The sequence below is a fragment of the Eleutherodactylus coqui genome, chromosome 8, assembly GCF_035609145.1.
Source record: "Eleutherodactylus coqui strain aEleCoq1 chromosome 8, aEleCoq1.hap1, whole genome shotgun sequence".
NCBI classification, from domain to species: domain Eukaryota; kingdom Metazoa; phylum Chordata; class Amphibia; order Anura; family Eleutherodactylidae; genus Eleutherodactylus; species Eleutherodactylus coqui.
The window spans coordinates 49,966,502-50,038,590 of NC_089844.1; positions in this window are offsets into that span (position 1 = coordinate 49,966,502).

Below are 72,089 nucleotides of genomic sequence, written 5' to 3' on the forward strand. Positions count from 1 at the left end.
GGGCAAGCGTCAGCAGGCCGTGCTGAAACTACTCAGCTTAGGAGAGAAGAGGCACACGGCCCACGAACTGCTGCAGGGTCTGACAGAGCAGACCGAGCGCTGGCTTGCGCCGCTGAGCCTCCAACCGGGCATGGTCGTGTGTGACAACGGCCGTAACCTGGTGGCGGCTCTGCAGCTCGGCAGCCTCACGCACGTGCCATGCCTGGCCCACGTCTTTAATTTGGTGGTTCAGCGCTTTCTGAAAAGCTACCCACGCTTGTCAGACCTGTTTGTAAAGGTGCGCCGGCTCAGCGCACATTTCTGCAAGTCCCACACGGACGCTGCCACCCTGCACACCCTGCAACATCGGTTTAATCTGCCAGTGCACCGACTGCTGTGCGACGTGCCCACACGGTGGAACTCTACGCTCCACATGTTGGCCAGGCTCTATGAGCAGCGTAGAGCAATAGTGGAATACCAACTCCAACATGGGCGGCGTAGTGGGAGTCAGCCTCCTCAATTCTTTACAGAAGAATGGACCTGGTTGGCAGACATCTTCCAGGTCCTTGGAAACTTTGAGGAGTCTACCCAGATGGTGAGCGGCAATGCTGCAATCATTAGCGTCACCATTCCTCTGCTATGCCTCTTGAGAAGTTCCCTGCAAAGCATAAAGGCAGACGCTTTGCGTTCGGAAACGGAGGCGGGGGAAGACAGTATGTCGCTGGATAGTCAGAGCACCCTCCTGTCTTTATCTCAGCGCGTTGAGGAGGAGGAGGTGGAGGAGCATGAGGAGTAGGGGGAAGAGATAGCTTGGCCCACTGCTGAGGGTACCCATGCTGCTTGCCTGTCATCCTTTCAGCGTGTATGGCCTGAGGAGGAGGAGGAGGATCCTGAAAGTGATCTTCCTAGTGAGGACAGCCATGTGTTGCGTACAGGTACCCTGGCACACATGGCTGACTTCATGTTAGGATGCCTTTCTTGTGACTCTCGCGTTACACGCATTCTGGCCACTACGGATTACTGGGTGTACACACTGCTCGACCCACGGTATAAGGAGAACCTTTCCACTCTCATACCCAAAGAGGAAAGGGGTTCGAGAGTGATGCTATACCACAGGACCGTGGCGGACAAACTGATGGTAAAATTCCCATCCGACAGCGCTTGTGGCAGAAGGCGCAGTTCCGAGGGCCAGGTAGCAGGGAGGCGCGGAGATCAGGCAGCATGTACAGCGCAGGCAGGGGAACACTCTCCAAGGCCTTTGACAGCTTTATGGCTCCCCAGCAAGACTGTGTCACCGCTCCCTAGTCAAGACTGAGTCGGCGGGAGCACTGTAAAAGGATGGTGAGGGAGTACGTAGCCGATCGCATTACCGTCGTCCATGACGCCTCTGCCCCCTACAACTACTGGGTGTCGAAGCTGGACACGTGGCCTGAACTCGCGCTATATGCCCTGGAGGTGCTTTCTTGTCTTGCGGCTAGCGTCTTGTCAGAGAGGGTGTTTAGTGCGGCTGGGGGAATCATCACGGATAAGCGTACCCGCCTGTCAACCGACAGTGCTGACAGGCTTACACTCATAAAGATGAACAAAGCCTGGATTTCCCCAGACTTCTCTTCTCCACCAGCGGACAGCAGCGGTACCTAAACAATACGTAGGCTCCACCCGCGGATGGAAGAATCGTTCTCTATCACCATAAAAAACGGGGACCTTTTAGCTTCATCAATCTGTGTATTATATTCATCCTCCTCCTCTGCTCCTCCTCCTGAAACCTCACATAATCACACTAAACGGGCAATTTTTCTTAGGCCCAAAAGGCTCAGTCATATAATTTTTGTAAACAATTTTTATACGTTTCAATGCTCATTAAAGCGTTGAAACTTGCACCTGAACCAATTTTTATTTTAACTGGGCTGCCTCCAGGCCTAGCTACAAATTAAGCCACATAAACCAAAGCGATTAATGGGTTTCACCTGCCCTCTTGGTTGGGCATGGGCAATTTTTCTGAGGTACAATAGTACTGTTGGTACACCAATTTTTTGGGGCCCTCGCCTACAGTGTAATCCAATTAATTTTTAGCCCACCTGCATTAAACCTGACATTACCTCAGCTGTGCTGGGCACTGCAATGGGATACATTTATGTACCGCCGGTGGGTTCCAGGGAGCCACCCATGCTGTCAGTCCACAGGGAGTTGTAACTGCATGTGTCCACTTATAAAGAACCCCAGTCTGACTGGGGCATGCAGTGTGGGCCGAAGCTCACCTGCATTAAACATGACATTACCTCAGCTGTGCTGGGCACTGCAATGGGATATATTTATGTACTGCCGGTGGCTTCCTGTCACCCACCCATGCTGTCGGTCCACACAGAGTTGTAACTGCATGTGCCCACTTCTAAAGAACCCCAGTCTGACTGGGGCATGCAGTGTGGGCCGAAGCCTACCTGCATTAAACATGACATTACCTCAGCTGTGCTGGGCACTGCAATGGGATATATTTATGTACCGCCGGTGGCTTCCTGGCGCCCACCCATGCTGTCGGTCCACACGGAGTTGTAACTGCATGTGTCCACTTCTAAAGAACCTCAGTCTGACTGGGGCATGCAGTGTGGGCCGAAGTCCACCTGCATTAAACATGACATTACCTCAGCTGTGCTGGGCACTGCAATGGGATATATTTATGTAACGCCGGTGGCTTCCTGGCACCCACCCATGCTGTCGGTCCACACGGAGTTGTAACTGCATGTGTCCACTTCTAAAGAACCCCAGTCTGACTGGGGCATGCAGTGTGGGCCGAAGCCCACCTGCATTAAACATGACATTACCTCAGCTGTGCTGGGCACTGCAATGGGATATATTTATGTACCGCCGGTGGCTTCCTGGCACCCACCCATGCTGTCGGTCCACACGGAGTTGTAACTGCATGTGTCCACTTCTAAAGAACCCCAGTCTGACTGGGGCATGCAGTGTGGGCCGAAGCCCACCTGCATTAAACATGACATTACCTCAGCTCTGCTGGGCACTGCAATGGGATATATTTATGTACCGCCGGTGGCTTCCTGGGACCCACCCATGCTGTCGGTCCACACGGAGTTGTAACTGCATGTGTCCACTTCTAAAGAACCCCAGTCTGACTGGGTCATGCAGTGTGGGCCGAAGCCCACCTGCATTTAATCTGACGTTAGCTCTGCTGTCCAGGGCACTGCAATGGGATACATTTATGTACAGCCGGTGGGTTCCAGGGAGCCACCCATGCTGTGGGTGCACACGGAATTCCCATTGCGGAGTTGTACCTGCCTGTGACTATTTATAAAAAGCCCCGGTCTGACTGGGGCATGCAGACACCTTGACAGAATGAATAGTGTGTGGCACATGGGTTCCCCATTGCTATACCCATGTGTGCAGCTCCTGATGGAGGTGGCACAGGATTGGATTTCTCATTGCTTCTGTACAGCCTTATGGGCTATCGCCCCGCCCCTTTTAAAGAGGGTCGCTGCCTGGCCGTGCCAACCCTCTGCAGTGTGTGCCTGCGGTTCCTCCTCATGGCAGACGTGCTTATAAATAGACATGAGGGTGGTGTGGCATGAGGGCAGCTGAAGGCTACGCAGGGACACTTTGGTGTGTGCTGTGGACACTGGGTCGTGTGGGGACGGCGGGGGTTGGGCAGCATGTAACCCAGGAGAAGTGGCAGCGGTGTGTCATGCAGGAAGTGATTGTGCTTTGTTGAAGGTAGTGTGGTGCTTAGCTAAGGTATGCATTGCTAATGAGGGCTTTTCAGAAATTTTCGTCCTGAGTAACGAGCACCCGAGCATTTTGGTGCTCGCTCATCTCTAGTGATAACATATTTGTACTAAAGAAGACTATAGTGGGATGTCGATTGATTATCAGCTCTAGAGATGTTTTTTCCTGCCATACAATAGTCAATCAGTCCTCCTCCCTTACTTGCCTGTGTTCTAATCACTGTTTTATGGGTTGTGCTTGATTTCACTTAAGCTATTCTGATTGTTATCTTTATTTGCAATTTTGTATTACTAGAGGTTTTTAACATTTTAACCTTTGTAAAACAAATCCAGATAACTCAAAAAGAAAACAATGGGGTTCCCAAGAGTTTATATTATTGAAAACCTGAAACCTTTGCACATAGAAAAAATGCCTAAGCTAAGTTTTGTTGTTCGGGGAGCAAACAAATAAACCTTTATGTTTCTGGCAAACATTTAAAAACCCAATTCTTGGTCAGGACATTGGATTTTTTTATATGACCTAATTGAAGTTTAATGCTCTTAGCTTTGAATGTTGTAAGCAATGTAAGTGCAGAATAAGAAATGATCTTACAGAACACAAACGGTCTGTATCCTTGGAGAAAACATCTGAAGGAAAATTCCTCCCGGGCTAGCACGTATCTAAACAGAATGTAAAAAAGTAAATAAATACCAATTAGTGCTCCATATAATTGTTTGAATAACCCGATGCCCAGACTTTACAACTCACAGAGTATACAGAGGGGTCGGTCTGATGGGGAATTAACGTTTTTAGATTGTAGAGTCTATATCCTGCCATGAAAATAAAAAATGGTTACATTATGGAGCAATACATGTAATGAGTGAGCATTTCCAACTAAAGGTTCCTATACATTCCATCTAAAGATCCCTTTACACAGAACTGCTGTCGGGCATATGAGCACTCGACAGCCATCCCACAGGCCACCATGCGACTATTGCTCCTGTGCCTTACACAGGAGCAATAGTCGTTCCAGTGAATTTAGCCGGAGTGGGCAGGTATCATATGGCCCGCCGCTACTCCTCTTTACACGGCCCGACAGTAGCTTAGTTTTTAGTTCTGCTAAAAACCAGACAACTCTGACAAGGGAGGGATCTCTCACTCCATGCCCTATCGATAGCCGTATGTGCATGGGACACTTATCATCCAAATTTGATTGCTTTACATAGGAGTGTGCTTAGTCCCTCCCCTGTAGATTGTGTCACAGTGCTCCAACGAGGCAATGTGGCGGATGCTCAAACGTTAGTGTATTGTTATGAATGTGTGTATGTATATATATAACGCTGTATGTTACTGGTTAAAAAAGGTTTCGTATTTCTGTTTTGAGCACTGAGTGTCTTTTCTTTATACTTTGGCTTAACTAATAGAGATGAGCAAGTATACTCGCTATAGGCAATTGCTCGAGCGAGCATTGCCTTTAGCAAGTACCTGCCTGCTCGACACTGAAGGTTCGGGTGCCGGCGGCAGGCAGGGAGCTGCAGGGGAGAGCGGGGAGGAACGGAGGGGAGATCTCTGTCTCCCCCCGGCTCCCTCCTGCTGACAGCCGCTACTCACTGCTCCTCCGCGCCGACACCTGAACCTTCAGTCTCGAGCGGGCAGGTACTCGCTAAAGGCAATGCTTGCTCGAGCAATTGCCTTTAGCGAGTATACTTGCTCATCTCTATTAACTAATAGTGATGAGCGAACGTACTCGTCCGAGCTTGATACTCGTTCGAGTATTAGCGTGTTCGAGATGCTCGTTACTCGTAACGAGCACCACGCGATGTTCGAGATACTTTCACTTTCATCTCTGAGACGTTAGCGCGCTTTTCTGGCCAATTGAAATACAGGGAAAGCATTGCAACTTCCCCCTGCGACGTTCAAGCCCTATACCACCCCCCTGCAGTGAGTGGCTGGGGAGATCAGGTGTCACCCGAGTATAAAAATCGGCCCCTCCCGCGGCTCGCCTCAGATGCGTTGTAAGATAGCTGAGGGACAGTGGTATCGTGTTGGAGCTGCTGTAGGGAGAGTGTTAGGAGTTAGTGTAGGCTTCAAGAACCCCAACGGTCCTTCTTAGGGCCACATCTAACCGTGTGCAGTAGTGTGGAGGCTGCTTTTAGCAGTGTTGCACATTTATTTTTTTTTGGTATATCGGCCGTGCAGAGCATTGCGCCCTGCAGTAATAGTCCAGGGACAGAAGTGTGGAGGCAGGGAGAGTGTTAGGAGTTAGTGTAGGCTTCAAGGACCCCCACGGTCCTTCTTAGGGCCACATCTAACCGTGTGCAGTACTGTGGAGGCTGCTTTTAGCAGTGTTTTTTTTGGTATATCGGCCGTGCAGAGCATTGCGCCCTGCAGTAATACTCCAGGGATAGAATTGTGTAGGCAGGGCCAGAAGACATATATTATAGATTGAATATACGCAGTGGTCCTTTTGAAAAAAATATTTGAAAAAAATATATTTGGCCTGCCTGTCACTCTGCTCAGTGTTCTGTGTCCGTGTCTGCTGGGGGTAGTAGTTCTCCAAATAAATACGCAGCCAGCTAAGTGTTACAGCAGGCTTGCGCCAAATTATTTCCTGGCTCTGAAATCACCGGTCTGTTGCAGTTAATAACAGTGCAACACTGCAGTTCCGTGACACACACATCAGGGACAGAATTGTGTAGGCAGGGCCAGAAGACATATTATAGATTGAATATACGCAGTGGTCCTTTTGAAAAAAATATATTTAAAAAAAATCTATTTGGCCTGCCTGTCACTCTGCTCAGTGTTCTGGGTCCGTGTCTGCTGGGGGTAGTATTTCTCCAAATAAATACGCAGCCAGCTAAGTGTTACAGCAGGCTTGCGCCAAATTATTTCCTGGCGTTCCGTAAGCGAACTCAGCCTACAACCACAGGGCAATAAGCGGCACATTTAATTACAATGTTGTGTTTCTGCATTCCTGGTAATACAGCATGCTGAGGGGTAGGGGTAGGCCTAGAGGATGTGGGCGCGGCCGAGGACGCGGAGGCCCTAGTCCGGGTGTGGGCACAGGCCGAGCTCCTGATCCAGGTGTATCGCAGCCGACTGCTGCGGGATTAGGAGAGAGGCACGTTTCTGGCATCCCCACATTCATAGCACATTTAATGGGTCCACGCGGTAGACCTTTATTACAAAATGAGCAGTGTGAGCAGGAGCTGTCGTGGATGGCAGAAAGTGCATCCAGCAACCTATCGTCCACCCAGAGTTCTGCGCCGTCCACTGCTGCAACTCAGAATCCTCTGGCTGCTGCTCCTCCTTCCTCCCAGCCTCCTCACTCCATGAAAATGAGACATTCTGAGGAGCGGGCAGACTCCCAGGAACTGTTCTCGGGCCCCTGCACAGATTGGGCAGCAGTGGTTCCTCTCCCACCAGAGGAGTTTATTGTGACTGATGCCCAACCATTGCAAAGTTCCCGGGGTCCGGGGGATGAGGCTGGGGACTTCCCTCAACTGTCTCAAGACCTTTCAGTGGGTGAGGAGGCCGATGACGATGAGACACAGTTGTCTATCAGTGAGGTAGTAGTAAGGGCATTAAGTCCGAGGGAGGAGCGCACCGAGGATTCTGAGGAAGAGCAGCAGGACAATGAGGTGACTGACCCCACCTGGTTTGCTAAGCCTACTGAGGACAGGTCTTCAGAGGGGTAGGCAAGGGCAGCAGCAGGGCAGGTTGCAAGAGGCAGTGCGGTGGCCAGGGGTAGAGGCAGGGCCAGACCGAATAATCCACCAACTGTTTCCCAAAGCGCCCCCTCGCGCCATGCCACCCTGCAGAGGCCGAGGTGCTCAAAGGTCTGGCAGTTTTTCACTGAGAGTGCAGACGACCGACGAACAGTGGTGTGCAACCTTTGTCGCGCCAAGATCAGCCGGGGAACCACCACCACCAGCCTCACCACCACCAGCATGCGCAGACATATGATGGCCAAGCACCCCACAAGGTGGGACGAAGGCCATTCACCGCCTCCGGTTTGCACCGCTGCCTCTCCCCCTGTGCCCCAACCTGCCACTGAGATCCAACCCCGCTCTGAGGACACAGGCACTACCGTCTCCTGGCCTGCACCCACACCCTCACCTCCGCTGTCCTCGGCCCCATCCAGCAATGTCTGTCAGCGCAGCATCCAGCCGTTGCTAGCGCAAGTGTTTGAGCGCAAGCACGCCGCCACGCACCCGCACGCTCAAGCGTTAAACGTGCACATAGCCAAATGTATCAGCCTGGAGATGCTGCCGTATAGGGTTGTGGAAACGGAGTCCTTCAAAAGGATGATGGCGGCGGCGGCCCCGCGCTACTCAGTTCCCAGTCGCCACTACTTTTCCCGATGTGCCGTCCCAGCCCTGCACGACCACGTCTCCCGCAACATTGTACGCGCCCTCACCAACGCGGTTACTGCCAAGGTCCACTTACCAACGGACACGTGGACAAGCACAGGCGGGCAGGGCCACTATATCTCCCTGACGGCACATTGGGTGAATTTAGTGGAGGCTGGGACAGAGTAAGAGCCTGGGACCGCTCACGTCCTACCCACCCCCAGAATTGCGGGCCCCAGCTCGGTGGTGGTATCTACGGCGGTGTATGCTTCCTCCACTAAACCACCCTCCTCCTCCTCCTCCTCCTCCAACGCAACCTCTGTCTCGCAATCAAGATGTGTCAGCAGCAGCAGCATGTCGGCAGCAGTCGGTGTCGCGCGTCGTGGCAGCACAGCGGTGGGCAAGCGTCAGCAGGCCGTGCTGAAACTACTCAGCTTAGGAGATAGGAGGCACACGGCCCACGAATTGCTGCAGGGTCTGACAGAGCGGACCGACCGCTGGCTTGCACCGCTGAGCCTCCAACCGGGCATGGTCGTGTGTGACAACGGCCGTAACCTGATGGCGGCTCTGCAGCTCGGCAGCCTCACGCACGTGCCATGCCTGGCCCACGTCTTTAATTTGGTGGTTCAGCGCTTTCTGAAAAGCTACCCACGCTTGTCAGACCTGCTCGGAAAGCTGCGCCGGCTCTGCGCACATTTCCGCAAGTCCCACACGGACGCTGCCACCCTGCGCACCCTGCAACATCGGTTTAATCTGCCAGTGCACCGACTGCTGTGCGACGTGCCCACATGGTGGAACTCTACGCTCCACATGTTGGCCAGGCTCTATGAGCAGCGTAGAGCTATAGTGGAATACCAACTCCAACATGGGCGGCGCAGTGGGAGTCAGCCTCCTCAATTATTTTCAGAAGAGTGGGCCTGGTTGGCAGACATCTGCCAGGTCCTTGGAAACTTTGAGGAGTCTACCCAGGTGGTGAGCGGCGATGCTGCAATCATTAGCGTCACCATTCCTCTTTTATGCCTCTTGAGAAGTTCCCTGCAAAGCATAAAGGCAGACGCTTTGCACTCGGAAACAGAGCCGGGGGAAGACAGTATGTCGCTGGATAGTCAGAGCACCCTCCTGTCTATATCTCAGCGCGGTGAGGAGGAGGAGGAGGAGGGGGAAGACACAGCTTGGCCCACTGGTGAGGGTACACATGCTGCTGGACTGTCATCCTTTCAGCGTGTATGGCCTGAGGAGGAGGAGGAGGAGGAGGATCCTGAAAGTGATCTTCCTAGTGAGGACAGCCATGTGTTGCGTACAGGTACCCTGGCACACATGGCTGACTTCATGTTAGGATGCCTTTCTCGTGACTCTCGCGTTATACGCATTCTGGCCACTACGGATTACTGGGTGTACACACTGCTCGACCCATGGTATAAGGAGAACCTTTCCACTCTCATACCCGAAGAGGAAAGGGGTTCGAGAGTGTTGCTATACCACAGGACCCTGGCGGACAAACTGATGGTAAATTTCCCATACGACAGCGCTAGTGGCCGAAGGCGCAGTTCCGAGGGCCAGGTAGCAGGGGAGGCGCGGAGATCAGGCAGCATGTACAGCACAGGCAGGCCAACACTCTTTAAGGCCCTTGACAGCTTTATGGCTCCCCAGCAAGACTGTGTCACCGCTCCCTAGTCACAGCTGAGTCGGCGGGAGCACTGTAAAAGGATGGTGAGGGAATACATAGCTGATCGCACGACCATCCTCCGTGACGCCTCTGCCCCTTACAACTACTGGGTGTCGAAGCTGGACACGTGGCCTGAACTCGCGCTGTATGCCCTGGAGGTGCTTTCTTGTCCTGCGGCTAGCGTCTTGTCAGAGAGGGTGTTTAGTGCGGCTGGGGGAATCATCACAGATAAGCGTACCCGCCTGTCAACCGACAGTGACGACAGGCTAACACTCATCAAGATGAACAAAGCCTGGATTTCCCCAGACTTCTCTTCTCCACCAGCGGACAGCAGCGATACCTAAGCAATAGGTAGGCTGCACCCGCGGATGGAAGCATCGTTCTGTATCCCCATCATAAACGGGGACCTTTTCGCTTCATCAATCTGTGTATAATATTCCTCCTCCTCCTGCTCCTCCTCCTGAAACCTCACATAATCACGCCGAACGGGCAATTTTTCTTAGGCCCACAAGGCTCAATCATATAATTTTTCTAATCAATTTTTATACGTTTCAATGCTCATTAAAGCGTTGAAACTTTCACCTCCACCAATTTTTATTTTAACTGGGCTGCCTCCTGGCCTAGTTACCAATTAAGCCACATTAACCAAAGCGATTAATGGGTTTCACCTGCCCTCTTGGTTGGTCATGGCCAATTTTTCTGATGTACATTAGTACTGTTGATACAGCAATTTTTGTGGGCCCTCACCTACAGTGTAATCAAATTTTTAGCCCACCTGCATTACAGCTGACGTTACATCCGCTGTGCTGGGCAATGCAATGGGATATTTTTATGTACCGCCGGTGGGTTCCAGGGAGCCACCCATGCTGTGGGTCCACAGGGAGTTGTAAATGCATCTGTCCACTTCTAAAGAACCCTGGTCTGACTGGGGCATGCAGTGTGGGCCGAAGCCCACCTGCATTAAACATGACATTACTACCTCAGCTGTGTTGGGCAATGCAATGGGATATATTTATGTACCGCCGGTGGCTTCCTGGCACCCACCCATGCTGTCGGTCCACAGGGAGTTGTAAATGCATCTGTTTCCACTTCTAAAGAACCCCAGTCTGACTGGGGCATGCAGTGTGGGCCGAAGCCCACCTGCATTAAGCACGACATTACATCAGCTGTGATGGGCACTGCAATGGGATATTTTTAAGTACCGCCGGTGGGTTCCAGGGAGCCACCCATGCTGTGAGTCCACAGGGAGTTGTAAATGCATCTGTTTCCACTTCTAAAGAACCCCAATCTGACTGGGGCATGCAGTGTGGGCCGAAGCCCACCTGCATTAAACATGACATTACTACCTCAGCTGTGATGGGCAATGCAATGGGATATTTTTATGTACCGCCGGTGGGTTCCAGGGAGCCACCCATGCTGTGGGTGCACACGGAATTCCCATTGCGGAGTTGTACCTGCCTGTGACTATATATAAAAAACCGCGGTCTGACTGGGGCATGCAGACACCTTGACAGAATGAATAGTGTGTGGCACATAGGTTCCCCATTGCTATGCCCACGTGTGCAGCTCCAGATGGAGGTGGCACAGGATTGGATTTCTCATTGCTTCTGTACAGCATTGTGGGCTATCGCCCCGCCCCTTTTAAAGAGGGTCGCTGCCTAGCCGTGCCAACCCTCTGCAGTGTGTGCCTGCTTTTCCTGTGGCAGACGCACTTATAAATAGACATGAGGGTGGTGTGGCATGAGGGCAGCTGAAGGCTGGGCAGGGACAGTTTGGTGTGCGCTGTGGACACTGGGTCGTGGGGGGGGGAGATTTGGCAGCATGTAACCCAGGAGAAGTGGCAGCGGAGTGTCATGCAGGCAGTGATTGTGCTTTGTTGGAGGTAGTGTGGTGCTTAGCTAAGGTATGCATTGCTAATGAGGGCTTTTCAGATGTTAAAGTTGTTGGGGGGGGGGCCCACTCTTGCTGCTATTGTGGCTTAATAGTGGGACCTGTGAACTTCATATGCAGCCCAACATGTAGCCCCTCGCCTGCCCTATCCGTTTCTGTGTCGTTCCCATCACTTTCTTGAATTGCCCCGATTTTCACAAATGAAAACCTTAGCGAGCATCGGCGATATACAAAAATGCTCGAGTCGCCCATTGACTTCAATGGGGTTCGTTACTCGAAACGAACCCTCGAGCATCGCGAAAAATTTGTCTCGAGTAACGAGCACCCGAGCATTTTGGTGCTCGCTCATCTCTATTAACTAACCATTCCAATTAATAAATTAGAAAATAAAGCCACATTTTTGCAGCTGCTTGCCAATAATTTGGGTATCAAGTGTGGGAACCAGAGTCAAGCTTCAAGGCACTGACTACATGTAAAGACTAAATTTACACTAAGTAATGGTCATCAGTGAACCTGAATTACTATTTTACTGTTGCTTATTAGTACCACCATACTGGAACAATATATAGGCCTCTATGTGGGACATTCTTATAATTTCTTATTCCAACTAAAGCAAACTTCTATCTAACATTTTCAAATGGACAAGCATTTTGAATAATTTACACTCTTCTTTAGACCAGAAAAATGATTTGTGGGTCCAACTCTTCAGGCTGGTCCCTTGATCTACTATTTATTAGTGTTTGTGTTCTATAACTCATTTTCCAGTGTGCTCCTTTCCAGTGTTTTATCCTGCTGGTGCTCTTGATCCCATTTATTTAAATCCCCCCCCCCCCCCCCCCGGCCACCTTTTAATCATTGATGACTGTTATGAATGTTATAATCCACCTTTAAACAGTCCATTGTCAACGTTATAACTTGCCCAATGTCACTTCTGACTTCTCATCCAAACTACTGTATGTATATCAAGAACTACTTGAACTTTTACAAACTACTTTTCTTTTCTAATAATTCTCATGAAATTGCACTTGAAAATGAGTCACTGACACCCTTAAAGGGAACATGACATCAGAAAATGACCTATTGTTTACATCAGGTTTTTATGTTAAACATATATTTTTTAAGTTTGATCACTTAAAACAAATTCCATGTCACTATCTATAGGCCTGTTTAAAAATGTACTGATATCTTGTAACATATTAATAAATCTTTTCCCTCCGGCAACTAAGCCTAATTATAGACTGAGACTTCTGATGACACATTCCCTTTAATTATTTTGTGGTATACATGCTATAAGTGACAAACATAGGTACGGATGCAAGCCTCTGAAATTACCTGAGTTTCTGCATTGGTTGCTATTAAAATGTAATCTGGTTGTTCTTTAAATAATATAAGTTGCAGTTATCAGGGCACGTTGATCATCCTTGCTTTGACCACAAAAAAAATTGACGCAGAACAATTAAATTTCACAGTTATTTTAAAGGGTCCCCTTGGATATCTATGCACTTCTGACTGCAACTTTGTGTTACAACTTCTTCAATCTCTCCAGGAAGAATTACTTTGGTTGTGTGGCAAAGTAGGCATCAACTGCTGCAATTGCATTAGAAACGGAGGAAATTTGGTACCCCTGAGGTGTTTCTTCAAATTAGAAAACGAATTATAGTCCGAGGATGCCAAATCATACAAATAAGCAGGATGATCCAGCACCTTAAACCTCAAATCAGCCAGTATGCTTTGGTTGATGGCCATTGTGTAGGATGAGGTATTCTTGTTTCGAGTACACGACACCTTGGGTCAACTTTCTGCATGTTCTGCGCTTCAATTCATTCAGAAGTGTTTTGTAATACACAGGTGTGATTGTAGACCCCTTTGGAAGGTAGTTCCCAAACAGTATACCATCTTTATCCAAGAAGACAGAGACCATGCCTTTGGATGACAACTTCTGCACTCTGAACTTCTTTAGATGATTGTGAATTATTGACCCAACTCTTTCTGTTGAAATATTCAGAGTCTCGGCTATTGTTTTAGCAGAAATTCATCAGTCTTTCATAATCATGTCATGGATGGGGTCTATGGTATCTGTAATGGTCACCACTGGAGGTCTCCTTAAACAGTCTTCATCGTCTGTATTGAAATAGCCGGTTTTAAATTTGGCAACCCAATTTTTCACTGCGGAGGACGAAGGGCACTTGTCACCTAATGTGTACACCATATCACTGTAAATGTCTTTGGCCAACCTCCCTTTCAGAAACAGGAATTTCAACACTCCTCTGCTTTCCTTTGCAGTGAAATCTGCTGTATACTTCATGCTGTCTTCAAACCTGCATAATATAAGAATTGCACATGAGATCATGCTAAAAGCCAGGAGAAAAAGTTAGTGAATATCTGCATTAATAACATCTCCAAGAGTCAATTGGCAATAGGTGTTTAATTTAAAAGCGTTGGCTGGTTACCAGACAACAACCCTATAATATGGCCATCTGTAGTAAAATAATAAACTGCTAATAATAAAAATAATAGTAATCTTTATTTATATAGCGCCCACATATTCTGCAGTGCTTACAAGACAGGGGCAACAGAAAACAAAACCACAGTTACATGTAGTAATCAATTGAAGGAAACAGTAGGGGTAAGGGGCCTGCTCCAAGGAGCTTACATACTACAAATAATGGGGTGGCACAGAAGGTAAAGAGGCTGTAGATGTGCACTGTATGGTGAACTGGAGAGTGTGGGATACTATACACATAGACAATGGTCATACTTAGGCCGTGTGGTGGTTGAATCGGTATTGACTGCAGTGGGCATTTGTTTGCGGCTGGTAGGGATTTGAATCAGTAGGACATGGAGCATGTTATCAGGCAGAGTACAGAGGGGTTTGGTTTAGGAGTATGGTATGCCTCCTTGAGGAGGTGTGATTTTTAGAGCATGCCTGAAGTTGTGTGTCGGGGATTGCCCGAACAGTTTAGGGTAGTGCATTCCAGAGGACAGGTGCTGTTCTGAAGAAGTCTTTGAGCCGGGAATGAGAGGTTCGGGTTAAAGGGGCGCTTAATCTGATTTCGTTAGTAGAGCAGAGGGCACAGGCTGGGTGGTGGATTGCGATAAGGGAAATAATGTAGGGTGGCGCTGCGCTGTGGAGAGCTTTATGGATGAAGGTATTGAGTTTAAATTCAATTCTGAACCTGATAGGCAGCCAGTGCAGTGACTGGCACAGGGTGTAAACATCCTGGATACCTGGATATTCCACAATGCTTTTGGGAAAAATTTCTACAGACAGATGTAAAACTTTGAGTACAAACGCACAAATCAAGGTTTAGAGGAAATAGAACACTGCCCACCAACACCAAATCCTCATCCCAAGTGTGAAGCATGTTGGAGGAGGTATCAGTGCACATGCTGAACTACCACTCCATTCATCTGGGAATATGGAGCCCTGTTCTAGTGATCAGTGGGTGTGTCAGGTTGGGGTCCAACCTATCAGACACTTACCCCCTGTCCTATGGCTAGGGGATAAGTTAAAAACTTTACACAACCTATTTAAGGGTCTTTTACGCAGAACAATCATCAACAGTGTAAACATTTGCAACAATCTAAACCATAATTTGCTCATTTGTTGTTGATAGTATCTTTTATGCTGGCCAAAAAATCATTGTTGTTAGCGTTTCCCCTCATGGAAACAGGCACCTGCAATGCAATGTGTAGGAGAGGAGAAAAGATAAGTGATCGCGCGTAAAATTGTAGTAACCCCAAAAATGCACAATTATTATAACCTACAGATGTAAGTCTTGCAAGTATAAATGACTTGGTATATTAGCAATCACTGCTCATTACAGACAGTGTATCTGCCCATGTAAACAGGTTTACCTTTTGGTCAAAAGGCTGAATGCACAGATATGTATCTTAAGTAGAGATGAGCGAGCCTACTCAGCCATGCCCCTTTTTCGCCCGAGTACTGCGATTTTCGAGTACTTCCGTACTTGGGCGAAGAGATTCGGGGGCGCCGTGGGTGAGTGGGGGGTTGCAGCGGGGAGTGGGGGGGAGAGGGAGAGAGAGAGGACTCCCCCCTGTTCCCTGCTGCTACCCCCCGCGCCGCCACGCCGCCCCCCGAATCTTTTCACCCGAGTACTGATGCACTCGAAAATCGCGGTGCTCGATCGAGTAATTACTCGAAACGAGTAGGTTCGCTCATCTCTAATCTTAAGTTAAACTTTCTTAATATTAAGGCAAACAAGCTGTATTATTCCACGCCATGGAGAATAGTATACACAGAACATTGGCTTCTATCTATGTTATGTTGTAATATGATTTTTCCTTTCCTAATTGCAATGAGGTATTTCTCTTGTGTTGCTTTTCACATCAGTTTTAAAAACAGATGTATTGAGACCAGAGTTACAATTACAGTGCTTCAGGTCCTTATCCTTAAAAAGCCTGACCCCAAGGTTTTCCCATTTCTGCTTGCCAAATTATCTCATGAAAATATCTAATACAACAGAGGTACAATGAACACGTGTCCTCTCTATGTTTGCAACACAAATAGAACAGGTCCACAGTGAAATTAAGCTATTTGATAAGAAACGTACGTTCTCCAAATATAGTAAATCATATGACAGTGCAAAACTCTTACCTAATATATATTTTATATATATATATATATATATATATATATGTGTGTGTGTGTGTGTGTGTGTGTGTGTGTAACAGAAGTGTCACAGTATAACAGCAAGTCACTTAAACTTCAGGGATATCGATTGTCCGGTTAGAAAGCATAAGAAATTGTGAATTAATTTTGCCTGTATTGGTGCAAATGAAAGTGACAACAGGAGTATTGGAGAGGCAACAGCACATAACTCTCAAAAAAAATAATAGATCTACAGGTGGTGGCCACAGACAATTACTCTCTCCTTAGCCTTCATGATTGATTCTTTTCAGGTTTTGCTAGTATTCTTGAGGCATAAGGTGGTACCTGCAGCCCAATCAGGTTGCACAGGCAGTCCTGCTCCTCCAGAATCTCACATCTATACATACTATCACAAGAAGGTTTGCTGCATCTTCCAGCTCAGTCTCAAAAACATGGAGAAGATAACAAGACATGGACTGTTACAAGAGGCAAGTTGGACAGAGCTGCGGAAGGGCATCAGCCCTTCACCCTTGCATTAGGACTGGCATCTGCTCCTTTGTGAGAGGTGGAACAGGAGGGGCACCGCAAAAGCCCTATATAATGACCTCCGGTGGGCTACTGGTCTGCATTTTCTGATCAAACTGCCAGAATCAGACTTCATGAGGATGGCATGAGGGCCCAATGTTCTGTAGTGGGACTTGTGCTCTCAGCCAATATGCAAGATTGGCATTCATCAGAGAACACCAGAATTGGCAGGTCTGCCAATGTTGCCCTGTTCTTGTCACAGATGAGAGCGGGAGATCTTCACTTTGAATCTTTTGTTCATTGAGTTCAGATGTGTGATTCCATCCCAATATATATATATATATATATATATATATATATATATATATATATATATATATATATATATATATATATATATATAAATATATACTTATAAAATGCAACCTGCACAGTTGACGATACATACAAAACAAACAGTGACAGTCTTTTTGGTATGATCTGTGGCATTTTAATATTTCAGAAAACGCTGTATAAATATTTAGAAATTTTAATTAAAAAAATAATGGAATCCCAATAAGCAATATTTTTTATCTATATATATAAAAATGAATGTCTGTGTGTCTGCTTGTCCTTTATGCATTACTACACCATTCATCCAATCGCCATGAAACTTTGGGAAGTTGCTGAGTACACTCCTGCAAAGGTTTCTGGCATAGTACATCTATCCTACGATAGGTGGCGCGCGTGCGAGCGTCGTCAACAGTTATGCCCCCCAGACGTAGGTCTTTTGATTTCCATCTCAAGCATGAAAGCAAAAGGCATTACAAGCAACAGGATACGTGTTCAACTACAAAATGATGCATCCGCCGAACGTTTCACAAGACAATTGCTGGATATTGGGAATGCTAAGGTGAAATGAAAGCTGTGCTATGATTGGTTGTTATATATTATACTGCTGAGGCAACATGAAAGCTGTGCTGTGATTGGTTACTATTCCTTATACTGCTGAGGTAACATGAAAGCTCTGATGTGATTGGTTGCTATTTCTTATACTGCTGAGGTAACATGAAAGCTGCGCTATGATTGGTTGTTATATATTAAACTGCTGAGGTAACATGAAAGCTGTGCTGTGATTGCTTGCTATTTCCTATAGTGCTGAGGTAACATGAAAGCTGCACTGTGATTAATTGTTATTTCTTATACTGCTGAGGTTACATGAAAGCTGCGCTGTGATTGGTTGCTATATATTATACTGCTTAGGTAACATGAAAGCTGTGCTGTGATTGGTTGCTACTTCTTATACTACTGAGGTTACATGAAAGCTGTGCTGTGATTGGTTGATATTTCTTATACTGCTGAGGTAACATGAAAGCTGTACTGTGTTTCTTTGCTATATATTATACCGCTGAGGTAAAATGAATGCTGCGCTGTGATTGGTTGCTATTTCTTATATTGCTGAGGCAAAATAAAAGCTGTGCTGTGATTGGTTGCTGTTTCTTATACTGCTGAGGTAAAATGATAGCTTCGCTGTGATTAGTTGTTATATATTATACGGCTGAGGTAACATGAAAGCTGCGCTGTGATTGGTTGTTATACATTATACTGCTGAGGTAAAATTAAAGCTGAGCTGTGATTGGTTGTTATATATTACACCGCTGAGGTAACATGAAAGCTGTGCTGTGATTGGCTATTATATATTATACTGCTGCGTTAACATAAAAGCTGCGCTGTTATTGGGTGTTATATATAAAAACGAACGTATATCTGTCTGTCTGTTTTCGCAGCAACGCGCGACGGGTGAGCTAGTTTTAAATAAATACGATAAGTAGAATGTAAAACATGTTATTAATGTTAAGTTATTGCATTTAGCTTAAACGAAAATCAAAAGCTTTAGTTAACCCCCCACCACACCCACTCCCCCCCCCCCAAAAAAAATATTCCTGGTATGAGTTTCTTGTTAACGTCCTCAAACAAGGTGACATTCACCTTTTCATCTCTTCAAAAATGGAAAACTGGGGCAGCATCACCAGACATTCCACAAACACTAGAAGTGGTGGTCAAACAAACAAACAAATCTGAATATATCAAACTGGTATAAAGTGCATATATTACCCATTCCTGCTTTATCCATAGCAATAAGTTTTTATGGTATAACACCCATTTATTTCACTGTCTAGGAGGCAATCAAACAGTGCTTAGGGTTACTAGATTGAACTAAGTAATAGTGAGAGCATAGAGGAACTACAGTTAAATATCTGTTTATTACATTTCACATGCTAATAGAGGCTTGAGGCTTGTTGAAGAGCAATGTAGGACCAAAACCTAACTCTGAGCAATTTCAAGAACTATTTCCACATGGTTACCTTGGGGCATTTGTGGGTATCTGGACAGGGTAATGAATGGTTTCTTAGAAGCTGGCTCATAAAATAAAACTTTATATTTAGAAAAGCAGTGTTAGAGGATTACATCTGAGGTCTTTACAGACTTTGACATCTGCTTTTACAGTGCTCATCTTTCAATCCAACAGTGTCACTATTTTGGATCATACTTTTCTTTAATGTAGCCCTCCATATAGCAGATGATGTTCTCATCTATAACCTTCCTACAATAGCTTAAATTTAAGCCCATGTGGACTTTGAACATAAATATACATTCTTGCTCTTTAATCAAATACAATATTTCTATTCCGCTGTATTAATTGCAATTAAATTGGGAGTGGAAGGGGATGTTGGTATGTTGGGGTGGAAAGATACCTTATGGAAGTTACCATTATAGCTCTACTTATAATATTTTAAAAGCTAATGAGTGTGTGCTCCGATGTGCGGCTACTTTTATTTTCAAATATTCACATATACAGCTACCTGCCCATTTGATGCATTCTGACCAGGACAGCTGGACCCTCAATGTGTGGTTTAGAGTTAGTGGCTCTATTGTAGGCCAGGCTGTTATTGCTATTACCTCTATGTGCAATGGTGGCATATATGATAACTCCTAAATTCATGTCATATTTTATGCATTTGGCTTGTGGATTTGATTATCTTTGTTTGATCTTATTGACTAGGGAAGCATGTTGAGCGCATGTTTGCGAGGCCCCATTGAAATCGCTTGTTAAAAGCGCTTCTGTAAGAGTGGCCTTACTCTCCTCTCCAGTTCTGGACTCAGAAGCAAGTCAGTATTTGCTCATTAAATAGTCTAACCAGGCTATATTACCTGTCTTTCTAAGAATCCTGTGCCACTTATTATCTTCTAGGTGCTACTCTGGTGTTATCTTTATGTTTGCATTTTAGATATCTGACCCAGCTAAGTTTAAAGGGGTTGTCCCGCGAAAGCAAGTGGGGGTATACACTTCTGTATGGCCATATTCATGCACTTTGTAATATACATCGTGCATTAATTATGAGCCATACAGAAGTTATTCACTTACCTGCTCCGTTGCTGGCGTCCCCATCTCCATGGTGCCGTCTAATTTCAGCGTCTAATCTCCCGATTAGACGCGCTTGCGCAGTCCGGTCTTCTCCCTTCTGAATAGGGCCGCTCGTGCTGGAGAGCTGCTCCTCGTAGCTCCGCCCCGTCACATGTGCCAATTCCAGCCAATCAGGAGGCTGGAATCGGTAATGGAACGCACAGAGCCCACGGTGCACCATGGGAGAAGACCTGCGGTCCACCGTGGGTGAAGATCCCGGCAGCCATCTTAGCAAGGTAAGTAAGAAGTCGCCGCAGCGCGGGGATTCGGGTAAGTACTTTCCGTTTTTTTTTTTTTACCCCTGCATCGGGTTTGTCTCGCGCCGAACGGGGGGCTTATTGAAAAAAAAAAAACCCGTTTCGCCGCGGGACAACCCCTTTAACTCTCTGTTTGAATTCTCAGCATCTGACTCTGGCCTGTTGTATTTTGATTTGTAGTTTTTCTCCAGTGTTCTGACTCAGCTTGTATTTGACCTTGATTTTGTGTCTTGATATACAGTAGCTTGTACTATATTCTTTATACCTGGTATTAACCCCTAACTCTACCCAGTCCATTGGCAATCACCCTGAAGTGACGAAGAGGCTCCTTGCAGCCATGTCTAACACATCGTGAGACCAGGAGCCTCAAAGATCCTACTAGGTAGAATGACTTGTGCCAAGTCTGACCACTGTGGCCTTTTTAGGCAGAAGAGTTGAACACACTCCATGATAGATCTCCACTGTATTCCAGCCTATGCAAGAATCTTTCCTCGCAATTCATCTAATAATCTGACTTTATATAAACTTTAAAATATTCCTTTGGGTTTCTCCTCGAATTATCAACTGTATACAGATGGAATGGACCAATTAGTCCCCAGAAAGTTTTTGCACTCCTACATCAATGCACACCAAGATAATTAGCTCGACCTCCTGCCATTGTCAGAATTTGCCCATAATAACGACATCTCTTTAGCTTCAGGCAAGTCTCCATTTGAGTTGGGTCTTGGATTCCAACCTGCTCTTACTTTTTCTATGTCCTCTTTGTCTGCTGTACTTGCAGTACCCACAGTCACTGCCCTACACAAGGATATGAGCTCCATCTGGATATAATTAAAACTGAGGCTGCAACATGGTACAGCTTAGCCTAAAAAGCTACAGACAGTCGTTGTTGGCCTAATGCTATAATTTCTCCCAGAGATCGACTTTGGCTGTCAACCAAGAATATCAGGCTCCTCTTCCGAGTTTGAGGTTAATAAGATCCTTGATTGCAGTTTTGTTTGGGGAAAACTCTACTACTTAATATATTGTGAAAGCTACTGTCCTGAAGAGAGGTCATGGGTACCTGAGAGAGATCTCCATGCTCCTTGCCTGAATAAGGACTACATCAGAAAAAAAAGGATCTATTGGAAATGGCTTTAAAGGGAATCCGTCACCTACTTTTAGCCCTAAAAGCTAAGCATATGGGCTGAAAGTAGGTGACTTGCTGAGTCCAGGGATGTAAGTGTTATACTTACCTCCCTCATCATTCTTTGCTGTCAGCACTGGAAGCCGCTGTTCAATGCATTAGGCAGCATGCTAAGTAGTCCACTTGTTCAAATTTTATAATGGGTTAACTTCTTAGCTTCCATTCAATGCATTTAGTGGTAGCTTCCAGTGCTGCCACCAGGGGGATTATGAAAGAGGTAAGTATAACACTTACATCCCCAGACTAAGCAGGTCACCTACCTTCAGCCCATATGCTTAGCTTGTAGGGCTGAAAATTCAGTGACAGATTCCCTTTAAGAAGAGGGGTACTGTTAGATAGCTCTTTTCATTCCAATTCTGCTCTTCCACGACTTGCCAACACGTGCAACTCATTGCTGTCACAACTGGACATTTGACAATGATGTCACCCGCCTGAGCTTCTGACTGCCAACTTTGGCAGCCTAATTAGACAAGTGTCAGGAGATCCTTGCCTCCTGTTTAAGTATCAGTAACAACTCTAGACTGCAAATTGATGGCTTGTCTCTGCCTATGTATGATCTTTTGTATTGCGTTTTCAACCTTGCCACTTGTTTCACCCCTTGAATTTGTCACCTTCTGTTCACCTCTTCAGCATAAAGATGCAGCAAATCTTTGACTGTTTTGAGGACCATAGCCTGAGGAACCAAAAGGATAAGGGCAAATGTCTTTGTGGGGGTCCCTAGCGAAGAATAGGAGGATCTCTTAGAATCCACTCTACACTTTAGTCGGGATTAGACCAAATGCATTGCAAGGTTTCACTTTTTAAGTTGTACTCTCTATGTAGTCATTGAATTTGTATCCAAGATCCCAGTGCTACAAGGCAGCAGTGAATATTGCTGAGCTACAATGTGTCACGTCCGTGCGGCACACAAGCACCACACTCAGGGCGGACGCAGGGTGACGTTCGCAACCATTGCAGTTGATAATACTATGCACTGTAGAACAGTACGCACCACAACAGGAGTATGAAAACCAGTATGTGAAGCCCGTGCAACACAAGAGTACTACACTCAGCACGGTGACAGAGAACATACACACTGCTGGAAAGAGACACCCACCACGCTATGCTGAACAGTTGTACCATTCAAGGGAGAAGGAAGCATGACCCTAACCTAGCTAAGAGGTGAAGGCTCCCTGTCTAAAAGCGGAGTAATCACCTCGATAGAGGAAGCCCCATGGTCTTCATCCTGGGCCCTGATTGTCCCTATAGAGGCCCCTGGAGCGATGAACCAAACAGCAAAGCAATACAGAAATGAAAAGGGAAAATACAACTGAAAAGTAAACCACAGCAACTTATCTGGAAGTAGCAGTTCACCCAGCACAGAGGAGCTCCACTCTCCACTACTCCTCTGTGAAGCTGAATAAGCAGCACTGAGCAAAGGGAGGGGTAAGAATATAAAGCTACTCCACACCTGAGGACTGGCCTAGCAATTAGAGAAGCATACCTCCAACCTTCTCCCAATCATGACTAATTCAGCATGAATCCATGCAGCAAAGAGAGACAGCACCCAGGAGTTTCTGCACATGGTGAATTAACCCTTGTCCTGCATAACAAGGCGACAAGTCTTGGCCTTCTTCAAGGTCACCATGCCATGACGCTGTCGCGACCGACAAGCGACAACACAATGCTACGCATATACAAAAGTATTTGTTATCTGTTTGGCTTTTTATTGATTTTGTTGTGTGCCTTTGCCTCTTAACATTAAAGGGGTTGTCCTGCGCCGAAACGGGTTTTTTTTTTTTTCAATAGCCCCCCCGTTCGGCGCGAGACAAACCTGATACAGGGATAAAAAAAAAAAAATGGGTAGTACTTACCGAATCCCCGCGCTCCGGTGACTTCTTACTTACCTTGCGAAGATGGCCGCCGGGATCTTCACCCTCGGTGGACCGCAGGGCTTCTGTGCGGTCCATTGCCGATTCCAGCCTCCTAATTAGCTGGAATCGGCACACGTGACGGGGCAGAGCTACGAGGACCAGCTCTCCAGCACGAGCGCCCCATTCAACACAGAGAAGACCGGACTGCGCAAGCGCGTCTAATCGGGAGATTAGACGCTGAAAATTAGACGGCACCATGGAGACAAGGACGCTAGCAACGGAGCAGGTAAGTGAATAACTTCTGTATGGCTCATAATTAATGCACAATGTACATTACAAAGTGCATTAATATGGTCATACAGAAGTGTATACCCCCACTTTGTTTCGCGGGACAACCCCTTTAACTTATTAATGACCATTGTTCAATATAAATTGTTCATTCACATTTTGCATTTTCTTATGTATTCTTATGTCTGGTTCACAAGGCACAGGCTATATGTTGTTTTTGCATGTGTGTTTTTAAGCAAAAATTTGGATTGGTAAAACTTACCACACATATGAACAAATGAACAATTATCCCTCCATTGCTCCTCAACTTCCAAATTGGCAGAGCATGCATGTTTTAGGAGCATTGAGCATGTTGACATACAACAGTCAGGCTGCCTAAAATACGTAGGATTGTCATGTATCTGCAAAAAATGGCAGAATCTGCCAACATTTATGTAATCTGTAGACTCTTAGAGTTAGATGCTACTCAGATGCTAAGCCTCAGAAAAGGCTTAGGCAAGAGTTCGACTAGATCTATTCACACCAGAGTGACTCAAAGCTATTTTTCTACAATTCCACCACTGGCTATCACTTAACTATATCTAGAGTAAATCAAGAAACATGTATAAAGCATGTCTGATAATAGTTAAATCTAACAAAACTGAATTCCTTTGACCCTGGAAAAAGGCTTATTCTGCCGAAACACGTTGCATGTACATAGGATTCCCCAGGAGGAGAGTCCTTCTGTTACCTCTTCAATAAACTGAGTCATTCTGACCGCACGGAGTGACTGTGGACCTGGATATACCTGGCATAGGATGCAGGACCTACAGCATTATTATACAAGGACTTCCTGGACCAAGAGAGGGGGGAGTTATTTACCCAATGTACACTGGGTTCCTCCCCTCTCCCGAGTGAGTACAACCCATTTCACTTTTGCTTGGAGCGCAATAGAACTCTTCTTTATATTCATTGTGTGACCCCCATCATGTCTTGATGGGGTAGGCTTATTTTTGTTTATTATTGTAGCTCTCCACTGCCTGGATCGCAAGTGGATTGAACAGTCTCCCTCAATTATTACTCTATTGCTTTCACCTCCCAAGGCGCCATCCCTATATTATGCTTTTATATTTGACCCTGATAAACTGAGACATTAGCATTTATGAAAAGATTACTGCTTTGAATGCTAAATCATGCTTATGGTGAGGCATGTAGCCTATGATTCTGGCAGTTACTCTATATTTTTCAGGTATATAATTATACCTGTGATGCTGATTTATTAGGATTCAGCTACCTCATCAGTAGCAGTTCCAATATATATATCTCAATATTTTCCCATAGATATTTTTTCTGGTGATTACTTCCTGACAACTGTAGACCAAGATCTTTGTGTACTTGAGAAATTTTGGATAAACTACCAAAAAACTGGGTGTGGTGTGTGCCCTCCTGCATGGAAAAGAGTGTGCTCATTCGTAGAAGTGAGGACATGCCAATAAATACTGGGGATACACCCAATGAAGCCCCAGCCTACAGTCCATTTCTTCATGTCAAGAGTAAATGGCACATGAGCTGAGACTTAAGTGGTGACATCCATTGCAGGAAATATATCACCAAAGGAAAACAGTGAAAGTTTGTGATTTATCAATGAAATAGTTGTGGAAATATCTAATTGACATGTGTGAATAGTTCATAGAGGCCTTCGTGACACTGTGACCCATGTACTAATGATTGACACTGCTAATGATGTGATTGTGTGAAACAAAATTTGTTTTCATGCTCACATGATGGTCATGTGTGTCCTTTTCAGGATATTTATGAATATCTGAGAAACTGTTGAAGTCTGCCAAGCATATGCACAGAAAAGGGGGCTATCTGTATCCATTGATATTAAAATTGTTACCATTCTACATAGATTTTTCATTGTTTGGGGGATTATTAGTAGGAGAATATTGAAACCCATGTACAGTAAATAATAATAGAGATGGTGGTAAAAAAAAAACAGTAATTAATAATGGCATTTTGTTAAGATATTCAATCAAAATGTGATTGGGGCAGGTAAGACCAACCCCCGTTATCCCTCCCCCCAAATATCTTGAGAACAAAGGGGATGGTGTGCATGATGGACCTTTGTGTGCCTTAAAGGCTGCTCCCATCAAGTTTTAGTCATCCATTAAGCAAATACGTTGTAATACAAAAAAAGTGTTACATTCATCCAGAACATAAGTACGATATTGTAGATCCTGACTAGAAGAAAGGCAATTGACTTGAAAATGATAGTTCCATGCCTATCCCTAAATAGGGGAAAGGGAAGAGGTTTAATGCAGATGGAAAGAGGGATGTATATAACTTAGCTGATTGGAGTCCACTGCTTCACCAAACGCCTCATGCAACAGACATAATACAAACATAAAAACAAACAGACAGAGGTCTGCCCAGAATGCTTGCACACAGGGGAATAACCAGCACCAGTTTAGGGGTGAGACTGGAATAAATACACATTCATTATGGCTGATTGGTTGGCTAGGGGAAACACCTCCCTGACAGCCAATCAGTTCACATGCCACAAGAGTTTTTGAAGCAGGAAAGAGAAAAAGGGAACATTAAACACTGAGGAATTTCTCACAGACAACATCTAAGGGATTATTTGCAATTGCAGAAGACATTGAGGGATTTCTGCTAGGCGACACGAAAGACATAATAAAGTAGACTGTGGCTGATGTCACAACGCCATCCCGGCTCCACTTCCTGATTTAACTTTTTTACATGTATAGCTGCCTGGACACTATTTAAATTGACTTTTTTTTAATTAACTGCTAGCAGGCCTGAATTTTAGAGTAGGGCTTATATTTCAAGCATCCTCAAAAAGCCTAAAAAATCATTTTGCATCCTCAAAAATTCTGAAAAATCATGCTATGTCTTATTTTCAGGGTATGTCTTATTTTCAGGGAAACTGGGTAGTAATATAACCTCCTAGCAATTATAGAGACACTATATTTCAGCCCTATAGGCAAAGCTAATGGTCTAGATGAACTGCTGAGTCCAGAGATGAATGTGTTATACTTACCTTCAAAGTTGTTCCCCTGGTGCTAGTGCTGGAAGCTGGCGCTCACTGCATTGAGAGGCGCTGCTAAGTAATCCACCTATAATAGAATTATAACAGAAGGACTACTTATCAGCGGCAATCAATGTATTCAGCAGCGGCTCCAGCTTAGCTAAAAATTGGTTACAGACTCCCTTTAAAAAAACATTTAAGGAATGTAAAACTATACATAACAAATAAATTGAATGCTTGATATAAAATATTGTTTAGGCAGGTTTCCATTGATGCGTTTTTGCAACCTAACCATCTCCCTTCTATTATGCTGGTTTACTTATCTCTGCTTCTCTTTCTGGCTCTTAGCCATCCCCTGGTTATGTTTTACAGTTCCTCCCTGCTTGTACAACTTGCTGAAACTTTTCTTTATGAAACTTTTCTGGTTTATGAGGTTTATTTTTGTGCCAATTTCTCCATCCGCTCATCGACTGCTGTTTCCTCCCATCATGGTGTGATTCATGGAAACCATTGACTCCTTCCAGTGAGTTTTGCCTTCACATGAGGGCTCCCACTGTATACTCCACTACTACACATTACGTAAAACACATTTTAATTTTGTTGATTCAGATGCATAACAGCTTACTTACTTTACATTTTTGTTTTAAGGTTGCAAAACAAGCAGCAAACCAAAGAAAATGAACATGTTTATATAGAACAAGACTAAAAGTAAAGTTCAACTTTGAAGCCACTAGAAATAATATGAAAGGGAAATTTATAAGTAACATTCTTAACCTGTTACCTGCCGAATAAGGATCCACCTTACGATCCAAAGCAAGACAGCAAGTGCGTGAATCCACTGTTCCAATTTTATAACAGGAAGTCTATCTTTTATCCTTAGGGAGAGCACATAGAAGGTGAGTGAGAGATAGGACATATAAGGCCATTTATGCTCCTCTGGGTAATATGCAAATAACGGGATGGAACAATACCTCTGCAGCACCACCTATTGGAAGGTAGCATTCCTGCAAGTCAGTGTTAGACAAGCCTTGTAACAATGACTGGGAATTGAAGGCCATGCCAGGATCTAGAATCCAGTGTTGCATTGACTTGCAGGAATGCCGCCTTCCAATAGGTGGCGCTGCAGAGGTATTGTTCCATCTCCCTTATTTGCAATTTTGGAACATTTGCAGATACACGGTTAATATGAGTCATTATACAAGTAAAATAACATATCCTGAAATGGGCTATTCATCTTGAGAAGAAATGTGCTGGTCATAAATATTATTGTGCAACACAGTGAGATTTTCGAAGGACAAGACAAGTCCTGTACTATTTCTAGTGTAATTCTCTGAGCCTGCTGGTCGGTGCAGTGCTAGCTGAATGCACTGTGTTGCTATAGCCAATATTGAGCAGCTGGTCTACTTCTGTAGCGTGCATGGATTAATAAATAACCATAATGTGTTATAATAATCCATTTGTAATAAAGATGATAATTATGAAATATGCTTAAAAATGTAATCCAAATACAATAGCAGAGGCTCAGATTGTGCAAGTGGTCATCCTTGGCAGAGATTGTTAAGATGATTTCACATCTGCGCTAGAAATTCAACTTTGCTGCTCTGTGCGGGGAGCAGGAAAGGGGAATCCCCGCGGCCGAACAGATCCACGTCTGGACGGAACTGAACAGCGCCAGTTGGACACCATTGACTATAATGGGGTCCGGCCACTTTCCACCAGCTGTCCAGTTTTGAGACGGAAAAAGACGCGGAGGTTCTGACGCAGATGTGAAACCACCCTTACATACTTGGTCAATGTTAATATCAACCAGTCTGGCCACATATATGATGACCAAGTAAAATATTTTTTCTGCTTTCCAGTAGGAGTAATAACCAAGTGAAGGCAAGCATGTATACACAATTCCAATTAAGTTAGGAACTAATTAATAATATGAAAGTATAGTGGAACATGAGAACATCAGAATTCTCACATGAACAAGGCTGCAAAGAAAAAGGCCAAGAACTGCACAACAAACTGAGTATGACTTCTAAACACTAGACAAGCAGGCGAGCTATATCTTGTAGCTGCTTTAAGATGGCCATAGACATTAGATGAACGTCTAACAAGAATGGGTGTGTCCAGACTCTGCCCAGACAGCAGATGTTTGGGAGGTTAGAAGGATCAGGTATGTTAAATTTCCGAACCTTTGCTCTCACAGGAAATAAGCTTCTGCCAGAGGGGCATGTGTGTGAGGGAATAGGGAAGAATAGTAGTGTTCAGCAGACAGCTATCTAAAGCCCCTTTTACATGGCACAATTATAGTGCAAATTGCTCATTAGATCAAGTGGTTTGCACAATAGTTGCGTAGTGTGAATGCATACTGCAAATGACCGACCAGCAATAAATCGCTGATCAGATCTTTTATGCAGACCATAAAACCATTGTTGGTGTGGCGCTGCATTGTTCAGTTTAACCCCTTAACGCTATAGGATGTACAGTTATGTCCTGCAGCTTTGGGGTATGGATGAAGAGAGGTTGTGTGGCAACAGCTCCGATAAGTCGGGCTGCTCATCAGAGCTGTTAACCCTTTAAATGTCGCCATTAGACACAACGATTATCGCTCAAAAGATGGCTTTTGAGCGATAATCGAAGTGTCTAAATGGGCCTTAAACCAATAAAGGAGTATCAGCTTGTAAACACATTCCATAACATGAAGGAACTATGAAAAATTATTATGGTGATGTATCCAGCAATAAAAGCAACCAAAACAATGAAAAAAAACTGTAAATAAACAAATAAGAATAGAAACATATATAGTATTCAGCAATGCAAACAACCAAACATCATCTTAAGGCCCATTTAAACGGGACAAATGTTGGGCAAACGATGCCCGACACTCGTCCCTGCACATACTCACTCTCGTGCTGCTGCACAAGAGTGAGTATTATTGGCTCACAGCAGGGCAGCAGGAGGAAATTTCTCTCCTCGCTGTCCCCCACTCCTCTCCTTGACTTAAAGGGGTTGTCCCGCGAAACAAAGTGGGGGTAAGCACTTCTGTATGGCCATATTAATGCACTTTGTAATATACATCGTGCATTAATTATGAGCCATACAGAAGATATTCACTTACCTGTTCCGTTGCTGGCGTCCCCGTCTCCATGGTGCCGTCTAATCTTCAGCGTCTAATCGCCCGATTAGACGCGCTTGCGCAGTCCGGTCTTCTCCTTTGCTGAATGGGGCCGCTCGTGCCGGAGAGCGGCTCCTCGTAGCTCCGCCCCGTCACGTGTGCCGATTCCAGCCAATCAGGAGGCTGGAATCGGCAATGGACCGCACAGAAGCCGATTCCAGCCAATCAGGAGGCTGGAATCGGCAATGGACCGCACAGAAGCCCTGCGGTCCACCGAGGGTGAAGATCCCGGCGGCCATCTTCACAAGGTAAGTATGAAGACGCCGGACCGCGGGGATTCGGGTAAGTACTATCTGTTTTGTTTTTTTATCCCTGCATCGGGTTTGTCTCGCGCCGAACGGGGGGCTATTGAAAAAAAAAAAAAACTTTTCGGCGCGGGACAACCCCTTTAACATAGCGGCTGTTCAGTACTGAACAGCTGCTATTTACACTGAGCGATCAGCTATCAGCTAATCGTCCATCATTTATGCAGCATAAATGATGGACGATGGGCTGAACGCTGATCGTTCAGTGTAAATAGCAGCCATTCAGTACTGAACGGCCGCTATATTATATCAAATGAGAGGGGCGGGGAAAAGTGAGGAGAGAAATCTCCTGCAGTCTCCCTGCTGTAAGCCAGCAATACTAGCTAGTATGTGCGGGACGAGTGTTGGGCATCATTTGCCCGACACTCGACCTGTCTAAATGAGCCCTTACCTATATCTAACTCCTCTCTTTATAATATCTTATCTATACCCTATCATTATATTAGACCTTTTCCTTCTAATAAATGTATAACAGATCAGACCTATAATTGAGACCCTTGGAATTCCTGTGCATGTGGAATTTTTAATGCATTTTCAATAAAGGAGTGATTTTTTTTTTAGAATGCTGGTGCTGGATTGAATCTTCAGATTTCTCATCCCTTAGGCCTCATTTCTATGGGCATGCATTGGTTTCCAAGTGTGGGATCCTGCAGTGGTTTCCACTATGCCCGCAGCAATGAGGCCTAAAAATACATTTACTCACCTGTCCGGCTGCCGTGAGGGTCTTCTCCATCGCGGATGGATCTTTTTTTTTTTCTGCACAGCAGATGCATTCGACACGCCGGCCCATGCTTTTTCTTTTAATCTCCTGCTTTCCCACGGATCTGCGGCACAGACGGTTTCTATTGACTTCAATAGAAACCGTCTGTGGGGGAAATCGCAGAAATTGGAGCATGCTGCAGGTGTTTTCTCATGCGAGCAATCTGTACGCCAGGAAAAAATGACATTCGCAGGTATTTTATTACCTGCGTATGCCCAATGAATGCCTATGGGCATATTGAACTGCAGAATATCCGCGCAGATTCCACAATTCAATTTTGCCCGTGGACATGAGGCCTTACTCTGGGACTGGGCTTGGTCTGCTGCATTCGTGCACCGGTGGAATATTTTGCAAGGACATTTGGTTTTCATATGTGAACATCCAGCGGTAAACTGCATCTTTTTTCTTCATGTCTAAATGATCTCCGTCTCACTTAGCCTCCATTAACTGAGCAATGGTTACTATTCTGTGAAAGCACAGGAGTTATCATTACTAGGATGGCTATTGGATGCATCAGCATCTGACAGTCAGTAAGAGAAGCTTTAGGTGTACCGCTACCTTTTCTGCTTATTTAAAGCCATTGTAAAATGCCATTAAAGAATATATACAATGTCTCTCGGCAGAAGTCACTGATTACAGTTTGGAACACCAGTCTCATATCTTATCAACAGGTGGTAAACATCTAGTGATGCTAGGACTATGTAAAATATATGGAAACAGCTTCTTGGTTTATGAGAAGAAAGAGCTGGACAGAAATAGAAACTCATATGAGCATCAATGATGTTATTGGTAACTATCGGGAAGTATTGTTTACAGTATTCGGTATCAACATATGTTACATTGCTATTGTAAGAGGAAAATATTTAGCCCTTTAGAATACAAACTTGACAGTAATCTGATAAGTGTATCTACCCTCCAGGTCTCTCATAAAGACAAGGTACAAAGAAGAACAAAAAGACAATAAAAAGTAATTGTAATTCATGCAGAAATGTGCTGAAATATTCCCCGTCCCATGTAGCAGTTTGGCTATCAATATCCTAAAAGGTGGTGTTGATATTGTAACTGTGAGAGTAATTTAAGTATAAGAGTACTAAGGTGGTTTCACATTTGCGCCTGGGATTCTGCTTTCCTGCTCTGTTTGGGAAGCAGGAAGGGGAATCCCCATGGCTGAATGGCTCCATCTCAGGACAGAACTGAACAGTGTTGAAAGTACCCCATTGACTATAATAGGGTCCGTTCCATTTCTGCTCAGTTGCCCAGCTTTTCTTCTGGTATTTAGAGATGTAGGTTTCAATACAGATGTGAAACCAGCCTTAATACCCTGTTTCCCTGAAAATAAGACCTACCTGAAAATAAGACATAGCATGAATTTCCAGACATTTTGAGGATGCAAAATGATTTTTCAGGCTTTTTGAGGATGCTTGAAATATAAGTCCTAATCCAAAATTAAGCCCTGCTAACAGTTAATTTAAAAAGTCAATTTAAATTGTGTCCAGGCAGCTATACATGTAAAAAAGTTAAACCTTTTTGAACAAAAATTAATATAAGACACTGTCTTATTTTCGAGGAAACACGGTAAGACATCATTCCTACAGCCATTTTTCTCACTTCACAAAGCAATGGTCAGCAGTGGAAAAATATAATTCATCATAATAATGAATTCTTCTTACAAATCAAATGTCCTTCTTTTCATAATCATGATTTCAGACATTTTGGCACTATTCGTTGCTTATGTACTTACTTCCCAGGCTCCAAGACCTTAAAAATGCAACATCATGAAAGAATTTTCTATCCTTGCGCGGCTATAGAAACACAAATTTGCAATATGGATGCACAAGATGTAAACTTGCCACGATTCATTATAAAATGCTTGTTATATTTTGATTGGTTGTTGAGGGGGTGAAGCAACTCATGACCACCTCCTGAAAAATGCAAGAAATTGTTGCTATATAACCTATTCAGTAATAAAATGCTTCAAAAGAGGTTGGAAACATGATGTGAGTGTTTCTCATTGTTTTCTTCTCCAATGCATCAAAGTAATTAGGCATACCTCATTGATAATGCTATGATACCCATTAAGTATCATCTAAATTGATTAGTGATTACTCCAACATAACCATTTATATATTTTATTCATTCACAGTGCAGCATTTTAACATGAGTTTTACTCCTTTGACTTTGTGCCTTATTTATTGATATTGGATATATTCTAAATATGATGGATTCCATGTTTGTGAGTAATGAGTATGATATATTACAATTGTACATACGCAAACACATTTTTTTCTGGTCAGGTCAGTGAAATTTTCCAGACTCGTTGGCACATGTGCAAAATAAAATTACATCTTTAGAACACAAACAGTTAAGGCAGTTATTGCTTTGAGTGGGACTTTATAAGTAGTGACCTGTTCATTGGTTTGCCTCTGGCTTTGAAGTTATTAAGAGACCTGGATGCAGACCTGCAAAGCGTATAGTGGCAGGAGGGGGCTTTGTATAATTGATAGGCGGAATGGAATATTTCCAGGCTAAACTCATAACTCTTCCTTGACAGCTCACATCTGTCTGGTACAGTGGGCAAACTTCCTCAAGTCTGAGGTTTGTAAACACTGCAGGGCGATGATCTGCTCAGTGGTATTAGAACGTGCTGTGCAGTATATAGCATACGCCCAGCTCCAGCGTCTGAAGTGAACACTTCTCGCTTTCAGTACTTGGTCAACAAGAATTTATTTTGAAACCTGCAGGGTTTAGCCTGGCTTTTAATAAGAGAAAACAAGTTTTGCTAAAAATTATTAGGGGAAGCACAACTCAGACACTACACGGTCAACCGAAAACAAGCCAGAGAAGGATTTGTTAGTTAGACTCGACCAGAAAACCTCTATAACAAACAATTCATCATTTCCCATGGACCTTGTACACATGTAAGATTTTGCTCATTATTGATGATCGGGAAAGAACAGCTTATTGTTGGCTGCATGCAATGACCTTCTACAGGTGCTGGTGCTAGAAAAGCAGAAGAAGGAACTGTAGATAGATAGTCACGATCCTGGCTCTGTCTGCACTGATCTAACTAGATCTCAATGTGTAGTGTATAAAGAATACAAACTGTGCGAACAATGAAATCATCGATATGCTGTTTGGAAGGCAACATCATGTAAAAGACAGGGAAGTAGAGCTATAAGTGTGATGACTTCTGTAGCCCATGAAGTGTTTATTTCCCAAGAACTTACTGTGAGTGGTTCATACAGTACAGGAATAAAAGGGTTAGGAATAGGAAAAAAAGTGTGGCTTAATAAAGAAGTAAAGGGGGCAATAAACAACAATAAGGCAGTGAAGAAGCACTAACAAACAACCTATAAGGAAAAAAATAAATAATGTAAAAAGCAGGTAAAAGCAGCAAAGGTAGAGACAGAAAGACTCATCACCAAGTAGAGTAAAACTAACCCTAAACTGTTCTTTATATAAAAAGTAAAAAGATTAATACTGAAAGTGCTGGCCCTTTATTAAATATGTTACTATGTTAATGCTTTCTACTTGAACACGTGTTCTCTAAACTGGTTACTGTACAATTACTGCTATGATTTGGGGCCAAAGGTTCATCAGTAATATGTTATTTAGCCTTATGAAGCTGACTTTGAAACTATAGTTCTGTGGTCTGTACGCCAGAGGTACATTGGTAAGTTACAATTATCCAGTATAAGCCTAACCAAAGAATTGCTGTAAGGATTATTGTATCTACCATGGGAAGAATTTGTATTATTGAAATGTTTTTAGTGCAAATTTAACTAAGTATTCTCACGACCAGAACCCATGTCAATATGCATTGTTATGGCATATTGACTTCACAGAAGGGAGCGCCCTGCTCAGGACATTCTGCCCACTCAAACACACACCATATGCCACAACAGAGATTCTCTATGTAATAGTAACTCTCACTCTCGGAAAACTGGCCATACATTGCATGGATGACAATTCATTGGAATGGCCACATTGTAAAGCTATACTTTCTCTGCATTTGACACTGTAGAATAAATGTAAGTCTGGCTTAGCTAGACTTACATTTAAGTCAGACAGGAACCAGTGGATCAGGGATACACCTGAAAACCGGTAGGGGAGCTAGTGGAGGAGCCATCCACAGGGGGGAAAAGGAGTGGGGAGAATGGGAGTGGGTTCCAGAGCTCTCTCTGGCAGCCAGCTAGCCATGTGGAGTGTAATCTAGTTGATTTTCGTTTCTTTTTAAGTTAAATTCTAGATCCCCACTAGAATGTACTCCATGCTTGGCAATGCTGTCCAGTGTACATCTTGTGCTATGTATGCAGTCCTTGAACAGCTGGTCGAGAGTGCAAATTGCTGATTCTTGGTAAGAGGGGGAAGGGGAGCGCAGGGCAGGCTAGATAGGTCCTAGTAGTGGGGGACTCAATTTTTAGAGGGACAGAAAGGGCAATCTGCTACAAAGAACAGGATCATTGAACAGTGTGTTGCCTTCTTGGTGCTCGAATTCAACAAATCGTGGATCAGGTTGACAGATTACTCGGAAGGGCTGATGAACATTCAGCGGTCATGATGCAAATTGGCACCAATGACTAAGTCAGAGGTAAATGGAGGACCCTTAAAAATAATTTCAGGGAACTAGGTTCAAAGCTTAGGGCAAGGTCCTCCAAGGTAGTTTTCTTGGAAATATTACCTGCATCAGGAGCCACACCAGAAAGGCAGAGGGAGATTAGGGAATAAGTGGCCCTAGAGTTGATGTAGGAAACAGGGTTTTTTATTCCTGGAGAACTGGGCTGATTTTGCTGTCGGCTACAAGCTCTACCATAAGGACAGGCTGCATCTCAATGGTGAGGGTGCATGGCTAGAAGATTGGAGGAGTGTTTAAACTAGGAACTTGCGGGTAGGGCAGCAAGAGAAATAGGGGGGGGGACAGTGTAGATAGAGTTCCGGAATTAAGGAATGGAAATGGGGGTCATGTGGGGCAAGGAGTTAGTACAGTTAGAACTGACAGAGTAGCTAATAGGACCATAAGTAGTATATTGAACACAGATAATAACCACAACCGTATAAACTGTAGGGTAATGAATCCAAGAAGTCTGATCAGTAAAGTGGGTGAGCTTGAAGCGAGAATGTCTGAAGAAAACTATGATATAGTAGGAATAAAGGAAACATGGCTTGATCATAAATGCGATTGGGTGGTGAACTTGCACTGCTACAATCTCTTCAGAAGAGATCATGGGATCCAGAAAAGGGGGGTGGGTATATGTCTGTAGAGTAAATCCTACTCAATGTCGAGGCTAAGAGAAGATATAGGTGTAGGCGATGAATATGTAGAATTTCTATGGGTGGAAAGACAAGGAGGAAACACTAATAAAATCCTGATAGAGGTTTTCTATAGGCCACCAAAAATAACAAACGAAACTGAAAACCTATTAATAAGACAAATAGAAGAAGTGTCAAGCTGCAATGAAGTAATTATTATAGGAGACTTTAATTATCCAGATATAATATGGGAAGATGAAACCTGCGAATCTCACAAGGGTGATAACTTCTTGAGAACAATTAAAGATAACTACCTTACCCAACTTGTACGGGAGCCACCTTGAAGGAGGGCTTATTATTAACCAACAAACCGGACAGAAACACGGGAGTGTAGGTTAGGAAATAGGGACAACAATATAATTAATTTCAAGTTGTCATTTAATAGAAAGCCTTACCAGAAAGCAACAAAAAAAACTTGAAATATTAAATAGGACAATGTCCTCAAAAATAACAGTACAGGCGACAAAAGTTTAAAAGCATTCTAAATACCTGATGTGAGCAGTTCAATACAAATAAAAGGAAACCAATAGGGTTCAACAATACTGTAATACTGTTCAACAAGTGAAAAAAAGAAAGCACTTAAATTACTAAAACAAGAAGGCAGTGAAAAAAAGCTAAAAGAATATAGGGAAATAAACAAAATATGTAAGGAAAAGATAAAAACTGCCAAGGAGGAGGGAAAAAAACTGATTAATTAATAACCCTAAACTATTTTTCAATTATATAAACGTTAAAAGGATTTGCACTGAAAGCACTGGCCCTTTTACAAATATTGCAGGAGAAATCATAGAAGATGGTGGGGGAAGGTGAATCTATTAATCTCATAATCTTCTCTCAAGTATATTCACGAAAGAAAAAGAAATGACACACGAGATGCAAGGGAATAAAATGAACCCGCCACTAAATATCACCTCCTTAACACAGAAGGAAGTGCAGAGTTGACTACAAAAGATTAAAATCAACAAGCCCAAACAGAATACACCCAAGGGTTCTAAGGGAACTAAGTGACGTGATAGACAGGCCTCTATTTCTTATATTTAGGGACACTATTGAGACCAGGGTTGTACCACTGGATTGGCGTATTGCCAATGTGGTTCAAATATTCAAAAAGTCATCAAGAAGAGAGTCTGGGAACTACAGGCCAGTAAGTCTCACGTCAATAATCGGAAAAATATTCAAGGGGTTTCTGAGAGATGCCATCCTGGAATACCTCAAGGAAAACAACAGTATAACACCTCACCAGCATGGGTTCATGAGGGGTCGATCATGTCAAACCAACTTGATGAGCTTCTACAATGAAGTAAGTTCTAAGCTGGACCTGGTAGAGTCTGTTGATCTCGTATATCTGGATTTTTTTAAAGCACTTGACACCGTGCTGCATAATAGGTTGATATATAAAATGAGACAGCTTGGTGTAGGCAAAAACATGTGTAGCCGAGTAAAGAAAGCAGAGAGTGGTAATAAATGGTTCATACTCTGATTGGGCCACCGTTGCCAGTGGGGTGCCACAGGGTTCAGTATTAGGCCCCATTCTGTTCAATATATTTATCAATGACCCGATAGAAGGACTGCACAGTAAAATAATAATATTTGCAGACAATATGAAATTATACAAGATAATTAATACAACAGAAGACAATACACAGCTGCAAATAGACCTGGATAAGCTTGGGGCTTGGGTTGAAAAATGTCAAATGAAGTTCAATATTAATAAATGTAAGGTTATGCACATAGAGAGGAGAAACGGATGCCACCAATATACACTAAATGGGGTACTGCTAGGGAAAAGTGATATGGATAAAGGCCTGGGGGAACTAGTTGACTGTAGACTTAACTAGAGCAATCAATGCCAGTCAGCTCCTGCAAAAGCAAATAAAGTCTTGGGGTGCATTAAAAGAGCTATAGGGGTGAGGAATGAAAACATTATTCTTCCTCTATATAAGTCACTTGTCAGCCCTCATATGGAATACTGTGTACAATTCTGGGCACCAGTACTAAGGAAAGACATAGCAGTGCTTCAGGGGGTTCAAAGATGAGCAACAAAATTAATAAACGGAATGATAGGGCTGGAATACCCAGATGGGCTATCAAAACTGGGATTATTAACCCTTGAAAAAAGACAGCTTAGAGGCGACCAAATAACTATGAACAAATACATTAGGGGACAATACAAGGATCTCTCCCATTATCTTCTTATACCGGAGACTGTGATGGTAACAAGAGGGCATCCTCTATGACTACAGGAAAGAAGGTTTCATCACCAACACAGAAGGGGGTTCTTTACTGTAAGAGCAGTAAGAATGTGGAACTCTCTACCTAAGGAAGCGATGATGGCAAAATTGATAGAGGGGTTAAAGAGGGGACTAGACGTCTTTTTTTTTTTTTTAACTCTTTTTTATTGAGATTTTTTCATATGTTTAAACAGCATAGAATAATATATATCATAACATTTTCCAGTCGAAAAGTCCTTGGTGTAGCTCAAAGGTTTCTGTTTGTGTTCATTCGCCTGGTATCAACATATTGTATAAAGAATAATACTTAAATAAGAAAAGAAAGTAGAATAATAGAGAAAAAAAAATTGAAATAGAGAAGAAAATATATATGTACGTTTCCACATACATGTATATACATATACATACACAAATAAAACATCAATAACAAGGATCGTAGTGGTTATCATTTCCTTCCATAAGTGAACTTTGTGTTAATATCTTATGATTTTTCCTGAACTTTAGACGTCTTTTTAGAGCGCTATGATATTACAGGATATAGACAGAACTTTTCAAATGTTGATCTAGGGATTATTCTGACAGCCACTATGGAGTCAGAAAGGAATTTGCTTCTGCCTCATTGGCGTTTTTTTTTTCCTTCCTCTGGATCAACAAGGAGGGATCCAAACAGGCTGAACTGGATGGACATTGTCTTCTTTCAGCCTAACATACTATGTTACTATGTAGCGGATTGCTGGGGTTGCTGAATGACAGCTGAGAGCTGCCCCTGATTGGTCCCTGCGCTGAACCAATCAGAGGCAGCACTCACTCACCCATTCATGAATTCATGAATGGGTGAGTGAGAGCTGCCTCTGATTGGTGAGGCTGTGACCAATCAGAGGCAGCTCATTCAGCAGGCAGGGATTTTAAATCCCCGGCTGCTGAATACTACTCACAGCAGTTCAGGAGAACTGCCGGCCGGCCGCGGCTGAACTCCGTCTGCCGGGACAAGGTGAGTATATATTTTTTTTTACTTTTTACACATTTCCGGCTCCATTGAATTCAATGCGCTGGACAGCGCTGCACTGCTCCTGCCCGTTTCTAATGAAACGCGGCTAGGAGCAGATTTTTCGGCCGATTTTTCGGCTCCGGTCACGCGATTTGCAGATGCGCATCCGTCATGCGATCCGCAAATCGCGGGAAAAAACGCCCGTGTGACCGAGGCCTGACTCTGATGACCGCAAAATGAACTAATTTAAGAATATATAAACCCAAGAAAATCTCAGCAAGTCAGAATTGAGATCACACAACCTGAAGAGAAGGACTCCAGGGAGTTTCAGATACAAAGGACTAACTAGACAAGGCAACACTAGCTGACTTGTACAAATATATACTGGAGCAGTAGCTACATTAATGAATGAGAAATAAAAACAATTAGAGTGTTTTTTTAAGGGCAGAATCAATAAATTTGTAGTAGAATCCTCTCTTTTTATACTCTTACTTTTCATTATCTTTATTTCTTTTTACTCAAGGGATGTTCCTAAACTTTTATTATTCATGCCCTTTTAACATGTATTTGCTGGACTCCTCAGTTATTGCTTCTCAGTATTGAAGCCTCTTCTGACTTACTTTACGTAATCCTTCCTTTTTAGCACCATTTATGATGACATCCACTACACATTTCCTCCTGTGAATTTGACCATGTTCTCCTGAAAAATATTAACAAATATCATTTAATTGTCTCTATGTTTATGTAGCTCACTATTTTAACCCCTTAGTGACAAAGCCTGTTTGCGCCTTAGTGACGGAGCCAAATTTTGGAAATCTGACATGCGTCGTTCAACATAGCATAACTCCGTAAAGGCTTTACATATCCCAGTAATTCTGACACTGTTTTTTCGCCACATGTTGTACTTCATTTTGGTTGTAAAAAGAGACCGATATAATTTGTGTATATTTATTAAAAGCGTCAAAATTGGGAAAATTTAGAGAAAATTGTCATTTTTTCACATTTTCAACTGTAATATCTCAAATATGTCCAAACATACCGTACAAATTTTTTATAAGATATATATTTCCATCTGTTTACTTTATTCTGAATGCACATTTGAAAAACTTTTGTGTTTTTTTAACCATTTAGAGGACATACAAATTTAACATTACTTTTCAGCATTTTGAGGAACACTTTGTTTTCCTGCACCAAGCCAAGTTTGCAAAGGCTCATTAGTGTCAGAATAATAGATACCCCCCCATAATGAGCCCATTTTAAAAACTACACCCCTTAATGTATCCACTAAGGGGTGTCATGAGTATTTTGACCACACAGTTTTTTTTTCAGGAATTAATTAAATTTAGAGGAGAAAAAATAAAATTTCATATTTTTGCAAATATGTCATTTTAAAGACATATTTGTTTCCTATAGTGCCCATGAAAATGAGGATTTACACCCCAAAATGGATACCCCCGTTTCTCCTGTGTTCAGAAACATACCCATTGTGGCCCTAATCTTATGTCTGGATGCACAACGGGACCCAAAATGAAAGGAGTAGTCGGTGTCTTTCAGAACATAAATTTAGCTTGAAGGCGTTTTAGGCCCCGTAGCACCTTTGTAGAGCTCTTGAGTAGCCAAAACCAAAGAGAACCCCCACAAGTGACCCCATTTTAAAAACTAGACCCCTTAACGAATTTATCTAGGGGTGTACTGCCCATTTTGACCCCACAGTTTTTGAATGAATTCAAGCAAAGCAAAAGGAAAAAATTGTGATTTTCTTTTTTTGTCAATTCTGTCATTTTAAAAACAGCTTTTTTTGTACAGCACACACATGAATGAAGCCTTGCACCGCAAAATGGATACCCCTGTTTCTCCCGTGTTCAGAGACATACCCATTGTGGCCCTAATCTTATGTCTGGATGCACAACGGGGCCCAAAATGAAAGGAGTAGAACGTGGCTTTCAGAACAGAAATTTAGCATGAAGGTGATTTAGGCCCCATAGCACACTTGTAGAGCCCTTGAGCGGCCAAAACGACAGAGAACCCCAACAAGTGACTCCATTTTGAAAACTAGACCCCCTAACGAATTTATCTAGGGGTGTACTGTGTATTTCTACACTACAATTTTTGAATAAATCTAAGCAAAGCAGTAGGAAAAAAAATTACAATTTTCATTTTTTTGGCAGTTGTATCAATTTAAAAACTGGTTTTTTTGTACAGCACACATAGGGATGAAGACTTTCACCCCAAAACGGATACCCCTGTTTGTCCCGTGTTCAGAACCATAACCCTTGTGGCCCTAATCTACTTAAAGGACACATGGCTAGGCCTATAATAGAAGGAGCACCCATTGGATTTCAGGGTACAACGGAATAAATTCCAGGCCCCATCGCTCACTTATAGAGCCTTTGAGTGGCCAAAACGATAAAGAACCCCCACAAATGACCCCATTTTAAAAACTAGACCCCTTAACGAATTCATCTAGGGGTGTACTGCATATTTTGACCACACAGTATTTGAATAAATCTAAGCAAAGCAGAAGGAAAATATTACGATTTTCATTTTTTTGGCAATTTCGTCAATTTAAAAACTGTTTTTTTTGTACAGTGTACATAGGAATGAAGACATTCACTCCAAAGCGGTTTGTCCCGTGTTTAAAAATATTCCCATTGTGGCCCTAATCTACTTACAGGACACATGGCTAGGCCCATAATGGAGGGAACACCAGTTGGATTACAGGGCACAATTGAATAAATTACAGGCCCCATTGCCCCATTGAATAAAAATTGACACCTTAAAAAAATATCCCCTCCCCCACACACTCCGCACCCTTTTCGGCGTTCCCTAAATCTTAGATAAAAGTAATAATGTGAACTGTGTAGTATTTCCAAAGACAGGGGTAATTACGGAGCCTGGTTAGGATGGGTACATGGGGCAATAAAACCGGTATGCCCCCTCCTCTCATGCTTTTTGGGGGTATTTCTTGACCTCAGTGGCAGGGACGGGGTGTAAAAAGTGGCGTTCCGTGAGTCTCCGTAAGCTTGATGAGGTGCGGCGGTCTCACACAGAAGGCGCTCAACAAGGTGCTCCTGGAACTGCATGAAGGCAAGCGTTCCCGGGGCTTCTTGTAAATTGCGTATTACTGATAGCGGTCTGAATAACGCCGGGCTCACGCAGCCGTAGGCGGAATCCGCTTGCGGAGGCCTGCAGCGGATCCCATCTGTGAGCCCGGCTGTGACCCTGCGTACGGACGCGTAATGTACTGCGCATAACTGCCTACTCACACGGGCGGCCATACGCAGTACTTTTTTTTTGTTTGCATTTCCCGCACCGTCGCTTAGCGATGACGTGGGTACCTGCAGCTCGTATACAATGTAGTTGCGTATGGGCAGCAGGTATATTCGTGACCATGGAGCACAATGGGCTCTATGTTGCGGATATCCGCAGTAAAATAGAACATGCTGCGTTCTCTTTTCTGCTAGTGGATTACACAATCCCAACCCGCTAATGTGAGCGGAATTGTGTTATCCAATGCGGATCAGACGCATGCGGGATCTAATTCCTATCCGGTCATGTGAGACCGGCCTAAGGTAGATCGCTACCTTTTTATCACGAGACCGGGGACCGCTCAACGAGGCCACCCGTCACTGCTCCAAGCTCTCGGCGCCCGTTGGTTGCCAAGAGCAAGGAGATTTTAAGTCTCCTGGGCTCCCCGACTAATGCGCATGTGTCCGGCATTTTGCCGGCAATCGCATGTGCAGAATTCGGGAAGGTTCACGAAGGAGGATTGTGTCGGGGTAAAAATACGGAGGCCTCCGGTAAAAAGTTTTATCTCCTCTCACCGATCGCATCGGTGAGGGGAGATGAACCTTCACCTTTTTTTTACTTTTACGTGATCGCCATTATCCATTGGATAATGGCGAACACGTGATCAGGAACCGCTCACCGCGGCCCCTGTGAAATCTCCAGGCTCTCGGCTAAGTTTTGTAGCCAGGAGCAGGGAGATTTTAAATTATCACAGCTTTTGTGCATGCGCCTGCCATTGTGGCGACAGCGGCGTGCGCAGAAGCTGTGGTAAGATCTGCGGATAAATCCGCGGGCCTTAGGTACGTAATTTCATCCTGCCTCACAGATATGATCTGTGGGGGGAGATGACATCCCTCTGCTCCGGGCTACACATGGCAGCCTGGAGCAGAGGGATTTTAAATTTCCCGGGGCTCGAGCCCCTCTGTGCACGTGCCCGATGTCAATCATCGGGCGCGCATGTGCAGACGGGCACTTCGGGTCCCGGGACAACGGGACATCGCAGAGGACCCGAGGTGAGTATTTTCCCCTCCCCTCATGGATCCGATCCATGAGGGGAGGTGAAACTTTACTTTTTTTTAACTTTTTTTAACTTTTTCGCGATCGACGCTATCCAATGGATAGCGGTGATCGCGTGCCCGGGGACCGCTCACAGCAGTTCCCGGTAACACCTCCTGGTTCCCGGCTACCTTCAGGAGCCAGAAGTTTTTAAATTTGCCGGGGGCTCCCGGGCTTCTGTGCGTGCACGTGACATCTTCGTCTGGTGCGCGTGCGCAGAAGGCCGGCGGCGGGTCCGGGAGGACCAGATCTTCAGCGGGCAGCGGGGAGAAGGCGGGTGAGTATTTTCAGCTACCCTGATGGATCCGATCCATCAGGGCAGTTGAATATCTAACTTTTTTCACTGTTTTATTTACTTTTTTGCGATCAGCGCTATCCATTGGATAGCGCCGATCGCAATGCCGGGGGTGACTAGCCGCATCCTGGGATGACAGCTCAATGCTGCCGGCTACCTGCGGGCACCGACAGCATGGAGCTGTCACGTCCTCAGGCAAGTGGGCATTAATCCAAAGAGGCATAAAACTACATCCTCTAGGATTAAAGGCCACTTGTTGAGGACGTAGTTTCCCGATGGGGCAGTCGTTAAGGGGTTAAAGCAAACAAAGATGGCTGCGCTGCTTTTCTGACTACGTGATGTACACTGTGCATTCGTAGACATCATTAGTCTGAGGGCCCTTTTACATGGGCCGATAAATCATTCAGATTACCGTGCTGAGCAGGAATGTGAACGATTGTCATTCAGTCTAAATGCATGCAGTGACTAAAAGATGAACAAGAATCCAGTCCCTTCTCTTCATCTTTCAGGTTTTGCAGCATAAAACTAAACAATGTATGGGCAAATGTAAACAGGCAGTATATCATTTATGAATGACTGACTGTTTACTGTCTGGAACAATCCCTGGCCCGCTCCTCCTCCATTCACTCAGCGATGCTTGTTCCTGTGTAAAAGCACAAGGGTGATTGTTTCTCGGATGACCTGTCGGGCATCTGTGCCTGACAAGTAGGGTTGCCACCTTTGTCACGAAAAAATACCGGCCATGGTAAAAAAAAGGGGGGGGGGCGTGACTGGGGGCGTGACTTATCTTTCCTCCTTTATCACCTGGATCCCGTCGCGAGAACATGCTGCAGATGCTCGCATCGCATACAATCTACACATATATACATGAGATACCCAGCTTATCCCAGCATGGTCCATATCACTATATACAGGAGATATACCTCCACTGTATATAGTGATGCTGATGTAAGGTAGATATGTCCTGTATGTAGTTATATGTGCAGCTGGTATAACGTACACCACCTAAACATACAAGATTACATGCAGTACATGGTACATACCTCGTACCGCATGTACTGCTCCTCCCCTCACCTCCTCGAGTCCCGACACTGTCACTGCAGCGCCGGTCGGACATGCATCCTGCCCCCAACACATCGCACACGCACACACACACAACTTCATTACATCCATCCTGATCCTCACACATCACACACATGCAGCTCTGCTACATCCATCCTGATCCCCAGACATCACACACACAGCTCCTCTACATTCATCCTGATTCTCAGGCATCACGCACACACAGCTCCGCTACAACCATCCTGATCTCCACACATCTCACACACAGCTCCCCTACATCCATTCTGACGCCCACACATCACACACACAGCCACACTACATCTATCCTAAACCCCCACACACATCACACACACAGCTCCACTACATCCATTCTGACCTCCCCACACACAACTCCACTCACTCACTCCATCCATCGAGAACCCCACAGCTCCAATACACACACAGCTCCACTACATCCATCCTGACCCCCACACACATCACACACACAGCTCCACTACATCCATCCTGACCCCCACACAAATCACACACACAGCTCCGCTACATCCATCCTGACCCCCACACACATCACACCACACACACAGAGCTGCAGAGCCCTACCATCGCTGCAGAGTCCTACATTTACTTAGCACATTAACTAATGGAATGGGAAGATACATATTCTAATGGGGTTACTTTGAGGTGTTTGGTATGATGATTATGGAACTCTGAAAAATGCCGGGCTACATTAGTCAATTGAGAAAAAAAAGAGATGTTTTGGATCTACCGTTTAAATACACTAACACCATTTGGTCTAAATGAGGTTTTAGAAAAAAATTAAGATGAAGAATTTTAGGGAAAAAATACTACATCTAATGATTTTATATGAATAAATTGTTGTTTATATTAATTTTTATATGCATGTATATATACGTATATATATATATATATTATTTTTTTTAGACTAATATATTAATTTTTTAGTAAATTATATAGGATGAGGTTTCATATTTTTCTTGATAATATAATAAAATCATATATTTATGTATTTATATATGACAATATGTGATAAAATGATTTATTTATTTATGTTTGATAAATTTTCAAGGCAAATTAACATATTGAGGAGATTTTATTTATTTTAAATATGTGTATAAACCTCATTTAGAGAAAGTATGACTCTGAGATATATATATATATATATATATATATATATATATATATATATATATATATATAAATTCTAATTTGTGTTCATGATGAGAATATTTTGACTTGAATGGGGTGGAGTTACAAGGATGAATCAATCACTTCACTCTTTAAATGGAGCCTAATCGTAACCAGCTTTATGAAACGCGAGTGGAACGCAATATGCGTTCCACAGATTAAGAACTCTGATCTCATGACCTGAGTCACATGAATAGGTCGCGTGACCAAATCTCCTCCTGAGGGAGAATGGCCTTCTGGACCTGAATGGTACGCACTATGCGTTCCACCGATTAAGGACTCTGGTCCCATGACCTGAGTTACATGACTGGGTCATGTGACCGAATCTCTTCCCGAGGGAGGAGCGAACACAAAACGGATGGCGTCTGCAGCGAACACAAAACGCGTGAGTTTAATCTTTGGATGTATATAAGACGGCTTTTTAATCTAATTTGTATGTGTATTTTGCTTGAAAAAGGCGTAATTTGAACGCCGAAACACGTAGCAATAAAACAGTCTTCTAAATTTACGGACCTGTGGTCTGTATTTATATTTTAACCCTTGGAGCACGGGGAAGATTTTTTTTCTTTTTTTCTGTGGTGATATTTTTTAAAGCCCTGGTTATCCAGTGAGCTTTTCTTCTTGTGCTGCTTCTCACAAGTCGTGGACCAAGGACAAAGAGAATTAGAGGTCAACGTGGACACTAGGTGCCGGCAGATATCCCCTGAGGGATTTTCTGCTGAGCACCAGGTGAGTCACAATAACTATCACTTAGAGGGATTTATTGTTGTGGAAGATGATATTTCCTAGGATGAGGCGCTGATATGTGCTTTCTTTTTCTGCTACTTAAAGCTTATCATGACATATGAGTTTTACCCCCTATATCGGCCCCAGTAGTAATAGTGACCCCTATTGCAGCCCCAGTAGTAATAGTGTCTCCCATGGTGGTCTCAGTAGTAATAGTGTCCCCCACAGTAGCCTCAGTAGTAATAGTGTTCCCCACAGTAGCCTCAGTAGTAATAGTGACCCCCACAGTGGCCTCAGTAGTAATAGTGTTCCCTATATTAGCCTCAGTAGTAATAGTGTCCCCCATAGTGATCTTCATAGTAATAATGTTCCTAACAGTGGTCTCAGTAGTAATAGTGACCCCCACAGTGGCCTCAGTAGTAATAGTGACCACCACAGTGGCCTCAGTAGTAATAGTGACCACTACAGTGGCCTCAGTAGTAATAGTGACCACCACAGTAGCCCTAGTAATATTAACCCTCTGAGTGCCCCCAGTAATAATATTAACCCCACAGTAGCCCCAGTGGTAATAATAACCCCACAGTAGCCCCAGTGGTAATAATAACCCCACAGTAGTTCCAGTAGTAATAATAACCCGACAGTAGCCCCAGTAGTAGTGATAACCCCACAGTGGCCCTAGTAATAATATTAACCCCCTCAGTAATATAAACCCTACAGTAACCTCAGTAATAGTAACCCCACAATAGCCCCAGTAGTAATATTAGCCCCAGTAATAATATTAACCCCTTCAGTAATATTAACCCCACAGTAGCCCCAGTAGTAATATTAACCCCACAGTGGCCCTCAGTAGTAATAGCCTCCCAACCCATATACTTACCGCCTCCTTGTAGTCAGTGCCGATCCTCCTCTTCTTGGCGCTAATCCCGGATGCACACTGACATCAGTGTGTGCGCCCAAACTATTTCCCCCCTTCTCCTCTCCTGTGTAACTAAGGAGAAGAGGTCGGGGGGGAGGAGTGTGTACCATGATCGGCGCCGCTGCGTGATTACCGGCCGAGGAGCTGTGGCACCCCAGCTAGTAATCACTACTGTGGCGAGCAGCAGTCGGCACGCATGCCAGCAGAGAGGCCTCTGTGTGCCCTCCTCACACGCATGCCACAGGTTCACCTTTATGGACCTAGACCCTGGGTCGGACCACTTGACTATCGCTTAAGTAGCCCTTGGGACACTGCCGAGCACAGTTTAGGAAACGCTATTGTATATAGAGTATCTTCTTATAATATTAGCTGTAATAGGTTTACTAGATAATGCAAACATGCCATAGAATATGATGCCCCAATTTACAGGATTGCTGCAGATAGTGTTTTTAGTGTTGCTATCCTTTACACATGCGCTGTTTGTACCTGTAGCCTTGCTCATATTATATGCCTATATTGTACCTGACAGTGAATAATCGGAGGTGTCCCGGAATCCTTAAAGTGACAACTTAGTACATCTATGGATCTTCAGAGAAGGTGGTGGTGGGAGACAGCTGTCTCTTTTCTCCCACCGCCCTTTTCAAGTAAGTGGGTATATATTGGAGTACTCTGAATTACAAGGTCCGAGAATATCAGCACCTCTTGAGTCTTTTAATTATTGTATTGTGCTTTCCTCTATACTACTGAGACCTATATGGGACCCTATGCAGCGGAAGGGCAATTTGCTGTAATGATATCGCTGCTGATGAGGGACTGATGGTCAATATACTAAGCTGAGGTTGGGACTGGCAGAATTCAGAAGAGCTTGAGTAGAAAACAGAATACGGTAACACCTTTATTAGATCATTAGTAGAGATGAGCGAGCACCAAAATGCTCGGGTGCTCGTTACTTGGGACGAAATTATCGCGATGTTCGAGGGTTTGTTACGAGTAACGAACCCCATTGAAGTCAATGGGCGACTCGAGCATTTTTGTATATCCCCGATGCTCGCTAAACTTTCCATTTGTGAAAATCTGGGCAATTCAAGAAAGTGATGGGAACGACACAGCAACGGATAGGGCAGGCGAGGGGCTACATGTTGGGCTGCATCTCAAGTTCCTAGGACCCACTATTAAGCCACAATAGCGGCAAGAGTGGGCCCCCCCACCTCCCAACAACTTTTACTTCTGAAAAGCCCTCATTAGCAATGCATACCTTAGCTAAGCACCACACTACCTCCAACAAAGCACAATCAGTGCCTGCATGACACACTGCTCCCACTTCTCCTGGGTTACATGCTGCCAACCCCCCCCCCCCCCTGCGCATGACGCAGTGTCCACAGCGCACACCAAAGTGTCCCTGCGCAGCCTTCAGCTGCCCTCATGCCACACCACCCTCATGTCTATTTATAAGTGCGTCTGCCATGAGGAGGAACCGCAGGCACACACTGCAGAGGGTTGGCACGGCTAGGCAGCGACCCTCTTTAAAAGGGGCGGGGTGAAAGCCCACAATGCTGTACAGAAGCAATGAGAAATAGAATCCTGTGCCACCGCCATCAGGAGCAGCACACGTGGGTATAGCAATGGGGAACCTATATGCCACACACTATTCATTCTGTCAAGGTGTCTGCATGCCCCAGTCAGACCGCGTTTTTTTATAAATAGTCACAGGCAGGTACAACTCCGCAATGGGAATTCCGTGTGCACCCACAGCATAGGTGGCTCCCTGGAACCCACCGGCGGTAAATAAATATATCCCATTGCATTGCCCATCACAGCTGAGGTAATGTCATGTTAAATGCAGGTGGGCTTCGGCCCACACTGCATGCCCCAGTCAGACTGGGGTTCTTTAGAAGTGGACACATGCAGTTACAACTCAGTGTGGACCGACAGCATGGGTGGGTGCCAGGAAGCCACCGGCGGTACATAAATATATCCCATTGCAGTGCCCATCACAGCTGAGGTAACGTCCGATTAAATGCAGGTGGGCTTCGGCCCACACTGCATGCCCCAGTCAGACTGGGGTTCTTTAGAAGTAGACACATGCAGTTACAACTCCCTGTGGACCCACAGCATGGGTGGCTCCCTGGAACCCACCGGCGGTACATAAATATATCCCATTGCAGTGCCCAGCACAGCTGATGTAACGTCAGCTTTAATGCAGGTGGGCTAAAATTAATTGGATTACACAGTAGCCGAGGGCCCCAAAAAATTGGTGTACCAACAGTACTAATGTACCTCAGAAAAATTGCCCATGCCTAACCAAGAGGGCAGGTGAAACCCTTTAATCGCTTTGGTTAATGTGGCTTAATTTGTAACTAGACCTGGAGGCAGCCCAGTTAAAATAAAAATTGGTTCAGGTGAAAGTTTCAACGCTTTAATGAGCATTGAAACGTATAAAAATTGTTTAGAAAAATTATATGACTGAGCCTTGTGGGCCTAAGAAAAATTGCCCGTTCGGCGTGATTACGTGAGGTTTCAGCAGGAGGAGCAGGAGGAGGAGGATGAATATTATACACAGATTGATGAAGCTAAAAGGTCCACGTTTTTGATGGTGATAGAGAACAATGCTTCCATCCGCGGGTGCAGCCTACGTATTGTTTAGGTATCGCTGCTGTCCGCTGGTGGAGAAGAGAAGTCTGGGGAAATCCAGGCTTTGTTCATCTTGATGAGTGTAAGCCTGTCGGCACTGTCGGTTGACAGGCGGGTACGCTTATCTGTGATGATTCCCCCAGCCGCACTAAACACCCTCTCTGACAAGACGCTAGCCGCAGGACAAGCAAGCACCTCCAGGGCAAACAGCGCGAGTTCAGGCCACGTGTCCAGCTTCGACACCCAGTAGTTGTAGGGGGCAGAGGCGTCACGGAGGACGGTCATGCGATCGGCTACGTACTCCCTCACCATCCTTTTACAGTGCTCCCGCCGACTCAGCCTTGACTGGGGAGCGGTGACACAGTCTTGCTGGGGAGCCATAAAGCTGTCAAAGGCCTTGGAGAGTGTTCCCCTGCCTGTGCTGTACATGCTGCCTGATCTCTGCGCCTCCCCTGCTACCTGGCCCTCGGAACTGCGCCTTCGGCCACTAGCGCTGTCGGATGGGAATTTTACCATCAGTTTGTCCGCCAGGGTCCTGTGGTATAGCATCACTCTCGAACCCCTTTCCTCTTCGGGTATGAGAGTGGAAAGGTTCTCCTTATACCGTGGGTCGAGCAGTGTGTACACCCAGTAATCCGTAGTGGCCAGAATGCGTGTAACGCGAGGGTCACGAGAAAGGCATCCTAACATGAAGTCAGCCATGTGTGCCAGGGTACCTGTACGCAACACATGGCTGTCCGCACTAGGAAGATCACTTTCAGGATCCTCCTCCTCCTCCTCAGGCCATACACGCTGAAAGGATGACAGGCAAGCAGCATGGGTACCCTCAGCATTGGGCCAAACTGTCTCTTCCCCCTCCTCCTCATGCTCCTCCACCTTCTCCTCCTCCTTAACGCGCTGAGATATAGACAGGAGGGTGCTCTGACTATCCAGCGACATACTGTCTTCCCTCGCCTCCGTTTCCGAGCGCAAAGCGTCTGCCTTTATGCTTTGCAGGGAACTTCTCAAGAGGCATAGCAGAGGAATGGTGACGCTAATGATTGCAGCATCGCCGCTCACCATCTGGGTAGACTCCTCAAAGTTTCCAAGGACCTGGCAGATGTCTGCCAACCAGGCCCACTCTTCTGTAAAGAATTGAGGAGGCTGACTCCCACTGTGCCGCCCATGTTGGAGTTGGTATTCCACTATAGCTCTAGCTGCTCATAGAGCCTGGCCAACATGTGGAGCATAGAGTTCCACCGTGTGGGCATGTCGCACAGCAGTCGGTGCACTGGCAGATGAAACCGATGTTGCAGGGTGCGCAGGGTGGCAGCGTCCGTGTGGGACTTGCTAAAATGTGCACAGAGCTGGCGCACCTTTCTGAGCAGGTCTGACAAGCGTGGGTAGCTTTTCAGAAAGCGCTGAACCACCAAATTAAAGACGTGGGCCAGGCATGGCACGTGCGTGAGGCTGCCGAGCTGCAGAGCCGCCACCAGGTTACGGCCGTTGTCACACACGACCATGCCCGGTTGGAGGCTCAGCGGCGAAAGCCAGCGGTCGGTCTGCTCTGTCAGACCCTGCAGCAGTTCGTGGGCCATGTGCCTCTTCTCTCCTAAGCTGAGAAGTTTCAGCACGGCCTGCTGACGCTTGCCCACCGCTGTGCTGCCACGCCGCGCGACAGCGACTGCTGGCGACGTGCTGCTGCTGACACATCTTGATTGCAAGACAGAGGTTGCGTAGGAGGAGGAGGAGGAGGGTGGTTTAGTGGAGGAAGCATACACCGCCGCAGATACCACCACCAAGCAGGGACCCGCAATTCTGGGGGTGGGTAGGACGTGAGCGGTCCCAGGCTCTGACTCTGTCCCAGCCTCCACTAAATTCACCCAATGTGCCGTCAGGGAGGTATAGTGGCCCTGCCTGCCTGTGCTTGTCCACGTGTCCGTTGTTAAGTGGACCTTGGCAGTAACTGCGTTGGTGAGGGCGCGTACAATGTTGCGGGAGACATGGTCGTGCAGGGCTGGGATGGCACATCGGGAAAAGTAGTGGCGACTGGGAACTGAGTAGCGCAGGGCCGCCGCCATCATACCTTTGAAAGCCTCCGTTTCCACAACCCTATACGGCAGCATCTCCAAGCTGATAAATTTGGCTATGTGCACGTTTAACGCTTGAGTGTGTGGGTGCGTGGCGGCATACTTGCGCTTGCACTCCAACACTTGTGCTAGCGACGGCTGGACGGTGCGCTGAGAGACATTGGTGGATGGGGCCGAGGTCAGCGGAGGTGAGGGTGTGGGTGCAGGCCAGGAAACGGTAGTGCCTGTGTCCTGAGAGGGGGGTTGGATCTCAGTGGCAGGTTGGGGCACAGGGGGAGAGGCAGCGGTGCAAACCGGAGGCGGTGAACGGCCTTCGTCCCACCTTGTGGGGTGCTTGGCCATCATATGTCTGCGCATGCTGGTGGTGGTGGCTCCCTGGCTGATCTTGGCGCGACAAAGGTTGCACACCACTGTTCGTCGGTCGTCTGCACTCTCAGTGAAAAACTGCCAGACCTTTGAGCACCTCGGCCTCTGCAGGGTGGCATGGCGCGAGGGGGCGCTTTGGGAAACAGTTGGTGGATTATTCGGTCTGGCCCTGCCTCTACCCCTGGCCACTCTTCCAACCTGCCCTGCTGCTGCACTTGCCTCCCCCTCTGAAGACCTGTCCTCAGTAGGCGTAGCAAACCAGGTGGGGTCAGTCACCTCATCGTCCTGCTGCTCTTCCTCCGAATCCTCTGTGCGCTCCTCCCTCGGACTTACTCCAATTACTGCTACCTGAGTGATAGACAACTGTGTCTCATCGTCATCGTCCTCCTCACCCACTGAAAGCTCTTGAGACAGTTGCCGGAAGTCCCCAGCCTCATCCCCTGGACCCCGGGAACTTTCCAAAGGTTGGGCATCGGTCACGACAAACTCCTCCGGTGGGAGAGGAACCATTGCTGGCCATTCTGGGCAGGGGCCCGGGAACAGTTCCTGGGAGTCTGCCTGCTCCTCAGAATGTGTCATTGTAATGGAGTGAGGAGGCTGGGAGGAAGGAGGAGCAGCAGCCAGAGGATTCAGAGTTGCAGCAGTGGACGGCGCAGAACTCTGGGTGGTCGATAGATTGCTGGATGCACTTTCTGCCATCCACGACAGGACCTGCTCACACTGCTCATTTTCTAATAAAGGTCTACCGCGTGGACCCATTAATTGTGAGATGAATGTGGGGACGCCAGAAACGTGCCTCTCTCCTAATCCCGCAGCAGTCGGCTGCGATACACCTGGATCAGGAGCTCGGCCTGTGCCCACACCCTGACTTGGGCCTCCGCGTCCTCGCCCGCATCCAAGTCCTCTAGGCCTACCCCTACCCCTCAGCATGCTGCATTACCAGTAGTGCAGAAATAGAACGCTGTAATTAAATGTGCCGCTTATTGGCCTGTGGTTGGAGGCTGACTTCCCTTACGGAACGCACAGCAGAGCCAGGAAACAATTTTGCGCACGCCTGTAGTGAGACGTAGGTGCGTATGACTGAGCTAGTGGAATTCACAGCGCAGAAGCAGTCAAGTGGCCAAAGGCCAGTAGTAGGCCTTAAGTATTTTGCTTCTATTTTTTTAAAATGCTGAGCTGATACAGCAGACAGATACTGTAGGCAGCGTATAATATTATGTATACTGTTTCCCTCTGGCGGAATGACGGCGATCATGTAACAGAGACAGCAGATCCAGGAAACAATTTTGCGCAAGCCTGCTGTAATGCTTAGCTGCGTATTAATTACGACTACTACCCCCAGCAGATAGATACTGTAGGCAGCGTATAATATTATGTATACTGTTTCCCTCTGGCGCGATGACGGCGATCAATTTTTTGGAAAAAGCCCACTGCCTATATAGCCTGAATATCTCTTTCCCTGCCTCACCAGTACTGGCCCTATACTCTGTACAATGACTGCAGACTGCGGACGCAATGCTCTGCACGGCCGATATACAAAAAAAAAATAAAATTGTGCAACACTGCTAAAAGCAGCCTCAACAGTACTGCACACGGTCAGATGTGGCCCTAAGAAGGACCGTTGGGGTTCTAGAAGCCTAAAATAACTCCTAACGCTCTCCCTATAGCAGCTCCGGCACCAGCAGCACTTTCCCTGATCTCTGTCAGAATGCATCTGTGGCGAGCCGCGGGAGGGGCCGATTTATATACTCGGGTGACACCTGATCTCGCCAGCCACTCACTGCAGGGGGGTGGTATAGGGCTTGAACGTCGCAGGGGGAAGTTGTAATGCCTTCCCTGTCTTTCTATTGGCCAGAAAAGCGCGCTAACGTCTCAGAGATGAAAGTGAAAGTAACTTGAACATCGCGTGGTACTCGCCTCTAGTAACGAGCATCTCGAACACGCTAATACTCGAACGAGTATCAAGCTCGGACGAGTACGTTTGCTCATCTCTAATCATTAGGAACCTTTTACTTAGGCACCCTCTAGCACCTTAAATAATGCAGGAAGCAACTGGATAGGCTGGGAAAGCTGGGTGCTTGCTGGTTCTTTAAGAAGCAGGCTGAGCACATACATACACCCTATGGGCAGAGAAGACAACTGGGGAAATAGTGTGACATCTGCCACACACAAGACTTGGAGGATGCCTAAGGACGATACTGACAGGAAGGAGAGGTGAGGAGAGGCACTACCAGCTGGAGGCCACAACACATTTCAGTGCTCCACGTTCTTTGTGTTGTCTCACTGCTGATGGCATCCTTGGCACTTGTGTAATAATGCAATAATATCGGAGCAAACAAGCTTGAATACCAGCCTGTGATCATTGTGATTAAATGGCATTTCCAGGGCTAAAAAATGGATAACCTACACTCAGTATAGGTCCGTGATGGTGAACCTATGACACGCGTGTCAGCGCTGACACGCATAGCCATAGTCGCTGACACGCGCCCGCTCACCCAGTTAATGAATACCAGCAGGGGCCGTGACTCCCCTGCTGGTATTCATTAACCAGCACTACTAACCAGCGCTGATCCCGGCACACACTGTGATGTCAGTGTGCAGCTAGGATCCTCCTCCCCCCGTCCCCCGATGTCTCCTACCTGTTGGTTTTGCGGGAGTGTCCGGGGGAGAAGGCGTCCTGCAACACACTGACGTCACAGTGTGTGCCGGAGATCATCGCTGATGAGCATCCACAAGGTAAGTACATGGGTCTGGGGGGATGGTCCGCTGTGAGGGGGCAGTCACCGGGGGGGGGGGGGGCGCTGTAAGGGGGCAGTCACCACCGGGGGGCTGCTGTGTGAGGGAAAGTCACCCAGGGGGGGCCACTGTGTGGGGGGCAGTCACTGCTGGGGGGCCTCTGTGTGAGGGGCAATCACCACTGGGGGGGCCGCTGTGTGGGGGGCAATCACCACTGGGGGGCCGCTGTGTGGGGGGCAGTCACCGCTGGGGGGCCTCTGTGTGGGGGGCAGTCACCACTGGGGGGCCTCTGTGTGGGGGGCAGTCACCGCTGGGGGGCCGCTGTGGGGGGCAGTCACCACTAGGGGGCTGCTGTGGGGGCAGATAATGCTGGGGGCCGCTGTGGGGGGCAGAAAATGCTGGGGGCCTCTGTGGGGGGCAGGTAATGCTGGGAGCCACTGTGGGTGGTGCTGTCGCTGTTGGGGGCTGCTGTGGGTGTCGCTGTCGCTGTTGGGGGGTCGCTGTGAGGTGCGCTGTCGCTGCTGGGGGCCGCTGTGGGGGGCAGATAATGCTGGGGGCCTCTGTGGGGGGCAGGTAATGCTGGGGGTCGCTGTGGGGTGCGCTGTCGCTGCTGGGGGCTGCTGTGGAGGGCGCTGTCGCCGCTGGGGGCTCATCATTACTGAAATAAGTGAGGGGGAGGCTGGGAGAGGCGAGGGCCTGTGCTATGGGTGTTTTGGGTTTATTAAATACAGTTATACATTACAATTATACATATTTGTTATTTAAACTATAAATATCGTGAATTTATGGATTTTTTTCTCAAAGTGACACACCACTCAAGTTATGCTCGGTTTTTTGGCAAATTTTGACCCACCGAGCTCAAAAGGTTGCTCATCACTGGTATAGGTCATCAATATTAGATCAGTGGGGTTCAACTACAAGCACCCCTATCAACCATCTCTTTGCAGACACTGTGATGTACAGGTGAGCACTGTGGCCTTCTCATTATATAGCAGGCGGCACAGCGCCATCCAACTTGTAGCAATATTGCCTTGTATTACAGGTCAATCTCATTTACTAGAATGTGACTGAGCTGCACTTAGCCCGTGTGACCAATGGATGTCACATCACAAGTCAATGAATAGGTCACAATGCTCACCCGAGCACCAGAGCCCCTTCAACCCGCTGATCTGCAGAGTTCACCCAACCAACTTTGTAGTCATCAATATTGTAGTTTCGGGCAATTCCTTTTATATGAAATGTTACTGAAAACAGTATGAAGATGATGACAATGTTAACACATGACAAGTACTATGTGGTAGATTCATGACAACTGTCATAAAGCAAACCTGTCTTTCTTACCCATAGCAACCAATCACAGCGCAGCTTTCATTTTGCATTCTGCCCTTGGGAGCCACCCAGACAGTTTTTCTCTAGTAGGCCATTTACACGGGACGATTATCGTTCAAAATTCATTCAAACAAACGAATTTGAGCGAAAATTGCTCACTTTTTGTCTACGGGTTTTTAAGCTGACTTTCAGTCAGCTTAAAAACCATCGCTGAGTTTCCGACTTGTCGTTCTGTGTAAACGCTGCCTGCTCAGTGCTTCCCATAGAAGGTGAAGTGCTGAGCGAGAAGTAAGCGAGTAGCCCACGATACAACGGTCAACTCTGTCAGTGTAAACGCTCTGCACGAGCGCTAATGACCTTAGCAGTGACATCACGCTCGTGCAGTCGTTTACCCGGCTATGCTCCTGTGTAAAAGGGCCATATGAGAATTGTCATAAATCTGTTAAATCACTGTAAAAGTGCTATTTATTTGTCATTAGTCCAAGCAAACTTAGATTAGCTTCAAAGATTAACATATCTGATAACATGCGGACTACAACCATATTTTTCAGTTGCTGTCCACCTAATTTCCCCTAGTTTGGAAATGTTAGTGACCTTATACAAGCACATAAAATCTCTTACTTATCTTAAAAGTTCGGAGAAGAAACAAAATAAATATATAAATTATCTAGATAGGAAATAGTTATTTAGAGACCCAAACTTAAAATCTTCCTGGGACCACTGAAAATAAATCTTATCAGGTCAACATCTGAGCGCTGATATGGAGCAGTGCAATCATTCTGTTTGCACTTCTTCCTACCATGTCTTATTGTCCCATATATTTACCTCTCCTAGGCTACTCATTAGGATTGTTTGCGTAAAAATCCAAAAATGCAGCCAAACAAAGGCTTTAATCTTTGTAAAAGGTGCAAATTCCCTGCCCTGCTGGCATGTGCACATCACTAGTGAGGTCATCTCATTCCAGCTGTGTCGGGTGGTTTGCTTCTTTGATGTTCAGACTGATAAGGGGCCACTGACAGCTAAGGGTGACATGCTTTAGTATCCTGTTCATACCTGTTCAGAGATATTTGGATGTTAGGCAAACTCTTAAGCCACATACACATGCTCTGAAACTGTGAAAACGTGCAAAGGGTCCCTTATTTGCACCTCATAATACCCCGAGTTTCCCACTTATGATTTCTCTAGACTTGCTGATATAATTTATCTTAAATACAGACAGAACAATCAAAAAATCGTTCAAACGAGTGAAAGTGAACGATAATTCAGTCTAAACGTGAACCAACGACTATACAACAAACGAGAATCATTTGCTTCTCGTTTGGCGTTCAGTTTATGCAGACATAAAAATCATTGTTGGCTTGCTCGCTTATCATTCGGTTTAAACAGCAATTGTTTAGCCCCTCTATTCGCTTCAACAGGGACTGAACGATTCTGAACAATTCTCATTTGAATGAACAAACGATGCATTTCCCTGTCAAAACAGGTTGCACAAGTGCAAACAATTTAGTGGTGATGTTATTCACTCATTCAAATGGGAATTGTCAGAACCTGTGGTTCATGGGGTCTCCATGCTCGTGCCGCCGGCCCTGCTAACCAGCCTGCTGTTGTGCGGCGCAGGGGAGCCCCGGTCTTGGCTACCTATCCCGGCTGCCGTGCTCGTCCTCGCTGCGTCCCTTTCTCCATGGCAACCTGGCGCACGTCCCGAGTCTCGGCCTTTCTAGCAGGGCTGGGGGCGGGTTCCCCAACATCTTAGTAATTATGCTGTGGCTGTCAGGCTCCCTGCCCCAATAAGTTGCTGGGGCGGGAGCTCTGACAGCTTTTAAACTCCTGTGTGTCTTGCTACGTTGCCAGTGTTAGTTTGTTTTCAGCTGCACTCGCGTCTTGGAATTTGCCTGTTTTTCCCAGTATCGACTCTTGCTTGAACCGGACTTTGCCTTACCTGACCCTTTTGTATCGCGTACTCTCTTGTTGCCATCTTGAACCATCTGACTCTCCGCTGTGTTTGTTTTGTCTCAGTGTTTTGTCTGTACCTGTCCCTTTGCCCCGCTTCCCTAGCTAGTGTAGGGTCCGCCGCCCAGTTGTCACCCTGGGCGTTAGCCCAGGGGGGGCAAGTAGGTAGGAACAGGGGTTGTGGGTAGGACTAGGGATTGCCCTCTTCCTGGACCCAGTCCTTGACAGGAATTAGCTCATCTATAAAGACCCTTAGCTACACAGCAACTTTGGCCATGACAGGAATCACATGACTAAAGATTGTTGTGTATCACTGTGACCCCACATTGCCATTTGAGTCAATGCACTTGCAGTGGCAGTCAAAGGTTGCCGTAAATACAATGTCAGAATCGCAAAAATTCTAAAAATCCATCCAGGTTGGACTTTTTGAGATTGTAATATTATGGCAGCTTGCAACTCGTGCTGTGACTCCATTGAGTTCAACGACAGTGTGAGGTCGCAGTTCCACACAGCAATCTTTGGTTATGCGACCCCTGTAATGACCAAAGTTGCTGTGTAGCCCTAATTTACTTAAATTATATCATGCCCAAAGTTGCTATGTAGCCCTAGCTTAATATCTACAATGTGGCAAAAGTGTTTGACACCCTTCCTAAAATTGAGACTCTCAATGCCCAAAGACCGTAAACAAGTTAACGACCATAAAATAGTATTGCAGAATGATGGCATTAAGGTGTAGGAGAACGTTTATAAATATACTAGCTGATATACCCGGCTTCCCCCGAGTTAATTTGGTACTGGTGTTTATCTGGTGTTCACACGGAAAATCTTCTGAAGTCGTGGTTACTTTAAAGATACCGGAAAAACATATGTTCACCATTTTGCATAGTTCTCTGCGTTACCCAGGAAATATAGATTTCTGTGGATAAACATCATTTGTTTCTTTCCTGATCATCTGTAGGTATAAAAAGCGTTATTGCTAACGCTTAGGCTGGATTCACACAGGGCGGATTTGCCGCGGATTGCCGTTGCATATCCGCACTGCGGCAAATCCGCCCTGTGTGAACCCAGCCTTACTATTAAATAGTAATGAAGCTGGATCTCAGGCTATGTTCACAACTAGGCAAGACGTTTGATTTGGAGCCTCCGCTACAGATTGATCCAAAACTGTTTAATGAAGTAATGCAGCATGCTATGCTATTTTGTCTGGGAAAATGCCGAACAGTAATGTTGAGTGAACCGAAACAGTAGAACCAAGTTTTGAGTCGAACTTTGCTAAAAGTATGGTTCAGTGTAAATCTGAACCTCGGGGCGGTTCTTCTTCCATTCTTCCTACTAAAATTCTTCTTCAATTTACTTTCTCCTTCATGTTCTTATTTTTCCTTATTTTTAAAAGGAAGGAAAAATGAGATGAAAAAGAACAAGGAGAAAAAGGAGAAAGAATGAAAAAAAAAGACGGAAAAAGAACAAAGAAGCCTTTTCTCTTTATTCTTTTTTTCATCAGCTTTGTGTTACCATGCAGGGCGGCGCAGGGTCCCGCGGTCGGCGCGCGCCGCTCCGGTGTCGGCTCCGGCGTCCTGGAGCTCTGGAGTCGGGGCTCTCCCGGCGGCGTGGGGCAGCCAGTGTGCGTCGGCGTCGGCGTGTCCGCCCGTAGGGTGCCGCCCGCACTCATCCACCTTTCTTATGCAGCAGTGGGAGAGTCGGCTCCTCCCACTTTCCGCCCCTGGACAGAGGCTTGCAGTTATAAGGCTGGCAGTGACCTGAGCTCACTGCCAGTTATTGGTTCTGTTAGCCACTAGTCTGTCTGCAGCTCGTCTCAGCAGCTCCTAGTTTGCTAGTCAGCTTCCTCCAGCCTGTCTTTGCTCAGTCTTTGTTCTGTTGGTCTGTTCCACCTGCCTCTTCTGTCGGCACTCTGTCCCCCGTTAGTGAGTTCCATCTAGGTAGTCGCCAGGTCTCTAGCCAGAGCAGGGACCGCCGTCCAGTTGTCCGCCTGGGGTTAGCCAGGGTCAAGGCAAGTAGGCAGGGACAGTGGGGTGCGGGAAGTTCAGGGCACCCCATCTGGCGCTCGGGGGGCAGAGTGCCGTAGCACTTTGCTTTTAAAAAAACAGCTCAAAAGTACTTAGACACACTCCTAGGGGACCAAAGAGTGTTGTGCAAAGCTCTCATGGCTATTAGATGTATTGTACACCAGTTTTAGGAATATTAATGAAGATTTGGTTTGAACTAATTTGGACCGAACCCAAATTTTTGCCCAAATTTGGCCAGTCGGCCAAACCGAACTTTTGAAAAGTTCACTCTTCTCTATTGAACAGCATAATAAAAAGCTGGAAAGACCCCATTACAGTCAAAGGCCCCAGTTCAATGCTGTTCGTTTTGGCATGGGATAGATCTGTTCAGGCAGGGTTTCTGCTTTCCTGCTTCCATAACGAGCAGAAAAATAGAAACCTAAACAAAGCCCCCAATGCTTATGTGCACCAAGCCTTCGAATTTGAGGGCTTTGGGTACTGGTTATGAATTATCCATAGGACATTCTCATTTCTGAGCACATCATGCAGACACAAAGAAGATGAGCTTATCAGTTTTTCTTTTCATTGAGCCCTATTACATTTTTGTTAATTGAATGTATGAAATGTTTTACCAATGAAGTTGGGGCATGGAGGGAATCAATGTATTGCATTTTAGTGATTTCTTTCAGACTGCTATTTCTATGATTCAATGCCAGGCAATATGAGCATGCATCATCCACATATCAAACACTAACACTGTGTAAATACAGTATGTCTTATGAAATATTATGACTAATTTCTCCAACACAGCAAATTACTTTTTATATCTGCATTCATTAACCGTGTTAATTTCAGATCAAGACCCAGACAGGGAAAAGTATGTGTAACGATTACGAACACTCAGTGTCTGTATGCCTTGAAGCAAAGGCCTAACAAGGATAGTCTAGACAGGGTAGACTGAGTAATCAATAGACCCAAACAGTGGTTGCTAGAAAGGTATTTGTTTGTGGGCTTCCCACCACTAGCACTTTCCCTGTACAGGAACTCTGTTTCCATTTACAATTCATGCTTCAGTAAAAAATCCAATGACTTCCTATTTTGGACAAATATCATACAATTTACTTTTATCTGTCAGTTTCTGTTACAGCAAAGATGGAATGTTAGTCTTAAATTAAGGCCAATTCTTCCATGCTGGCAAACACATCACTATATTGATGAGATATATGGTACATGCAAGCAAGGTTGATTTTTGAGAAGGTTGTTGTTATTTAATCTATTGTTGTCTATGTTAGACAAGATAAAAATCTGTCAAATAAAAGTGACATTAATCTAATAGCACAATTATCATTAAAATTTCATTAAATGCTTTTCAACGAAACCAAGAAACAGCATATTACAAGGAAATGCCATCATTTCTGCTGATCAGAAGGTCTGACTAGTGGAACCCCAATGTGGCAGTCTATAAAGTGTTGTGTCCCGTTCTAATTGTTTTCTTATAGAGCACAGCTTTGTCTAAGTGCTTTACAGGTGATGATTGATGATTATCCGTTCAGTCGCATCCGACCCTCGGTCACTCCATGGATCAATGTTCTCCACACATTTCTGTCTTTCACGGCTTCTTTCAGTTCGGTGATTGACATGTTCAGGGTGGCCTTGATTGTATCTAGCCATCTTGATCTTTGTCGTCCTCTTTGATCTTCTCTTTCCACTGACCTTGCCAAGTATCAATACTGTTTCCAGTGAGTTAGCCCGCATCACATGTCCAAAAAAGAGAGACGCTGTTTGATGATTTTGCCCTCTAGTGATATTTTTGGTTTAACCCAATAGAACACTACCTTGCTCATTGTCATGGCAGTCCAAGGTATCCGTAGCATTCTCCTCCAGCTCCATAATTCAAACACATCAATTTTCCTTCTGTCTGTTTTCCTGAGCATTCAACTTTCGCAACCATACGTCGTTATAGGAAAGACAATTGCATTGATCAGTCTGGTTTTTGTTGCAATGCTTATATCCTTGCTTTTCAGATCTTTTTCATTCCTTGCATTGCATTCCTACCAAGTGTAATCAATCTCTTGATCTCAAGTCCAGATTGCCCGTTGCAATGAAATCTTGGACGGTCTCGACTTCTTCATTGTTAATTTTTATGTTCACTGTACCGTTGCCTACTGCTTTACAGGTACTGTTTCGGAAAATCATTTGAATTGCAACCACAGCACAAAAAACTCTGTTGACACGTTTTTGGCCCTGTACTGTGCCCTTAGTTGTAAGCACTGTTACAACTAAGGGCAGAGTGCAGCGCCAGAAATATGTCAACAGAGCTTTTTTGGGTTGTGGTTGCAATTCAAATTATTTTTTAATTAAAGAGGAATAAAGTTTTGGATTTTAATTTTCTAAGCCTGGAGCCACAATGCCTACTCATTGCTGGACCAGATGAATTGTACAGTACTGTATGTCACCACCTGATGCACTGAGACCCTGACAGTTCATCGGGTTTGGTGGGGAGTGAGCGCTGTTAAGCGGAGAAGCCGTTTTCAGCAAAGAACAGCTTCACCATACACAGCGCGCTGCTGGGGGAAGTGCAGCCGAGGCAGAGGAGAAATATTAAACAATTCTAAAGACAGATCGTGAGGCACACAAGGAACTATTATATTTGTAAGACTCAAGAAGATATAGAAAGCAAACATTATTAATAAAGTGTGATATGGGACCAGCTGTGGCTGCAGCTGCACTAGAGAGAACAGTGCAGGCATAGCTGGAGCTTCCTCTTCTGCTATGCAGTTAGGTAAAAACGGATCTGTAGTAACTTCCTAGCAACGTCTTCACCTAGCTTCGTAGCAGAATAGTAGTTTTGGAGGGACAATACACAGAATCGGCTTATAAAATCTATTGCAAAAATGCTTAAAATCGCCTATTCTTTACAATAAAAAAATGAAATAACAATTACATTTTAATCATTCTTGGGATTTATGCAGTTGGATCTTCACCAATCAACAAATTACGTCATATCCTTGTAATAAGCTACAGTAAGTTAAGAAAACCCATTTAATTCATATCAGGACATTAGAAGGAATCCATTAGCACTCTTATGGCTTATTCAGACGACCGTATATCAGCCAGGTATTCACGCCGGCCGATATAGGGCGTCCCTTTCTGGAGGGGGTGGAGGCTGTATTAGCTAGGAGCAGTTCACTGAACTCCCGCCCCCTCTCCACCCTTTGGCACTATTTGCAATGGGAGGAGGCTGGATGGGGCGAAGCTAAGTCCTGGAGCTTAGCACCGCCCCCACCCCACCTTCTCTTATTGCAAATAGTGCAGAGGGGCGGAGAGGGGGTGGAGAGGAGGCAGAGAGGGGCGGGAGCTCAGAGCACTGCTCCTGGCTCTTCCAGCCTCCTCCCCCTGCAGAGAGGGACGCCGTATATCGGCCGGTGTGAATACCCAGCGGATATACGGTCGTCTGAATAAGACCTTAGAAGCCTATCTGTGAAAGATCTCAGTGGTGTTCAGCAGTAAAAACATATATGTAGTATTTCAAGTAAAAGAAGAGTAGGAATTGTGTCAGTTACTGATGTGCAAAAACAGTCTTTTATTTTGTCTATTTAAACCAAAGTGTGGTAAGTACAACCTCCTGACCTTGGAGGTGGCCGTTTTACATTATATGCACTTTAATTCAGATTACATCACAAACACTATTCAGAGTACTTCTGCCCTGATTCACTGTTGGCAACAGAAATTCAATAATGCAACTCTCTCCATTCTACAGCTTCATATGTTTGAGCCAAGCATTTCATATTTTGATGCTTTGGTTCATCGTGTCTGTCAAACAGAAATATATTCTATAAACTATAGAATTTACTGAGCCGGTTAAAGACTCTTTCTCTGCATGTGGTCTTTATCAATAATAAGATTTATGATGCTAAAAAAAAAATATATTCTATTTAGAAGACAATTTTAATGGTGCAGCATTAGGGTTCTGAGGACTCTAAGCTCCGAGGCCCACGGTAGAACTCCAGCCTCTCTGGTGCTTGAGTTAAATAGCATTTCAACCAAAATAGCATGCAAATATCAAAAAGGACTGACTATATAGCTTATTAGTATATTAGTTATAACTGGTATAACGGGAATAGTGATGACTGAACTTCTCAAAAGCTCGGTTTAGCAGGTTCTCAGAATTTTGGTAAAAAGATTCATTCCAAATTAGTTCGATCCAGACCTGAAATTCACCAATACCCCTAAAACTAGTGTAAAACATTCTGTAAGCACTAGAGATGAGCGAGCACCAAAATGCTCGAGTGCTCGTTAATCGAGTCAAACTTTCAGTGATGCTCGAGAGTTCGTTTCGAGTAACGAACCCCATTGAAGTCAATGGGCGACTCGAGCATTTTTGTATATGACTGGTGCTCCGCTAAGGTTTTCATTTGTGAAAATCTTAGCAAATCACCAAAGTCATGTTTTTAACCCTGAAATGGATAGGGCAGGCGAGGAGCAACATGCAGAGCTGCATTTCGGGCTCCGAAGTCTCACTATTAAGCCAATAGTGGCAAGAGTGAGACGCCCCCCCCCCCCCCCCCGTCCCCTGTCAGCATAAAGATCGTTCTCCTCTGTGGCAGAGAAGAACGATGTTAGCCCATTGAATTCAATGGAGCCGGCAATACAGCAGGATGAATTTTCGGGAAAGGCTTAAAAATATAAGCCCTTCCCTGAAATTCATCCAGAAATGTGTAAAAAGTAAAAAAAAAAATATACTCACCTTGTCCCGGCAGACGAAGTTCAGCCGCGGCCAGCCGGCAGTTCTCCTGAACTGCTGTGAGTAGTATTCAGCAGCCGGGGATTTAAAATCCCCGCCTGCTGAATGAGCTGCCTCTGATTGGTCACAACCTCACCAATCAGAGAGCTGCCCCTGATTGGTCCCTGCGCTGAGCCAATCAGAGGCAGCACTCACTCACCCATTCATGAATTCATGAATGGGTGAGTGAGAGCTGCCTCTGATTGGTGAGAGCTGTGACCAATCAGAGGCAGCCCATTGAGCAGGCAGGGATTTCAAATCCCCACCTGCTGAATACTACAGAAAGCAGTTCAGGAGAACTGCCGGCCAGACGCGGCTGAACTCCGGCTTCAGCTGAAAGGTGAGTATACTTTTTTTTTTAATTTTTACACATTTTAGAATGATTTTCAGGTAAGGGCTTATATTTTTAAGCCCTTCCCGGAAATTCATCCCGTGCTCGCCGGCAGCCCATTGCTTTCACTGGAGCCGGCTGTATTGCCGGCTCCATTGAATTCAATGGTCAGTGCTCGTTTAATCGAGATGAGTACCGCGTGGTGCTCGTCTCAAGTAACGAGCATCTCGAGCACCCTAATACTCGAACGAGCATCAAGCTCGGACGAGTATGCTCGCTCATCTCTAGTAAGCACCATAAACACCCTGTATAACAGAAGAAAAGAGGAGGAAGAAGATGAAAGAAGAAACAGGAAAAAGAAGGATTCTTCCTTCTTCTTGGAAGAAGTTGTAGTGAGTTCGGTAGAGGCGAACTGCCCAAGGTTTGCGCTCGCACCAAACCAAACTTTAGAAAAGTTTAACCAGAAACAGGGTTCAACTGTTTTGATTTACTCAATACTAAACAGCAAAGCCCGATGTACACATTACATAGAAGTTGACCGAACCTGCCAAGTGCAAGAAGATGACAACAATCTTATCTATATGAGACTTCTGACTCTCTTGTTGGAGAAAGAAGACTTTAACATGCCAGATCCCTTCTAGAAGTGATTTATTCCCCTCTACTAGAGTTGAGCGAACATACACTGCCGAGCTTGATGCTTGTTCGAGCATTAGCGTACTCGATGGTGCTCGTTACTTGAACGAGCATCAAGCCGTGTTCGACCCCGCCCCAGTTTTTGGCTCCTCCTCGCAGTGACGTGCCTGTTTTGACCCCACCACGATGCAGCGCACGTCATTGGCAATTTTTTTGTCTGGCAGGCAGGGGAGAGAGAGAGAGAGAGAGAGAGAGAGAGAGAGAGAGAGAACGAATCTAGGGAAAAAAAATCTCGACACCCGGCGTCCCACATACAAAAATGCTCGAGTCTCCCATTGTAGTCAATGGGGTGCATTACTCGAGTAGAGCTCACAAATTTTACAAAAAGCTTGACTCGAATAACGCAGACTCGAGCATTTGGGTGCTCGCTCATCTCTACCCATTGTATATACATAGTAACATAGTATGTAACATAGTATGTAAGGCTGAATGAAGACAATGTCCATCTAGTCCAGCCTGTCTATCCTCCTGTGTTGATCCAGAGGAAGGCAAAAAACCCCAAGGGCAGAAGCCAATTAGCCCTTTTTGGGAAAAAATTCCTTCCCGACTCCCTAATGGCAATCAGACTGTTCCCTGGATCAACCTCTAATAGTTCCTACCTGCCTGTATACCCGGATTGACAATTAACCTAAGATTTATATCCTATAATGTCCTTCCTCTCCAGAAAGACATCAAGTCCCCTTTTAAACTCCTCTATGGATTTTGCCATCACCACTTCCTCCGGCAGAGAGTTCCACAGTCTAACTGCTCTTACAGTAAAGAATCCCCTTCTATGTTGGTGATGAAACCTACTTTCCTCCAATCGTAGCGGATGTCCTCTTGTTACCGTCGCTGTCCTGGTTGTAAACAGATAATGGGAGAGATCCATGTGTTGTCCCCTCATGTACTTATACATGGTTATTTGATCACCCCTTAGCCGTCTTTTTTCCAGAGTAAATAATCCCAATTTTGATAGCCTCTCTGGGTATTCCAGTCCCGTCATTCCATGTATTAGTTTAATTGCCCTTCTTTGAATCCCCTCAAGCACTGTGACATCTTTCCTGAGCACCGGTGACCAGAATTGTACGCAGTATTCCATGTGAGGCCTGACTAGTGCCTTATATAATGGAAGGATAATGTTCTCATCCTTCGCCCCTATACCTCTTTTAATGCACCCCAAGACTTTATTTGCCTTTGCAGCAGCTGACTGGCATTGGTTACCCCAGTTTAGTCTACTATCCACTAATACCCCCAGATCCTTTTCCATATCACTTTTACCTAGCGGTACCCCATTAAGCGAATATTGGTGACATCCGTTTCTCCTGCCCATGTGCATAGTCTTACATTTTTCAACATTGAAATTCATTTGCCATTTTTCTGCCCAAGCCCCCAACTTATCTCGGTCCGTTTGTAGCCGCACATTGTCCTCTGTTGCATTAATTATATTGTATAATTTTGTGTCATCTGCAAATATTGATATTTTGCTGTGCAGTCCCTCTATCAGGTCATTGATAAATATGTTGAACAGAGTGGAGCCTAATACTGAACCCTGTGGCACCCCGCTAGCGACTGTGGTCCAATCAGAGTACGAACCATTTATTACCACCCTCTGCTTTCTATCATTGAGCCAATTTTTAACCCACTTACACATGTTTTCGCCCAGTCCGAGCTGCCTCATTTTGTATATTAGCCTATTATGTGGCACGGTGTCAAAGGCTTTAGAGAAGTCCAGATATACGAGATCAATAGATTCTCCCTGGTCCAGCTTAGAGCTTACTTCATCGTAGAAACTGATCAGATTTGTCTGACATGAGTGACCCTTCATGATTCCATGCTGGTGAGGAGTTATTCCCTTGTTCTCCTTGAGGTGCTCATCGATGGCGTCTCTCAGAATCCCCTCGAAAATTTTTCCCGTTACTGAAGTGAGACTTACTGGCCTGTAGTTACCAGGCTCACTTTTGCTCCCTTTTTTGTAAATTGGAACCACGTTGGCAATTCGCCAATCCAATGGTACTACACCGGTCATGATAGTGTCTAGAAATATTAGATATAGCGGCCTAGCTATCTCATCACTTAGTTCCCTTAGTATCCTTGGGTGTAATCCATCTGGGCCCGGCGATTTATCAATTTTAGTCTTCTTTAGTCGCTTCCGCACCTCCTCCTGCATTAGGTATGAGATATTTTGTGATGGGTTCATTTTATTCCCCTGCATCTCATGTGGCATTTCCTTTTCGTTTGTGAATACACTTGAGAAGAAACTGTTTAGTAGATTTGCTTTCCCTCCGTCATCATCAATGATCTCTCCTGCATTATTTTTCAAAGGGCCAGTGCTCTCCCTGCAAATTTTTTTGTTGTTAATATAGTTGAAAAATAGTTTTGGGTTGTTTTTGCTCTCTTTGGCGATCAGTATTTCCGCCTCCTCCTTGGCAGTTTTGATCTTATCTTTGCATATTTTGTTTTTTTCCCTGTATGATTTTAGCGCTTCTTCGCTGCCTAGTTGCTTTAGTAGTTTGAACGCTTTCTTTTTTTCATTTATTGCCCCTCTTACCGTCTTGTCGAGCCACATTGGTTTCCTTTTAGTTGAGTTTCTTTTATTTTTAAAGGGAATGAACTGCTCACATGAGGTGATTAGGATCCTTTTAAACTTTTCCCATTTGTCCTCTGTACCGTTATTTTTGAGGATGTTGTCCCATTTAATGTTACCGATAGTAGTTCTAAGCTCATCAAATTTTGCTTTACTAAAGTTTAGTTTCTTTGTCGCTCCCTGATAAGGCTTCCTATTGAATGACAGCTGGAAATTGATTATATTGTGGTCACTGTTCCCCAAGTGCCCCTCAACCTGCACCTCCGTTATACGGTCCGGTTTGTTAGTTAGTACTAAGTCCAGAATGGCCCTCCCTCTCGTTGGTTCCTGCACAAGTTGGTTCAGGTAATTGTCTTTAATTACTCTCAAGAACCTATCACCCCTGTGAGATTTGCAGGTTTCATTCTCCCATGTTATATCTGGATAATTAAAGTCCCCCATGATAACTACTTTGTTGCGGTTTGACACCTCTTCTATCTGCCTTAATAGTAAGTTATCAGTTTCTTCTGTTGCTTTTGGTGGTCTATAGAAGACCCCTATCAGGATTTTGTTATTTTTTCCTCCCTGTATTTCTACCCACAGAGATTCCACCTGTTCTTCTCCTACCCCTATATCCTCCCGTAGCCTCGGCTTCAAGTTCGATTTGATGTACAGACATACCCCTCCCCCTTTCTGGTTCCATCAGCCCCTTCTGAAGAGATTGTACCCCTGCAAATTCACCGCCCAATCGCACTTATCATCCAGCCATGTTTCCGTAATTCCGACTATATCATAATTTTCATCAGTCATTCTCGCTTCAAGGTCACCCACTTTACCAATCAGACTTCTTGCATTCGTGGTCATACAATTTATATAGTTTTTTTTTGTTTTTTAAATTTGTTTTGTTGCTATTCGTACTTATGGCTGATCTATCAGTTCTAACTGTACTAACCCCACCCCCTGCTCGACCCCCATTCCCTTTGCTTGGACCCGGGTCGCTAGTTACACTGGCTACCCCACTATTTCTCATTTTACCCTCCCCCCAGTCCCTAGTTTAAACACTCCTCCAGCCTTCTAGCCATCTTTTCCCCCAGCACAGCTGCACCCTCCCCATTAAGATGCAGCCCGTCCCTACGATAGAGCCTGTAGCCGACAGCAAAGTCAGCCCAGTTCTCCAGGAACCCAAATCCCTCCTTCTTACACCAACTCTGGAGCCACTTGTTTACCTCCCTAAGATCCTGCTGCCTTTCTAGTGTGGCTTTAGATACAGGTAGTATTTCCGAGAAAACTACCCTGGAGGTCCTTGCCCTCAGCTTGGACCCTAGGTCCCTGAAATCATTTTTGAGGGCCCTCCATTGACCTCTAACTTGTTCATTGGTGCCAACGTGCACCATGACCGCTGGATCCTCACCAGCCCCTCCCAGTAATCTGTCAATCCGATCCGCGATGTGTCGAACTCGAGCGCCAGGAAGACAACACACTGTTCGACGATCCCGGTCTTTATGGCAGATTGCCCTATCTATCCCCCTTATAATTGAGTCCCCCACCACTAGAAACTGTCTAGCCTGCCCTGCACTCCCCTTCCCCGTCTCACCAGAGCAGTCATCCCCCTGGCGTTCAAAGGGCATGTCGTGCTGCAGCGGTGCTGTCTCTGTAATCGCATCGCCCTCATCTGCCAACGTTGCAGACATGTTGGGTTGTGCCAGTTCAGGACCAGCCTCCATGGATCTATTCCCTCTACGCCTCCTTCTATCTGTCACCCAGCTTTTTGCCTGCTCCCCCTGCTCTTCCGTAGCACCATCCGCCCCAACCTCTACCCCAGCGAGTGTCTGCTCAGTGAGCAGCAAACTCCTTTCCATGTTGTCAATGGCTCTCAGTGTTGCCAGTTGCTCATTTAGATCCAGAATTTGGGCTTCTAAATGTGCGACGTGCACGCATCTTGCGCAACGGTATGCACCCTCGATCGGCTGATCAAGGACCGCATACATTGCACAAGTAGCACACTGGATGGCATTGCCAGGCATGAAGCTTATCCTAATGGGGATCTACAATTTACTTCTGGAAGTAGTGAAGATAGACTTGTTCACACTCCGCTCACACGCTGCCGCCTCCGTTCAACCGCTCACACGCTGCTGCAACCGCTCACACACTGCTGCAACCGCTCACATGCTGCTGAAACCGCTCAACTGCTCACACGCTGCTGCAACCGCTCACACGCTGCTGCCTCCGCGCAACCGCTCACACGCTGCTGCAACCGCTCACACGCTGCTGCCTCCGCTCAACCGCTCACACGCTGCTGCAACCGCTCACACGCTGCTGCCTCTGCTCACACGCTGCTGCCTCTGCTCAACCGCTCACACGCTGCTGCCTCCGCTCAACCGCTCACACGCTGCTGTCTCCGCTCACACGCTGCTGCCTCTGTGCAACCGCTCACCCGCTGACACTTATGCGCAACCGTTCACACACAAAAATTTTTATTTTTTTTTCCCTCACAAACACTTAGACCCACAGACACAGACACACACACACAGAAGACACAACTAGGGCACACC